General features: G+C 44.9%; 1 protein-coding gene across 1 annotated transcript; it reads left to right on the top strand.

The window, feature by feature from the left end:
* Positions 1-29,464: 29,464 nt before the first annotated feature.
* IGFBP2 (insulin like growth factor binding protein 2) lies at positions 29,465-58,181 on the top strand. Its single transcript, XM_044304146.1, has 4 exons — positions 29,465-30,446; positions 55,528-55,730; positions 56,228-56,368; positions 57,490-58,181. Exons 1-4 carry the CDS (start codon positions 30,092-30,094, stop codon positions 57,643-57,645), a joined length of 855 nt encoding a protein of 284 aa, XP_044160081.1. The 5' UTR covers positions 29,465-30,091; the 3' UTR covers positions 57,646-58,181.
* The last annotated feature ends 13,908 nt before the right edge of the window (positions 58,182-72,089 follow it).

The following is a 72,089-nucleotide window of genomic DNA, read 5'->3' as shown; positions in this document are numbered from 1 at the left end:
GATGCCACTTGGTGCCAGGATGTATTCTGTGTCTGTGCCGAAGAATGGAAGGAAGTGCAGAAACAGGGAGAGGTGGGTACATGGGGCACGCAAGAGATTTTCTGGACTGTCCAGGAGTCTTACGGGACAGATGGTTGGTGTCTTAACCATGAACAGGAGAGTACCGTGGAACAACTACATTATGGAGTCTGCAAGGCTCAGACTTTTGTGGGCCCATGAATGTTCAGACCCTCGCTGGGACCCCTCAGACTCCACAATGTAAGAAAAGAGCGGGGAACAGACCCAGTGGTTCCAAAGGGGAAAATGGGCAGATACTGCCTCTAGAAGCAGCAGTTTGATGGGGCCCCCCTCACTTCTTATGGACTGATGTTCGTTCACGTTCAGAACACTTTCGGAGGTGGAGCGTGTGTTATTAGTACGAGTGTGAACTGGTCCGCAGGCGAGAGGTCATTTGGACGCGATGACCTGCGCTTGACCTCCCATCTCTGTCATGCTCTCCTGTTGCATAACGTGTTGTTACTTTTCCTCTTCTATGGCAAGAACATCCCAACCGGGAGGCCACAGTGAGGGACGCAGCGCACCTTTACACACTGCACTGACCCCCGCCCTCCGCTGCTCAAGTAAAACAACCATTAATCTTCTTTTACTGCCTCGTCTTCCGTCCCTTCCTTCTAAAATGACTCAAACATGGCGTCCAAGGGCGAACAATGGATACCTCTGCAACATCTGGAGACTGGCCGCGCCCGCCACATCCTCGCTGACACTTTCCAGGTGACCGTGATCCGCACAATAACCTTCTTTTCGGTAATTTGTGTTTTTCTTCCCGATATGGAGGATTTGTGATAACGCGCTTCTGGGAAGAAGGATTCAGCGGGGTGACGAAAAACGGGGAAATCTTGGTTTCATTTAACTAATTACCAGGAAAACTTCTGAAATTGAGAAATTCTCCTTTAAAGTCTCCTTTGAGAAATAAAAGTCCTGATGATGGAAAAGGGGACGACGTGCCCCCCTCCTCTGACCCAGTAATGGTGAACGAGAGACCGACTGACCCCTGGTTTCCTGTTCCCATGTGTCCATCTATGATGACTTGGATACAATGTAGAGTGTTTGTAAAATATCTCCATCATGCGTGGGAGCTCTCCCTCTCCTGACATGCCAAGTCCCCACGTAATAACAATTCTGGAGCTTCTATTCTTATGACTCTCTGTTGTGCTATTCCCCTGTTATTCCTGCTAGAAGTGTTGAATGAATTGCTAGCAATTTGCAGTGAAGGTCCAGCTGGGTGTTACCAGTTAGGGGCGTGTCACTGCACTATAAAATCAGTGCTGCAAGCACTGCAGGGGACCCCCCCCCCCCACACACACACACACAACTGGTTACACCCATCTGCACCTTCATTGAAAACTTCTAGTAATTAATTCGTAATTTCTAGCAAGAATAATAAAGGAATGGCACAACATAGAGTAATAAGAACAGATGCTCCAGAATCCCTATAACATGGGGAATGCCTCAGTTCTAATGGTGGTTGAGGAGGAATGGGGTCCTACATTCTGGTGATCGGTGGGGGTCCCAGCCCAAGTCCTGTACTATTGGCAGTTTGCAGTGAAGGTCCAGATGGATGTTACAAGGTGGGAGTGCCTGATTGGATATTGTCAGACACACCCTCACATGGTAACACCCATCTGGATTTTTATTGTAAACTGTTGGCAATTAATTCCTAAACTTCTAGTAGGAATGACAGGGGAATTGCACAACATGGAGTCATAGGAATAGATGCCAGAAGAGGTGACAGGCAGAGGAGTAACTAGAGTAATTTCCTCCAAGTAACTTCCTCCCAGCACTGATTGAATATTGTCCGACTGTGCGGGGACACACCCTCACATGGTAACACCCATCTGGGTTCAAAAACCCCCACACAGCAGTTATGCCTTCTTAGTGCCTCCACACATTAGTTATGCCCCCTTAGTCTATCCACATAGTAGTACACCCTGTTAATGCTCCCACATAGTAGTGCTCCCCCTTAATGCTCTCACACAGTAGTGCTCCCACTTAATGTCCCCAAACAGTAGTGCTCCCCCTTAATGTCCCCACACAGTAGTGCTCCCCCTTAATGCTCCCACATAGTAGTGCTCCCCCTTAATGCTCCCACATAGTAGTGCTCCCCCTTAATGCTCCCACATAGTAGTGCTCCCCCTTAATGCTCCCACATAGTAGTGCCCCCCCCCTTAATGCTCCCACATAGTAGTGCTCCCCCTTAATGTCCCCACACAGTAGTGCTCCCCCTTAATGCTCCCACATAGTAGTGCTCCCCCTTAATGTTCCCACATAGTAGTGCTCCCCCTTAATGCTCCCACATAGTAGTGCTCCCCCTTAATGCTCCCACATAGTAGTGCTCCCCCTTAATGCTCCCACATAGTAGTGCTCCCCCTTAATGCTCCCACATAGTAGTGCCCCCCCCCTTAATGCTCCCACATAGTAGTGCTCCCCCTTAATGTCCCCACACAGTAGTGCTCCCCCTTAATGCTCCCACATAGTAGTGCTCCCCCTTAATGTTCCCACATAGTAGTGCTCCCCCTTAATGTTCCCACATAGTAGTGCTCCCCCTTAATGCTCCCACATAGTAGTGCTCCCCCTTAATGCTCCCACATAGTAGTGCCCCCCCTTAATGCTCCCACATAGTAGTGCTCCCGCTTAATGCTCCCACATAGTAGTGCCCCCCCCCTTAATGCTCTCACATAGTAGTGCTCACCCTTAATGCTTTCACACAGTAGTGCTCACGCTTAATGTTCCTACACAGTAGTGCTCTCACATAGTAGTGCTCCCCCTTAATGCTCCCACATAGTAGTGCTCCCCCTTAATGCTCCGACATAGTAGTGCTCCCCTTTAATGCTCTCACATAGTAGTAACCCCCTTAATGCTCCGACATAGTAGTGCCCCCCCTTAATGCTCTCACATAGTAGTGCCCCCCCTTAATGCTCCCACATAGTAGTGCTACCCCTTAATGCTCCCACATAGTAGTGCTCCCCTTTAATGCTCTCACATAGTAGTAACCCCCTTAATGCTCCGACATAGTAGTGCCCCCCCTTAATGCTCTCACATAGTAGTGCTCCCCCTTAATGCTCCCACATAGTAGTGTTCCCCCTTAATGCTCCCACATAGTAGTGCCCCCCTTAATGCTCTCACATAGTAGTGCTCCCCCTTAATGCTCCCACATAGTAGTGTTCCCCCTTAATGCTCCCACATAGTAGTGTTCCCCCTTAATGCTCCCACATAGTAGTGCCCCCCTTAATGCTCTCACATAGTAGTGCTCCCCCTTAATGCTCCCACATAGTAGTGCTCCCCCTTAATGCTCCCACATAGTAGTGTTCCCCCTTAATGCTCCCACATAGTAGTGCCCCCCTTAATGCTCTCACATAGTAGTGCCCCCCCTTAATGCTCCCACATAGTAGTGCTCCCCCTTAATGTCCCCACACACCACATAGTAGTGCTCCCCCTTAATGCTCCCACATAGTAGTGCCCCCTTAATGCTCCCCTTTAATGCTCTCACATAGTAGTGCTCCCCCTTAATGCTCCCACATAGTAGTGCTCCCGCTTAATGCTCCCACATAGTAGTGCTCCCCTTTAATGCTCTCACATAGTAGTGCTCCCCCTTAATGCTCCCACATAGTAGTGCTCCCCCTTAATGTTCCCACACAGCAGTTCTCCCCCTTAATGTTCCCACACAGAAGTGCTCCCCCTTAATGCTCCCACATAGTAGTGCCCCCCGTAATGATCCTTGGACTAATTTCTCACCCTCTTTTCAAGAAAGGTAGTAACTCTAGAAAGAAGGATCCAATACCTTCTTGCCAATCAGAAGCAAAGGGGATGCAAATAATGGGGTCTTGGCCTCTGTCTCCAAGAGCCCCCAAAGCACCCACATGACCAGCCTCCATGGCATGTGCGCCCCTTATCTCCTGATCCGCTGCCTCCAGTTTCTGGAGTCCGAGCATGATCCTGCTGGATTTGTGCAGGGTCATGGAATGGTCACGGGGGGATCCCGGCTCAATGACTTTTAGCCTAGATTTTTCTGCCGCTATCTGTTCTGTATTAGACCCAGATCATGAAATGTTCAATACTCTGGAAATACCTGTAAAATCTCCAACAAAATCCAGAATTCAGCAATAAAAGGGCTGAGGCCGGTCACACTCATTAAAATACCAGGAGAGACGCCCCAGAAACCTGTGCAACGTGTGGTCACTGCTGAGGCCATGTGGGAACCATTACCTCTCCAGGAGCCTACAATCTTATATTAACCATTTCCACAACACAAGGTGGATGCACGAGGTGCCATGATGCCTCCTACCTCATACTGAATGGCCTCTCTACTCCAGAAGGAAGGAACTATCTATCTATCTACTGTACATATCGACTGTATCTTTCTATATATCTGTCTGATTGTCTGTCTGTCCATCCATTCATTAATTTATATATTTGTCATACCGTCATCTATCTATCTATCCACACTTCTGTCCATTAGTCCATCCATTCCTGGATATTTTCTTGGGATTCTTGCACCTGCTTTCCTTCGGTTTCCCATTCCTGACCTTCTCCCTTCCTCAGGTTTAACCCCTAATGTCTGTGTTTTACAGGTTACAGAAGTTTCCTTTTCGCCACCCTCGTTATTAATGGCCGCTGTCATCCATTCACTTCTGCCGGAGGCTACAACTTCTGCAGGAACCATTGTGAGCGTCCTCCAGGGTAATAAAAATCTCCCAAAAATCCCTTCACTGACGACATTGGATCTAAATCCGAAAAAGAGGAAGGTTCTGCAGCAGAAGAGCCCTGAGGGGGAAGTCACAAGGTGTCAGCGCCTCCTGCAATCTGCACTGGGGCTAATTATAGTCCCCGGTTACATTGTAGCCAACATTCCTGCCGCGGAGGGAAGTGTACATAGCTGCACATCATAAAAGACCCTTTTAGTTGATACATTTTACAAGAATTCAGTGAAAGCCCAAGTTAATTCTGATGATTCGAAACACCTGCTCAGGAGCACAGAGGCGAAAAGGAGAAGGGGCGAGGGCAACGCTCTTGGCACCGACCACTGCAGGGCAAAAAATAAAAAAAGTCCATAGAGGAGATAGGAAGGGGCAGACCGGGTGCGATGAGCCTGGCATCCCACCTGAAACTCAATGCTGGAGTTATGCGAGTCTGGGCAGGACGCTAGTGTTAGAAAATACATTCCCAAAGCCTGGTGCCTCCTGTATCTAAACATTCAGGCCATGCCATGGACACTGGGTGTTGCCCGAGGTGGAGTCCTCCCCTCCTTCATGCCAACATCTTCCGGGCACGCTGCGGGCAAAACAAGGGGGTTCATTTCACAGTATGAAGTCGCTGCTGAATTCTCCTGTGTGGAATCCACATTAAGAAGGAGGTTCTAGACTCCACTGGATTCTGTGGTTTATTTAAAATATTTATGGCCCCCGGTTAAAGGGTTTTTACTTTGGCCGTGGAACCAAACAGGCTGCAGGCTATTAGGGTGGGGAATCCATTTCCGCAATTTTCCTTCAGTTTTTTTACAACACAAATACCTTTACTGCAACTTATATTTTATAGGAACCAAGATGCTCAAAAAATAACTTCTTCTTGGAGAAAATATATTTCTGTACATAGGAGGCAGTATTATAGCAGTTATATTCTTGTACATAGGAGGCAGTATTATAGTAGTTATATTCTTGTACATAGGAGCAGTATTATAGCAGTTATATTCTTGTACATAGGAGCAGTATTATAGTAGTTATATTCTTGTACATAGGAGGCAGTATTATAGCAGTTATATTCTTGTACATAGGAGGCAGTATTATAGTAGTTATATTCTTGTACATAGGAGCAGTATTATAGCAGTTATATTCTTGTACATAGGAGCAGTATTATAGTAGTTATATTCTTGTACATAGGAGGCAGTATTATAGTAGTTATATTCTTGTACATAGGAGGAAGTATTATAGTAGTTATATTCTTGTACATAGGAGCAGTATTATAGTAGTTATATTCTTGTACATAGGAGGCAGTATTATAGTAGTTATATTCTTGTACATAGGAGGCAGTATTATATTAGTTATATTCCTGTATATAGGAGCAGTATTATAGTAGTTATATTCTTGTACACAGGAGGCAGTATTATAGCAGTTATATTCTTGTACATAGGAGCAGTATTATAGTAGTTATATTCTTGTACATAGGAGCAGTATTATAGTAGTTATATTCTTGTACATAGGAGCAGTATTATAGTAGTTATATTCTTGTACATAGGAGGCAGTATTATAGTAGTTATATTCTTGTACATAGGAGCAGTATTATAGTAGTTATAGTCTTGTACATAGGAGCAGTATTATAGTAGTTATATTCTTGTACATAGGAGGCAGTATTATAGTAGTTATATTCTTGTACATAGGAGCAGTATTATAGTAGTTATATTCTTGTACATAGGAGCAGTATTATAGTAGTTATATTCTTGTACATAGGAGCAGTATTATAGTAGTGATATTCTTGAACATAGGAGGCAGTATTATAGTAACATAGTAACATAGTACATAAGGCCGAAAAAAGACTTTTGTCCATCCAGTTCGGCCTGTCATCCTGCAAGTTGATCCAGAGGAAGGCAAAAAAAAACTGTGAGGTAGAAGCCAATTTTCCTCACTTTAGGGGAATAAAAATTCCTTCCCGACTCCAATCAGGCAATCAGAATAACTCCCTGAATCCCCGACCCCTCTCTAGTATCTATAGCCTGTAATATTATTACGCTCCAGAAATACATCCAGGACCCTCTTGAATTCCTTTATTGTACTCACCATCACCACCTCCTCAGGCAGAGAGCTCCATAGTCTCACTGCTCTTACCGTAAAGAATCCTCTTCTATGTTTGTGTACAAACCTTCTTTCCTCCAGACGCAGAGGATGTCCCCTCGTCACAGTCACAGTCCTGGGAATGAATAGATGATGGGAGTGATCCCTGTACTGACCGCTGATATATTTATACATATTAATTAGATCTCCTCTCAGTCGTCTTTTTTTCTAAAGTGAATAACCCTAATTTTGATAATCTTTCAGGGTACTGTAGTTGCCCCATTCCAGTTATTACTTTAGTTGCCCTCCTCTGGACCCTCTCCAGCTCTGCTATGTCTGCTTTGTTCACTGGAGCCCAGAACTGTACACAGTACTCCATGTGTGGTCTGACCAGTGATGTGTAAAGTGGTAGGACTATGTTCTCATCACGGGAATCTATGCCCCTTTTGATGCAACCCATTATCTTATTGTAGTAGTTATATTCTTGTACATGAGCAGTATTATAGTAGTTATATTCTTGTACATAGGAGCAGTATTATAGTAGTTATAGTCTTGTACATAGGAGCAGTATTATAGTAGTTATATTCTATTATATAGGAGGCAGTATTATAGTAGTTATATTCTTGTACATAGGAGCAGTATTATAGTAGTTATAGTCTTGTACATAGGAGCAGTATTATAGTAGTGATATTCTTGTACATAGGAGCAGTATTATAGTAGTTATATTCTTGTACATAGTAGCAGTATTATAGTAGTTATATTCTTTTATATAGGAGGCAGTATTATAGTAGTGGTATTTTTGTACATAAGGGGCAGTATTATAGTAGTTATATTCTTGTACATAGGAGCAGTATTATAGTAGTTATATTCTTGTACATAGGAGGCAGTATTATAGTAGTAATATTCTTGTTCATAGGAACAGTATTATAGTAGTTATATTCTTGTACATAGGAGCAGTGTGATAGTAGTTATATTCCTGTATATAGGAGCAGTATTATAGTAGTTATATTCTTGTACATAGGAGCAGTATTATAGTAGTTATATTCTTGTACATAGGAGCAGTATTATAGTAGTTATATTCTTGTACATAGGAGCAGTGTGATAGTAGTTATATTCTTGTACATAGGAGCAGTATTATAGTAGTTATATTCTTGTACATAGGAGGCAGTATTATAGTAGTTATATTCTTGTACATAGGAGGCAGTATTATAGTAGTTATATTCTTGTACATAGGAAGCAGTGTTATAGTAGTTATATTCTTGTACATAGGAGGCAGTATTATAGTAGTTATATTATTGTACATAGGAGGCGGTATTATAGTAGTTATATTCTTGTACATAGGAGCAGTATTATAGTAGTTATATTCTTGTACATAGGAGCAGTATTATAGTAGTTATATTCTTGTACATAGGAGGAAGTATTACAGTAGTTATATTCTTGTACATATGAGGTAGTATTATAGTAGTATATCATTGTACACAGGAGTGGTATTATATTAATATTAGGCTACTTTCACACTGGGGTTTCTGGGTCCGCTTGAGAAATCAGTTTCAGGGTTCTCACAAGCGGTCCAAAACGGATCAGTTTAGCCCCAATGCATTCTGAATGGATAAGGATCCGTTCAGAATGCATCAGTTTGCCTTCGCTCAGCCTCTATTCCGCTCTGGAAGCGGACACGAAAAAGCTGCTTGCAGCGTTTTGATGTCCGCCTGACGTTGCGGAGCTAAACGGATCTGTCCTGACTTACAATGTAAGTCAATGGGGACGGATCCTTTTTCACTGACACAATATGGTGCAATTGAAAACGGATCCGTCCCCTATTGACTTTCTGTGTAAGTCAAAATGGATCCGTTTGCATTATCATGAACAAAACAAAACAAAAGTAAATTGTGAAGGTGTGAAAGTAACCTTATAGTGTATAGGAAGAAGTGTTAGCCATTATCTGCTTGGTGTCAGGGTTTTCATATTGCTATCCAGTCCTCCTGCGGCTCAGTATTTTCACACAGTAACTTATTTAAAGATAATTCTTTACAATGTATCTTTGGACTGTTTGTTCTATTATCTTGCCCAGTGTAAACACAATCGCAAAACTGCAATTTTCCTAATGTAGGATCACTATGTTGGTGAACCTTTTGGCCTCTACTACACACATGTGGGTTGGTGATATAAAACGCAGCCTTGGAAGTATCGACTGTAAATCCACCCAAATCTCTGATGATGTCATTGCTCATGTAAACAGTTGTCTGGTCATGAGTTCAACATCTCTGTTGCTGTTTAGAAGTTAACAATGCATTATAGTACATGTAGCTCACCGGTACATGGTGTGTTAACTTCCCTGTCAATTCCAGTGCCTGCTATAAGTCACAACATATTCTACAGGGATTAATAGAAATGTTTGCAAAAAATAGTACCTCCTATTTTTGGCCATTTGTATGGCCAGACAGACCTGGCTGAAATCAATGGACCAGTTTGTAATGGCCATATAGACAAGAGTGCACCCATCTGAACAGGTTGAAGTACCTTTCAGGGGTTAAAATAAAAAAATACTCATCTCATCAACTTACAAGCGCTAACACTTGGTCTGCAGTTGAGCTCTGAACTGGAAGGACCTCAAGCTACCAGGCTAATGATGTCAAAGGTGACATCATGATGCTGGGAGCATCAGGTCCTTCCAATGCAGAGTGAGTGTCAGCGTGTTCAAGTGGATGCCAGTATGGGGTGGTTTTATTCATATTGGGTGCACTATTGTGGGCTTTGTTATACTAGAGGAACACTACTTGGGCAAATTTTATATACAGTCATGTGAAAAAATTAGGACACCCTTTGAAAGCATGTGGTTTTTTGTAACATTTTTAATAAAAGGTTATTTCATCTCCGTTTCAACAATACAGAGAGATTAAAGTAATCCAACTAAACAAAGAAAACTGAAGAAAAGTCTTTTCAAGATCTTCTGTAAATGTCATTCTACAAAAATGCCTATTCTAACTGAGGAAAAAGATAGGACACCCTTGCCCCTAATAGCGAGTGTTACCTCCTTTGGCTGAAATAACTGCAGTGAGACGGTTCTTGTAGCCATCTACCAGTCTTCGACATCGGTCTGAGGAAATTTTACCCCACTCCTCAATGCAGAACTTTTTCAGCTGTGAGATGTTTGAGGGGTTTCTTGCACGTACAGCCCTTTTCAAGTCACCCCACAGCATCTCAATGGGATTCAAATCTGGACTTTGACTTGGCCATTCCAGGACTCTCCATTTCTTCTTTTTCAGCCAATCTTTGGTTGATTTACTAGTATGTTTTGGGTCATTGTCATGTTGCATGGTCCAGTTCCGCTTCAGCTTTAATTTTCTAACTGATGGTCTCACATGTTCTTCAAGCACCTTCTGATACACAGTAGAATTCATCGTGGATTCTATGATGGTGAGCTGACCAGGTCCTGCTGCAGCAAAGCAGCCCCAAACCATGACACTTCCACCTCCATGCTTCACAGTTGGTATGAGGTTCTTTTCTTGGAATGCTGTGTTTGGTTTACGCCAAACATGTCCTCTGCTGTTGTGTCCAAATAATTCAATTTTGGACTCATCTGTCCAAAGAACATTATTCCAGAAGTCCTGGTCTTTGTCAACTTTATCTCTGGCAAATGTCAGTCTGGCCTCGATGTTTCTCTTGGAAAGCAAAGGTTTCCTCCTTGCACACCTCCCATGCAAGTTAAACTTGTACAGTCTCTTTCTGATTGTAGAGGCATGTACTTCTACATCAACAGTAGCCAGAGCCTGCTGTAGTTCTCGAGATGACACTTTAGGGTTTTTGGAGACCTCTTTTAGCATCTTGTGGTCTGCTCTTGGGGTGAACTTGCTGGGGCGACCAGTCCTGGGCATGTTGGCAGTTGTTTTGAAAGCCCTCCACTTGTAGACTATCTTCCGGACAGTGGAATGGCTGATTTCAAAATCTTTTGAGATCTTTTTAAATCCCTTCCCAGACTCATAGGCTGCTACAATCTTTTTTCTGAAGTCCTCTGACAGCTCTTTTGCTCTCACCATGGTGCTCACTCTCACTTCAACAGTCAGGAGCACACCAAACTAAATGTCTGAGGTTTAAATAGGGCAAGCCTCATTCAACATGCAGAGTAACGATCTACTAATTATGTGCACCTGGTGTGATATACCTGTGTGAGATCTGAGCCAATTTAAGAGGGAATACATGTGAGGGTGTCCTATCTTTTTCCTCAGTTAGAATAGGCATTTTTGTAGAATGACATTTACAGAAGATCTTGAAAAGACTTTTCTTCAGTTTTCTTTGTTTAGTTGGATTACTTTAATCTCTCTGTATTGTTGAAACGGAGATGAAATAACCTTTTATTAAAAATGTTACAAAAAACCACATGCTTTCAAAGGGTGTCCTAATTTTTTCACATGACTGTACATGGGGCACTATTGGGGGGATTTTATATACAGGGTGTCACTATTGGGTTGTATTTTATATACAAGGGTACTGTGGGGGGCATTTTATATACAGAGGGCAGTGTGGGTGCCTTATATATACTGGGTCTACTATGGGGGGGCATAGACACTGCTGGCACAACAAGGGGGCCATTATAGATACTGGTAGCACTGTGGCAATGTACTGAGGGCACTGCAGAGGTTGCAACAAACAAACAAATCAATGACATTCATCTCTTTTTCATGGCCGCATTTAACACTGGCTAATGGCCATTTTTTTTTTTAGTTTAAACCGCCTGCAAAGCGGCCATTAAAAATGTACAAACAGCCAGAAAATAGATGCACACATAATTCAATCAGCACAGTCAACAACAGGGATCCTAAAAGGGATGAGCGAACCCGTGGAAGTTCAGGTTTGCCGAGTTCGGGACCCGAACCCCATTGAAGTCAAAGGGGACCTGAACTTAAAGGGATTCTGTCACCAGGTTTCACCCCTGTCAGGGTGTCTTCACGATTCCTAATGTGGGCTTATAAATGTCATCTGTAGGCTTATTTAGCTAAAAAACAGCTATTACTAACCTGTCAGTCAAACAAATAAGGTGCCCAAGGGGATGTTACTAGATGCAAGGTGCTGGCCGCACCCGCCGCGGTTTGTGCCCAGCGCCGCCTTTCCAGACTTCTGCACCGCCTCCTAATCCTCTGTGCCGCCTCTCGCTCTCCCTCCCTCCCCCCTCCTCCTGCTGTATGATCTCGCGCGTGCGCACAGGGCTCTGCCTGATGCACCTGTGCGGACGTCTCCATTTGGCTTCATACAGCGAAGTGCGCATGCGGCAGCACTTCGCTCAACCCCTGTACGTGCGAGATCTTACAGCAGGAGGAGGGGGGAGGGAGGGAGAGCGAGAGGCGGCACAGAGGATTAGGAGGCGGTGCAGAAGTCTGGAAAGGCGGCGCTGGGCACGAACGGCGGCGGGTGCGGCCAGCACCTTGCAACTATTAACATCCCCTTGGGCACCTTATTTGTTTGACTGACAGGTTAGTAATAGCTGTTTTTTAGCTAAATAAGCCTACAGATGACATTTATAAGCCCACATTAGGAATCGTGAAGACGCCCTGAACATCAGCATATTTTTAACTGACAGGGGTGAAACCTGGTGACAGAATCCCTTTAACTTTATTATTTTCCGTTATAACATGGTTATATTGATAAATAATAGCATTCTTAAGACAGAATGCAAAACAATATGGCCGTTTAGGGGTTAAAAAAACCTCACCTGATCCACAGCAGCTTCTTCTGTCTTCTATCTCACGTGGGAGAGCGCTGTGACGTCATCGCGCACATCGCAGGTTCTTTGGCAGGTCCTGTTCAGGGAAGATAGACAAAGCTGCTGTAGTGCGATCAAGTGAGTTTTTTTTAACCCCTAAACGGCCATATTGTTTTGCATTCTGTCTTAAGAATGCTATTATTTAACGATATAAGGGTGGGTTCACACTAGCGTTATGGAGTCCTTTATGGCTTTTATAACGGAACATAACGGAATCCATAAGACCAAATCTATTTTGCTGCCCATAGACTTGCATTATGACTGAATGCAAAACGGACGCCTTTAAAAGGCATTCCGTTTGCTCTCCGTCCTAGTAGAAGTCTATGGGAATCAAAACGGATCCGTCTGGTTCCCGTTATGCAAGACCGAAAACAAAGTCCTGTGGACTTTGTTTTCCGTCTTGCATAACGGGACCCAGACGGATCCGTTATGTTTTCCCATAGACTTCTATTAGGACGGAGCAAAACGGAATGCCTCTTAAAGGCTTCCGTTTTTCACTCCATCCTATGGATTTTGTTATAACCCTGTTATAACGGAAAGCCATAACGGACTCCATAACGCTAGTGAGATTTCACCCTAACCATGTTAAAACGGAAAATAATAAAATCACCTGAACACCGAACCCGGACTTCAGTGAAAAAGTCCGGGTTGGCTCATCACTGCTCCCTAACATTGACGCTATGCGGCGCGATGCTATTTGTATCCCTTGAGATGGCGGTTTGTGTTGGAATTTCACGTTCCACCAGATCCAGGTGTGATCTCTCGCAATCACCAGCCAGTGGACTGGATACTAAGGCAATGAAGCGGTTATGTAATTTTTTATTTTGAATGAAGCAAGATAATGACTGTGTGCAGGGAGACAGCTGAGAAAATAATCCAAGGGCAGAAAAATAAGAGGGAAAAGTAGAAGGTGAGAAAACTGTGCAGGCTGGAAAGTGGACGGTGATGGTGTGATGAAAGGAGAAAGATGAAAGACCGACAGAGGAAATTGTAATGGCTGGGATTGAGAATTAATGTTAAAAATAAAGTCTTAGGTGAGAGAGAAGGAGGCTGGACGGCCACATAGTAACACCGGATATCATAAAGTGTGTGCGCTCTACAAGGATCCTGTTATCGCACACCTTGCAGAGTACGTTCAGACTAAGAGGTCAAGAACCCAGGCTTGTTTTTCACTGGGGAAATCTGCAAAATAGCAGTGGATTTAATCATACATAGTAAAATGACCAAGGGAAGTAAAATATGCTGCAATTTTAGTACCATAGTTTATAAGGCCGAAAAAAGCCCTCTGTCCATCCAGTTCGGCCTGTCATCCTGCAAGTTGATCCAGAGGAAGGCAAAAAAAAAACTGTGAGGTAGAAGCCAATTTCCCCCACTTAAGGGGAAAAAAATTCCTTCCCGACTCCAATCAGAATAACTCCCTGGATCAGCGACCCCTCTCTAGTAGCTATAGCCTGTAATATTATTACACTCCAGAAATACATCCCGGCCTCTCTTGAATTCCTTTATTGTACTCACCATCACCACCTCCTCAGGCAGAGATCTCCATAGTCTCACTGCTCTTACCGTAAAGAATCCTCTTCTATGTCTGTGTACAAACCTTCTTTCCTCCAGACGCAGAGGATGTCCCCTCCTCACAGTCCTGGGGATAAATAGATGATGGGAGTGATCCCTGTACTGACTGCTGATATATTTATACATAGTAATTAGATCTCCCCTCAGTCGTCTTTTTTCTAAAGTGAATAACCCTAATTTTGATAATCTTTCAGGGTACTGTAGTTGCCCCATTCCAGTTATTACTTTAGTTGCCCTCCTCTGGACCCTCTCCAGCTCTGCTATGTCTGCCTTGTTCACAGGAGCCCAGAACTGTACACAGTCCTCCATGTGTGGTCTGACTAGTGATGTGTAAAGTGGTAGGACTATGTTCTCATCACGGGCATCTATGCCCCTTTTGATGCAACCCATTATCTTATTGTCCTTGGCAGCAGCTGCCTGACACTGGTTTCTGCAGCTTAGTTTGCTGTTTATTAAAATTCCTAGGTCCTTGACCATGTCAGTGTTACCCAGTGTTTTATCATTTAGTAGGTACGGGTGACTTGCATTATTCCTTTCCATGTGCATAACCTTCCATTTGTCAGTGTTAAACCTTATCTGCCACTTCTCTGCCCAAGCCTCCAGTCTATCCAGATCGATCTGTAGAAATATACTGTCCTCTGTAGTGTATATATACACAGTATACTGTCCTCTGTAATGTATATATACAGTATACTGTCCTCTGTAGTGTATATACAGTATACTGTCCTCTGTAGTGTATTTATACAGTATACTGTCCTCTGTAGTATATATACAATATACTGTCCTCTGTAGTGTATATATATATATATATATAGTATACTGTCCTCTGTAGTGTATATACAGTATACTGTCCTCTGTAGTATATATATACACAGTATACTGTCCTCTATAGTATATATTCAGAATACTGTCCTCTGTAGTGTATATATACAGTATACTGCCCTCTGTAGTATATATACAGCAGTGGCTTACCAAGGGGGGGGGGGGCGGGCCGCCCCGGGTGCCACTCACAAGGGGGGTGCCATGACGGAGTCACCCCGGCTCCATCCACTGCTCCCCGGCTCCATCCACTGCTGCACCGCCGCCGCGACCGCGACGCGACTCCGCCAGGCGCCGGCTTCGGTGGAAGGAATCAGGATTATTGCGGCGGCTGCCTTCACGGATCAGAAGCGGAAGGATCCATTATACCAGCGGTCGGACGGGCATCATCAAAATAAATGTGAGTAAAGTAAATAATTGTGTAATTAAGGGGGGGTGTACCGTGTAATTATGGTGGGGAGGGAGGGGGTGTAATTAAGGGGGGGTGTAATTAAGGGGGGGTGTTATTAAGGGAGGGGGTGTAATTAAGGGGAGAAGAGAGGGTGTAATTAAGGGGGGGTGCAGGATTTGTTCATTTTATTGATGGGGATTTGGATTTTTTTTCTTTTTGGTGCAGATGGAAAGTGATTTTTTTAAGGGGTGCAGGTTTTTATTTTATTAACCACCTCCGGACCGCCTAACGCAGATGTGCGGTCCGGAGGTGGCAGCGCTGCGCACAGCGACGCATATACGCGTCATCTCGCGAGCCGCGAGATTTCCTGTGAACGCGCGCACACAGGCGCGCGCGCTCACAGGCGCGCGCGCTCACAGGAACGGAAGGTAAGCGAGTGGATCTCCAGCCTGCCAGCGGCGATCGCTCGCTGGCAGGCTGGAGATGTGATTTTTTTAACCCCTAACAGGTATATTAGACGCTGTTTTGATAACAGCGTCTAATATACCTGCTACCTGGTCCTCTGGTGGTCTCTTTTGTTTGGATCGACCACCAGAGGACACAGGTAGCTGTGTAAAGTACCACAAAACACCACTACACTACACTACACCCCCCCTGTCACTTATTAACCCCTTATGAACCACTGATCACCCCTGATCACCCCCCTGTCATTGATCACCCCCCTGTAAGGCTCCATTTAGACGTCCGTATGATTTTTACGGATCCACTGATACATGGATCGGATCCGCAAAACACATGCGGATGTCTGAATGGAGCCTTACAGGGGGGTGATCAATGACAGAGGGGTGATCACCCATATAGACTCCCTGATCACCTCCGTCATTGATCACCCCCCTGTAAGGCTCCATTCAGACGTCCGTATGATTTTTACGGATCCACTGATACATGGATCGGATCCGCAAAACACATGCGGATGTCTGAATGGAGCCTTACAGGGGGGTGATCAATGACAGGGGGTGATCACGCATATAGACTTCCTGATCACTTCCCTGTCATTGATCACCACCCTGTCATTGATCACCCCCCTGTAAGGCTCCATTCAGACGTCCGTATGATTTTTACGGATCCACTGATACATGGATCGGATCCGCAAAACACATGCGGACGTCTGAATGGAGCCTTACAGGGGGGTGATCAATGACGGAGGTGATCAGGGAGTCTATATGGGTGATCACCCCTCTGTCATTGATTACCCCCCTGTAAGGCTCCATTCAGACGTCCGCATGTGTTTTGCGGATCCGATCCATGTATCCGTGGATCCGTAAAAAATCATACGGACGTCTGAATGGAGCCTTACAGGGGGGGTAATCAATGACGGAGGTGATCAGGGAGTCTATATGGGTGATCACCCCTCTGTCATTGATCACCCCCCTGTAAGGCTCCATTCAGACGTCCGCATGTGTTTTGCGGATCCAAAAATTTGTAATAAATATTATTGAAAAAAGTTTGTGCATGTTTTCTTAACTTTCTTGGGGGGGGGGGGGGGGGTGCCAAACAATGGGTTCGCCCCGGGTGCCAAATGCTCTAGGTACGCCCCTGATATACAGTATACTGTCCTGTGTAGTATATGTATATACAGTGTACTGCCCTCTGTAGTATATCTATACAGTATACTGCCCTCTGTAGTATATATAGACCATATACTGTCCTCTGTAGTATATCTATATATATATATATACAGTATACTGTCCTCTGTAGCATATATACAGTATACTGTCCTCTGTAGTATATATACAGTATACTGTCCTCTGTAGTATATATACAGTATACTGTCCTCTGTAGTATATATATATACAGTATACTGTCCTCTGTAGTATATATACAGTATACTGTCCTCTGTAGTATATATACGGTATACTGTCCTCTGTAGTATATATACAGTATACTGTCCTCTGTAGTATATATACGGTATACTGTCCTCTGTAGTATATATACAATATACTGTCCTCTGTAGTGTATATATATATATATATATATATATATAGTATACTGTCCTCTGTAGTGTATATACAGTATACTGTCCTCTGTAGTATATATATACACAGTATACTGTCCTCTATAGTATATATTCAGAATACTGTCCTCTGTAGTGTATATATACAGTATACTGCCCTCTGTAGTATATATACAGCAGTGGCTTACCAAGGGGGGGGGGGGCGGGCCGCCCCGGGTGCCACTCACAAGGGGGGTGCCATGACGGAGTCACCCCGGCTCCATCCACTGCTCCCCGGCTCCATCCACTGCTGCACCGCCGCCGCGACCGCGACGCGACTCCGCCAGGCGCCGGCTTCGGTGGAAGGAATCAGGATTATTGCGGCGGCTGCCTTCACGGATCAGAAGCGGAAGGATCCATTATACCAGCGGTCGGACGGGCATCATCAAAATAAATGTGAGTAAAGTAAATAATTGTGTAATTAAGGGGGGGTGTACCGTGTAATTAAGGTGGGGAGGGAGGGGGTGTAATTAAGGGGGGGGGTAATTAAGGGGGGGTGTTATTAAGGGAGGGGGTGTAATTAAGGGGAGAAGAGAGGGTGTAATTAAGGGGGGGGTGCAGGATTTGTTCATTTTATTGATGGGGATTTGGATTTTTTTTCTTTTTGGTGCAGATGGAAAGTGATTTTTTTAAGGGGTGCAGGTTTTTATTTTATTAACCACCTCCGGACCGCCTAACGCAGATGTGCGGTCCGGAGGTGGCAGCGCTGCGCACAGCGACGCATATACGCGTCATCTCGCGAGCCGCGAGATTTCCTGTGAACGCGCGCACACAGGCGCGCGCGCTCACAGGAACGGAAGGTAAGCGAGTGGATCTCCAGCCTGCCAGCGGCGATCGCTCGCTGGCAGGCTGGAGATGTGATTTTTTTAACCCCTAACAGGTATATTAGACGCTGTTTTGATAACAGCGTCTAATATACCTGCTACCTGGTCCTCTGGTGGTCTCTTTTGTTTGGATCGACCACCAGAGGACACAGGTAGCTGTGTAAAGTACCACAAAACACCACTACACTACACCCCCCTGTCACTTATTAACCCCTTATGAACCACTGATCACCCCTGATCACCCCCCTGTCATTGATCACCCCCCTGTAAGGCTCCATTTAGACGTCCGTATGATTTTTACGGATCCACTGATACATGGATCGGATCCGCAAAACACATGCGGATGTCTGAATGGAGCCTTACAGGGGGGTGATCAATGACAGAGGGGTGATCAACCATATAGACTCCCTGATCACCTCCGTCATTGATTACCCCCCTGTAAGGCTCCATTCAGACGTCCGCATGTGTTTTGCGGATCCGATCCATGTATCCGTGGATCCGTAAAAAATCATACGGACGTCTGAATGGAGCCTTACAGGGGGGGTAATCAATGACGGAGGTGATCAGGGAGTCTATATGGGTGATCACCCCTCTGTCATTGATCACCCCCCTGTAAGGCTCCATTCAGACGTCCGCATGTGTTTTGCGGATCCGATCCATGTATCCGTGGATCCGTAAAAAATCATACGGACGTCTGAATGGAGCCTTACAGGGGGGGTAATCAATGACGGAGGTGATCAGGGAGTCTATATGGGTGATCACCCCTCTGTCATTGATCACCCCCCTGTAAGGCTCCATTCAGACGTCCGCATGTGTTTTGCGGATCCAAAAATTTGTAATAAATATTATTGAAAAAAGTTTGTGCATGTTTTCTTAACTTTCTTGGGGGGTGCCAAACAATGGGTTCGCCCCGGGTGCCCCTGATATACAGTATACTGTCCTGTGTAGTATATGTATATACAGTGTACTGCCCTCTGTAGTATATCTATACAGTATACTGCCCTCTGTAGTATATATAGACCATATACTGTCCTCTGTAGTATATCTATATATATATATATACAGTATACTGTCCTCTGTAGCATATATACAGTATACTGTCCTCTGTAGTATATATACAGTATACTGTCCTCTGTAGCATATATACAGTATACTGTCCTCTGTAGTATATATACAGTATACTGTCCTCTGTAGTATATATATATATATATATATATATATATACAGTATACTGTCCTCTGTAGTATATATACAGTATACTGTCCTCTGTAGTATATATACGGTATACTGTCCTCTGTAGTATATATACAGTATACTGTCCTCTTCAGTGTTAATTACTTTACCCCACTACCCCACTAGTGACAGTGACCCCTCCTGTACTGACCCCTGAGGTACCACACTTGTGACAGTGACCCCTCCAGTACTGACTCCTGAGGTACTCCGCTAGTGACAGTGACCCCTCCAATACTGACTCCTGAGGTACTCCGCTAGTGACAGTGACCCCTCCAGTACTGACCCCTGAGGTACTCCGCTAGTGACAGTGACCCCTCCAGTACTGACCCCTGAGGTACTCCGCTAGTGACAGTGACCCCTCCAGTACTGACCCCTGAGGTACTCCGCTAGTGACAGTGACCCCTCCAGTACTGACCCCTGAGGTACCCCACTAGTGACAGTGACCCCTCTAATACTGACCCCTGAGGTACTCCGCTAGTGACAGTGACCCCTCCAGTACTGACCCCTGAGGTACTCCGCTAGTGACAGTGACCCCTCCAGTACTGACCCCTGAGGTACTCCGCTAGTGACAGTGACCCCTCCAGTACTGACCCCTGAGGTACCTTGCTAGTGACAGTGACCCCTCCAATACTGACCCCTGAGGTACTCCGCTAGTGACAGTGACCCCTCCAGTACTGACCCCTGAGGTACTCCGCTAGTGATAGTGACCCCTCCAGTACTGACCCCTGAGGTACTCCGCTAGTGACAGTGACCCCTCCAGTACTGACCCCTGAGGTACTCCGCTAGTGACAGTGACCCCTCCAGTACTGACCCCTGAGGTACCCCACTAGTGACAGTGACCCCTCTAATACTGACCCCTGAGGTACTCCGCTAGTGACAGTGAAATTTTGCATTAAAAAAAATCATGGTTTTGTGTGTACTGAGTGCACCAGGAGGATACAGCTACTGCAACACAGTGACAGGCTACAAAGAATCCCTGTGTGTGGTCTGATCCTGCAATCATATGCTGCTTCTCTCCGACCTCCTCCTGAGCTCTGTGTTGGCCTCTCTGATCAGACCTGCTTAGTACTATTTGCACTCAACAGGTTATTATAATCCTTAGGAGCTAGATTTCTTTCCTCAGACATCACAGCTGGTACAGTGCAAAAGAGGGGAAAGGAAAGGACAACTTTACTGGGAATACCCACTGAGCTCTGAACTTGCAGCTTCAGAAGCAGGGAACAGCCATTGATCTCTGAGCTTCATAAGCATCATAGAAAAGCAAGTCCAGGAAATAAAATCAGCAAAACACAATTCAGCAAATAAATATTGCAGTCTAAAATCCAGGATTTATTTTTTTAAAACCCCTTTCTCTCTCCCCAGCAGTATCTGTGTAGAGACCTGTTGTTACCTGCTCCCTGCTGCTCCGTTCGTGCTCCTTGGCCCCGGTCTGTGTACATGGGACTCCTGGTCCCTGCATGTAAGCCTACTGCATGGATGAGGACACCTGCACCTGGGTAATGTGGTGCTTGAGGAGACATCACCAGTAAGGCCAATCATTGGCTGCAGTGGCACATGTAACCCAATCCATGCAAGAAGTTTTCATGCAGGGATCGGAAGTCTGGTGAAGACAGGCCAGGAGCCATGGATGGACAGCAGGTAAGAACAGGTCTCTTTCGAGGTCTTGCTGGGGGAGGTATTAAAAAAATCCTGGACAATCCCTTCAAGAGCTCATGCAAACGACCGTTGCCTGTTTTCCGGTCCACAAACTGAGGATACGCAAAACACGGATACCGGCCGTGTGTATTCCACATTTTGTGGAACGGAACGTCCTGCCCTCTAAAGAACTGTCCCATCCTTGTTCGTAAAACGGACAAGAATAGGACATGTTCTATTTTATTGGGGGGCTGCAGAACGGACATACGGATGCAAACAGCACACATCTTTTGTGGTCCCATTGAAGTGAATGAGTCTGCATCCGACCTGCAAAAAATGCGGACCAAAAATACGTTTGTGTGCATGAGCCCTAAGAAACAGTTAAAACTAAATAAAATCATTACTTAGAAACATAGAATGTGTCGGCAGATAAGAACCATTTGGCCCATCTAGTCTGCCCAATAATACTTCCCCCAACTGATTTCCCCTGCCTCTGTTCTAAAGCTGCTCTCGTCTCTGCTGCTAGTCTCAATATGCTGGAAATGCCAGTTAAAGCCCCCTTAGGCGACCACAGACTGAGGTGGGTCGCCACTAATGCCGTGATTGAGCAGTATTATACTACAGTTCCTACAAGCACTTGGTGGTTTGTGCTGTGGACTGCGCATACTCACCCGGTGCAAGTGAAGAAAGTGAGATGGCGCACATTATATAATGGACAGTATAATGGTGGTGTCCTACTGTGCATGCTGGGAAGACAGAACTACCGGGGAACATTTATAATAGCAAGACGGTATGGACTACTGTACAGCAAGGGGGTATTTTGGGGGTTGTTATGGCAGATAAACAGTTTGTTTTGGATATATGTTTATATTTTGAAACATTGTTTATTTCATAAATGGATACAACATCTGATACAGTGAGGCCAGAGAATGATCCTGGGAATTCCTTTATTTCCACGGACACTGACAGCTTCGAAATGTCAATAAATAATTTTGACTGAAGACATCATTTTGCAGTTAAAATACAAAATACATCAGCTTACTGATCACTTCCAAGTGTGCAGATACATTTCTGTAAACTGAAAGTGGCATTAAAAGGGTGATGAAGATCTATCACAGATGCTAAAGCCAACAGACTTCTTATGTGACAAAGGGTCCCCTCAACACCAGCACCTGAGAAAGAAATTAGCCTTTGCACCCCATCTAGAAACGTTCCTGCCCAAGTGGACGGTTCAATAAGTAAAAATCATAATTTCTATAGTTCAGAAACAAGATCTTATTAATAATCCCAAGAAAACTCAGTAATGAAGTGTGACGGATCGTTCTCTGGAATTCACAGGTCCATTATCCAGGTGTCAAAGCCATAAAAGCATCAGTCATGGCACCTCATGTTCATGTCAGCAAAATGCATTCATGGAATGTGCTGTCAAAGCTTTACCTGCAAGGGGGGGACACATGGCTAGCCTCAGGGGTCCTGGTCACATGACTTACCTCAGGGGTCCTGCTCTGGTTTCCATCTTTGAGGATTTGTTGAGGACGGTGCAGCCTGTAAGCATGCCACATCTATAAAATATGTGGCATGTGATGGTGAGCAACACTAAACAATAGACTGCCTCTCCATACTACACATACTTGTGTTATGTTCCTTCCACTTTAGGCAATAGGAAAACCTGTGATGTATTGTGTAAAGCTATGAAAGAGAAGTGTAAAGGATGCAGAAAGAAGTTAGCTGGGAGCTGTATGTAGAAAGCTCCAAAAAAGTAAGAGAGAACAAATTCTGGGCAGGAAATACACATTTACCTAAAAAACAAACTGACATTTTTATCTTGATGATTTAATTTCAAGAGCAATGCTGAATGCAAAGGAGCCAAAGGGAAGTACCATGTATCATTGCATGTACGTAAATGTATTCTAATATATTTACTGTGAGCGCCGTGTATTAGTAATGATTAGGGATGAGCGGACCCGTGGATGTTCAGGTTCGACTAGTTTGGGAGAAAGTTTAGTTCGGGTACCCGAACTTGACCCCGAACCCCATAGAAGTTAATGGGGACCTGACCTTTGGTGCAGTAAAATGGCTTTAAAATGGTCTCAGTAAGGGCTAGAGGGCTGCAAAAGGAAGCAAAATGGGGATAAAAGCAGGACAGCTGCCCTGCAAACAAACGTGAATAGGGAAACGACTTAAAATAACATAAAATAGAAAAAAAAAGATAAACTTGAAGCAGGAGGCAGAGGTCCAAGTGGAGTAGGAGGTCGAGGATGCAATGGACGTGGCGTTGTAGGTGGAAGAGAAGGTAGCCAACACTGTTTTTTTTGTCATTTGGAGAGGGCATTATACCTATAGGGGTACCACAGGAAAGCCTTATTACTACTGGGGCATTATACCTATAAGGGGGCACCACAGGAGGGCATTATACCTATAGGGGTACCACAGGAAAGCCTTATTACTACTGGGGCATTATACCTATAAGGGGGCACCACAGGAGGGCATTATACCTATAGGGGTACCACAGGAAAGCCTTATTACTACTGGGGCATTATACCTATAAGGGGGCACCACAGGAGGGCATTATACCTATAGGGGTACCACAGGAAAGCCTTATTACTACTGGGGCATTATACCTATAAGGGGGCACCACAGGAGGGCATTATACCTATAGAGGTACCACAGGAAAGCCTTATTACTACTGGGGCATTATACCTATAAGGGGGCACCACAGGAGGGCATTATACCTATAGAGGTACCACAGGAAAGCCTTATTACTACTGGGGCATTATACCTATAAGGGGGCACTACAGGAGGGCATTATACCTATAGGGGTTACCACAGATGGGCCATATTGCTACTGGTGCACTAGAGGAGGGTATTATACCTATAGGGGGCACCACTGGAGATCCTTATTAGTACTGGGACACTACAGGAGGGCATTGTACCTATAGTGGCACCATAGAAGGGCCTTATTACGGCTGGGGCACTACAGCAGGGTATTATACCTATTGGGGCACCACAAGGGGGCATTAAACTACTGCAACACTACGACAGAGAACTATAACTAGTGGAACACTATAGCGGACATTTTAACTACTAGAACACTATGGGGGGCATTATAACTACAGGGGAACTATAGGGGGCATTAGTAACCACTGGGGGTATTTTAGGGGACATCTTAACTACTGGGGACACTATAATGGTGGATAAGTACTACAAGGGGCCTTATTAATATTATATATAATCTTATTACTGCTGGGGCACTATGGTGGCCATTATTATTGGGCACTATCACTAACAGGGGCACTCTTGGGGAGCAGTATCATTATTGGGTGCATTGTAGGGGACAGTATTACTAATAAGGGCACTCTGGGAGAGAGAGAAAGACACGGCTGAAAGAAGTTGTCCGGCCCGAATGGAGAAGATGGGGAAAGAAAACTACATCAGAGGAGACATCACCTGGGAGCCATTGGATGTGAGAGGTATGTGGTGCTGTATGTTTGGTAGTGTCCATGCAACAAGCAAAATATGTCTTTAGTCCTAGGGCGAGCTTGTGTGTGTGTTTAGGTCGGATAGTTCGAGTATATGACACATATGTATTGGGGTCTGGGCCCCAGATCTTTTGAGACCCTAGCAACGCTGTACAGTAGTAATGCTATACTTAGTCTGAGTGCAGTGCACTGAATATATCTACGGTGAGAACAGTGTGCTAGTAATGGTATGGAGTGCAGTGTATAAGTAATGGTATATTTACTGTGAGTGCAGTGTACTAGTAATGGTATATTTACTGTGAGTGCAGTGTACTAGTAATGGTATATTTACTGTGAGTGCAGTGTACTAGTAATGGTATATTTACTGTGAGTGCAGTGTACTAGTAATGGTATATTTACTGTGAGTGCAGTGTACTAGTAATGGTATATTTACTGTGAGTGCAGTGTACTAGTAATGGTATATTTACTGTGAGTGCAGTGTACTAGTAATGGTATATTTATTGTGAGTGTAGTGTATTAGTAAGGCCTCATGCACACGACCGTTGTTGTGTTCCGTTCTGCAAAACGGGGTTCCGTTGTTCCGTGATCTGTTTCCGTTTTTGTTTCCGTGTGTCTTCTCCTTTATTTTTGGAGGGTCTCCAGACATGAAGGAAAGTAAAAAAAAAAATCGAAGTCAAGTTTGTCATGCAAATGATAGGAAAAAAACTGACGCGGATGACAATCTTGTGTGCCTTCGCGTTTTTTCACGGTCCTATTGACTTGAATAGGTCCGCGAACCGTTTTCCGTGAAAAAAATAGGAAAGGTTATATTTTATTGACCGACTGGAACCACGGATCACGGACGCGGATGACAAACAGTGCATTAGCCGAGTTTTCAACTGACCCATTGAAAGTCAATGGTTCCGCAGAAAATCACGAAAAACGGAACAACAGACACGGAATAATACAACGGTCGTGTGCATGAGGCCTAATGGTATATTTATTATCAGTGAAGGTGTATTAGTAATGGTATATTTATTATGAGTGCAGTGTACTAATAATGGTATAGTTATTATGAGTGTAGTGTATTAGTAATGGTATATTTATTATGAGTGTAGTGTATTAGTAATGGTATATTTATTGTGAGTGCAGTGTATTAGTAATAGAGAGAAGGCCTGTGAGTCCTGCTTCCCCCATTCACTAATGTCAGTGCGTATAGACACTGTTGTAAACTGCATCAAAATATGGTGTGATTTGGTGCACTCTGGGGCATTTTTGGTGCAATTTGCCACATGTAGTTCTTGAGAAATCCTCTGCACCTAGCTCAACAAGGTGTGTGGCTTACCAGAAAAGGGGAATCGCTTCATTGGAAAGGGGTGTGGCCTAATAGGTGACATTTAATTGTGCTATAATAGTTGGTACAGAGATAGACAAAAGTGTTCATCCATGCACCACATGTCAGTGTTGTAAAGTTCATGGAGGCAGGCTATACTACTGTCATGGGCCCGGGAGAAGGTAGGCCCAGCGCTGGACTCCTTCTTCTGTTCCCACCATAAAAATAGCTTCCATTAATGGCATTTCAGTGCAATTAGATTTTACAGCTTTCATTACAGTCAATGGTAGCTGTATAAATTAAATGCATTGGGTTCCCCCTAGTGGTGGCTGCAGGCAGACCGTTTTATAATATACTGTGTGAATGCAAGCAAATTTGTCGATGTATTTTTTGCCAGTTGTCTGATGTAAATATATTGAGAAATATGGTGTTCAGAATGAGTGCCATATTTATGAAGCACTTGTTTCATTTTTTTATACAGAAGACACTATTTTTTTATCACTTTTTTTTAATTTAAATTTCTTCTGCCTAATAAAAGAAAAAAACTTAAATTCGTCAGTAATCTAGGGTGTCACACTTAGCATTCCACATTGTCTGGGACTGTCTGACACATGTATGCTGGGAAACAGGGTGGGTCAGGGGGGCATACTAAGTTTTGCTATGTGGCTCTAGGAGATCTGTGTATGCCCCTGGGCACTGTTACCAATCTTTTGCATATCTAGAGGATCAGTAAATCTTCCCCATGAGTTCTGTTTCCCCTGCTTACTGTACTAATAGAAAAGCCTGAAAGTCTTGCTTTTCTCACCCACTCATAACGAAAGCCTATGAGTCTTGCTTTTCCTGTTCATTCATAATGAAAGTCTGTGAGTCCTGCTTCCCCTGCCCACTCCTTTAGAAAGCCTGTGAGTCCTGCTTTTTCTACCCACTCCTAGAGAAAGCCTGCTTTTCCTACCCACTCCTAGAGAAAGCTTGTGAGCCCTGCTTTTCCTACCCACTCCTAGAGAAAGCTTGTGAGCCCTGCTTTTCCTACCCACTCCTAGAAAAAGCTTGTGAGCCCTGCTTTCCCTGCCCACTCCTAGAGAAAGCCTGTGAGTCCTGCTTTTTCCAGCTACTCATAGAGAAAGCCTATGAGTCCTGCTTTTCCCAGCTACTCATAGAGAAAGCCTATTAGTCCTGCTTTTCCCAGCTACTCATAGAGAAAGCCTATGAGTCCTGCTTTTCCCAGCTACTCATAGAGAAAGCCTATTAGTCCTGCTTTTCCCAGCTACTCATAGAGAAAGCCTATTAGTCCTGCTTTTACCAGCTACTCATAGAGAAATCCTGAGAGTCCTGCTTTCTCATGCACTAATGCAGAAAGCCTGAGAGTCCTGCTTTTCTCCCCCATTCATAGAGAAAGCCTGTGAGTTCTACATTTATCCCCAACTCCGAGAGAAAGCCTGTAAGTGCTGCTTACCCCACCCACTCATACAGTAAGCCTGAGAATCCTGCTTTTCCCACCTACTCATGGAGAAATCCTGTGAGTCCCACTTTTTCCATCCACTCGTAGAGAGAGAGCTTTCTCCCCCAATCCTGTAGAAGGCCTGTGAGTCCTGCTTCCTCCACCCACTCATAGAGAAAGCCTGTGAGTCCTGATTTTCCGAGCTAATCATAAAGAAAGCCTATGAATCCTGCTTCCCACACTCACTTATAGAGAAAGCCAGTGAGTCCTGCTTTTCCCAGCTAGTCATAGTGTAAGCCTGGGAGTCTTGTTTTTTTCAGCTAGTCATAAAGCCTGTGAGTCCTGCTTCCTCCCCCCACTCATAAAGAAAGCCTGTGAGTCCTGCTTTTCCGATCTAATCATAGAGAAAGGCTGTGAATCCTGCTTCCCACACCCACTCATAGAGAAAGCCTGTGAGTCCTGCTTTTCTGATCTAATCATATAGAAAGCATGTGAGTCCTGCTTTTCCCAGCTAGTCATAGTGTAAGCCTATGAGTCTTGCTTTTCCCAGCTAGTCATAGTGTAAGCCTATGAGTCTTGCTTTTCCCAGCTAGTCATAGTGTAAGCCTATGAGTCTTGCTTTTCCCAGCTAGTCATAGAGAAAGTCTGTGAGTCCTGCTTCCTCCACCCACTCATAGAGAAAGCTTGTACGTCTTGTTTATTTCCAGCTAGTCATAAAGCCTGTGAGTCCTGCTTTTCCCAGCTAGTAATAGTGTAAGTCTGTGAGTCTTGCTTTTCCCGGCTAGTCATAGAGAAAGCTTGTGAGTCCTTCTTTTTCCACGCACTCATAGAGATTGCTCTGATGTTGCTAGTAGGGTTCAGCGAAGCGCGCTTCGGATCATAGATCCGAAGTCGCTCTTTTTGACTGCTGTGCGGAGACCTGTCTCCGTATAGCATTTAAATGTATGCGCTGCGCCATGGTGAAATTTGTTAAGCTGCTGTTTTAAAATGGTTTTCAAGTTGAATATTTAAAGATCGAAGTTCTTCACCGAAGTCTTGTGAGACTTCAGACTTAACAGCTTTCATTTCCGCACTGCAGTCAAATGAAGTTCTGAACGAAGTGACTTTGGATCTAGAAACCGAAGCGCGCTTTGCTTAACCCTAGTGGCTAGTATTTCATTGCAGTCTGGATAATTATGTATTTGCTCTGAGTTTCTTGAAATACAATTTGCCCTCTAAAGACCATGCGGGAGATTTATCGAAATTGGTGAAAAGGAAAACTGGTTTAGTTGCCCATAGCAACCAATCTGATTCCATTTTTCACAGCTCCTTTGGAAAACTAAAGATGGAATCTGATTGACTGCTATGGGCAACAAACTAGTTTTTCTTTACACCAGTTACCTACGGTATTACCAGGATCTATCCATCGCCCAACTCTTCTGAGCCCTACAATATGTTTGTAAAGTTGTGCCCGTTGAGACGGATGTACGGAACTTAACGCCACTTTTCACCCACACAGTTTATTAGCTGTGCTGTCTTATGGAATACTGTGAATGATACATTGTAACTACATATGGAATATGTATGGAATACGTCACCATATACAGTGGCGCAGCAAACCGTGCGATTACATACAGCAGAATAAATCGTACTGCAGGGTATGACAGTCCGGTGGAGGCCTTTAGGGCACGCTTTAGATGTCCGTTAGGTTAATCGGATTATATATACATTAGATGTACAGGATGCGCCAGAAGCTTTCCCAATAACTGTGGTGAACTGAAGTGTGAATGGCGTATTGGGTCTGATTATAAAGTCTATTACCAGGGTCTTAGGTTGTGGGGTCTCAGAGGTCTATTATTGGGGTACTGGGTGTGTCAAGTACATTTGCTTGCATTCTCTATGTGAATTTTCTAGCAATTGCACATTTCTCATTGTGTCTAGTGAGGCCATTGCGGACGGATCCTGTAAGAATAATGTCTGTATATGGAGCTCCGAGAGAGATCCCCTATAGTGCTATATAGCGGGGAGACTGTGATGAGAGGGAAAGAGACATAGCAGCCACAAAGAGAGCGACTGAGGGAGAGGGTGGGAGGAGGAGGAGACAGGAGGGGAGCAGAGGAGAAATAAAAGCAGATGAAAGGTGCAGGGAGAAGTGAGAGAGACAGGAGCAAAGTGCTGAACCAGCTCCAGCTGCAAACTAGTGTCTGACTGCACTCCGGGGGGATACAGGGCGGCCAGGCGGAGGGGCAGCAGAGTGCAGGCGGAGGGGCAGCAGAGTGCAGGCGGAGGGGCAGCAGAGTGCAGGCGGAGGGGCAGCAGAGTGCAGGCAGGGGAAGCAAAGTGCAGGCAGAGGGGCAAGGGTGCAGGCAGGGGGGCAACAGAGTGCAGGCAGGGGGGCAAGGGTGCAGGCAGGGGCAGCAAAGTGCAGGCGGAGGGGCAACAGAGTGCAGGCAGGGGAAGCAAAGTGCAGGCTGAGGGGCAACAGAGTGCAGGCAGGGGTAACAGAGCAGAAAGTGCTACAGAGCACAGGTATAGACTGGACAGAAGCTGCAACCATAGAACGGGCAATACACTGCAAGGGGGACTAGACTGCAGACAGGGGGTAAACTGCAGAATCAGGGAGCTCCAGGGGTAGGGGAAAGACTTCCGAGAAGAGCAGAGGGGTCTAGGCAGAACCCAGTACCAGGCAGGAGGAGGACCAGGTAACTTACCCAAGTGTCAGGCAGATCCCCGGTGCCAGGGCAACCTCAGACCCAGCTGTGTGCCTGTCTCTCAGGATGCATCACCCCGGGCACCTGCTACTGCTGCTGGTTTCTGTGTGCGCCCCATCCGCCGCAGAGGTCCTTTTCCGCTGCCCACAGTGCACCCCGGAGCGCCTGGCCGCCTGCCCCGCAGCCTCCGCCCGCACCCCGTGTGCAGAGCTGGTGCGGGCCCCGGGCTGCGGCTGCTGCTCGGTGTGTGCCCGGCTGGAGGGGGAGTCGTGCGGGGTGTACACCGCCCGCTGCGCCGCCGGACTGCGCTGCTACCCCAGCCCCGGGGCAGAGCTCCCCCTGCAGGCGCTGGTGCAGGGGCAGGGCACGTGCGCCAAGAGGAGGGACGCCGACTACGGGGGCAGCCAGGAGCGACTGACAGGTACCCGGCTGTTGTGGGGGGTGCATGCGTTTTGGGGATTCCCATGTTGATCATGTGACATGAAGGAGTTTTGTCAGGGGGGTCTCTGAGGGGAGGGAAGGGGGCATTGCTTTTTATTGGGGGTGATTTGGGGTATCTGTCAAGGTGCTCTGAATAAATGTGGGGTTCAGGGCTCCAGGCTGCATACAGGACACTCTGAGGGGCATTAATGAATAGGGTGGGGTGCGGGCTCAGTTCTTGAGGATATTGCTTTAAAGACAGACTAGAAAAAATATTTTTAGATAGACTACACTGACCGAGATTAATTTAAGAAAAAAAGTAGAATTTAACGTGCTTACTAAAAACAATACCTTTATTATTAAATTGGGTTATAGAGCAAAAGCTGTTTGCTCAAGTGATATCCTAAGTATGATGGATATTTTAAACAAGATCTCCTACTAAAGATAGGATATAATTTTAAATGGGGTCAATAGAATACTGACTAGGAAGTATTGGAGTAATGGGTAAATGGGTGGGAAAGAGTCTTTCCCTAGATGACCCTCAAGGTCTAAAATCCTGTGCACAGGGATGTCCCCTGATGGTGGAGACACCCTGCCCCCGTACCAAAATCTCTCTATTGCCCTAATAAAGCCCTACTCACAGACCTGGATTGGAAATAAATAAATCCAGGGAAAAACAGAAAAACACATATAGATGAAAATATAAACAAAAAACAACCCCAACGCGTTTCAGCTGCATATAGCAGCTCATCAGGAGGTGATGTTAAATAAGTGGAGGTATGGAGTAACAGAAAAAAGAACAGATATATAAATAATGATGAAACTTAGCTCCTATGTATATGACCTGCTATGTTCTATTCAATGATGAAAGCCTCTGTCATAAAGATACTTGAATCGATCAGAGGGGGCCCTTCAGGCAGACGCAGCAAGTGTATAGTAAGCTGGAGGGATATTGCATTACTGTGAAAATGTTGGGGTGCATTACACTGAAATGGACGCCCCCCACTCCCCATGCTGCACTCGCCTGCGTTATGTGTAGGATTATTATAGTTCTTATTGATTTGCATTTCCCAGGATAAAGGAAATTTGGTGCTTTCAGTATTTGGGGGTCACTTGTTGCTCTGAAACATAATGGGGCACATAGCTTGGGGTGTGGAGCCTCACCTGCATCTATAGGGACATGAGGGCTAAAAAATGCTCACACTGCACATTGCAGGGTCTCATTCCATAGGGCGGATCCACTGGGGGATCTGCCATTAATATTCTCTATAGGCGATAATCAGGGCAAACCGGGCTCCTGCATAGGGCTGCACAGTTCGGGGGGAGGGGGGGGGGGGCAGCAATGGATTAGCTTTAAGGAGATGTATTTTTCCTGGCCTAGTGGTTATTTGCTCCCCTATTAGAGCTCTGTTATCGAGAGTGGGTCCGTAAGGTCGAGGGGTATTTTGATCTCCACCACGGGACCCCCTCTTATCTGTGTATGAATTTTTTATAGCTGTATTATCAGAGACAAGGGATAAGAAATCTGGGGGTTCTTCCCTAAGTAAACTTCTATATGTCTCCAAATATACCTGTCCATACTCCCGATTACTACACATTGATGATAAGGGGGGGGGGGGGGGTGAGGCTGCTCAGGACTCCTCCATAGTCGGGGGCCTCCATGTAAGGGCAGCCTCTGGTCCGGTGACCCCCAGGGTCCATGTTTGGCTAGCCAGAGCTTCCCCTGCTGGTATCGGCTGGAGGCCTGGGCAGCTCTCTTACCATTGGGTGCACCGTCCATGAGGCATCCGCCTCAGAAGCGCCCACCCCTGACTATAGGGGGCAGTGTTCTGGCAGATGCACAATCTTTCTCTGTACTTTCCACTCTTTAATTAGGGAAGGAGAAGAAGCAATGTCACCTATTACCTCAGGCAGCAAAAAGGGGAGAAGCACCCCTGGATACATAACCCTAGGCATAGGTGGTGCATTGCTCAGCGATGGTGCCTATAGGAGCCAGGTGAGGTGGGGTCACGATCAATATCTCTTGTGCTTTACCTTTAAATAAAAGGGCTTGTTGACAGTGCAAAGGTCGGAAACCTGAGTGTGACCCCATCACCATGTGCAATGACCTGTGCTGACTACTCTGCAGATCAGTATATGGGCAGCAAACATTTTCTTCTCCTGTAATCTGCCCATTGCAGCCGTGTATGGTCTGCCTGGAAGATGCTGCAGTACAGTCTCCTTTGTTTTACTCCTTAGACTGTCTGGCTTTCTTTATAGTGTCTGGAGCAGCTTGAGGTGACTTATAAGGTGTCTGCAAACTGCTCTGTACGCACCTGCAAGCTGGGCTTGTGCATTTATTACATTTGCACTGAGTTTCTTTGTTCTGGATTATACAGTGTTATTCTTTTTATTTATAAATGTAACAAAACGACAAAACATCAAAATGACGGATAATCCCATAGAAATAAGAGACACGTGACAAGGAAAGTTATGGTGGATGTCGTATCCTAGAAGTCTCATGGGGGAAGGGAACAGGAGCAGGGATGTTAGATGCTCTCAGCTCAAAAAGGGTGCAAGTCCCTTATGGAAAGGAATAAAGAAATTGGGGATGACATTTCTCATTTGCTGTAGCCTAGAATGTTATCCCAGAATCCTGTGGTTTAGAGCTCAAGTTTCTGGTGTCCAGTTGTTGAATACCCTAGTACCTGGTATCCAGTGGGTTAATGACCCAATTCCTTGTGACCTGTGGTTTAAAAAGGGTTCTCCAACTATTTGCAACTGATGGGTCTTGAGCTTTAAAGGGGTCTTCCAAAACTTTTTAACTGATGACCTATCCAGAGGATAGAGACCTCCACTGATCAGCTGTTTGAGAAAGCAGCAGCACTTCCGTGGCACTCACAGAAGTGGAGGTCTCGGTCTATCCTCTGGATAGGTCATCAGTTAAAATGTTTTGGAAAAACCCCTTTAAAGCTCAAGATCCTTGTGTCCATTGAATAAAGTTCAGATTATGGTATCCAGTGGTTTAGTGCCCCAGTCCCTGGTAGCCAGGGGTTTAGTGCCCCAGTCCCTGGTAGCCAGTAGTTTAGTACCATAGCTCCTGCTTACCAGTAGCATGGTTCCCCACTCCCTTGCTATCCAGTGTTTTAGTTCCAGAGTCCCTGATAGCCAGTGGTTTAGTACCCCAGTACCTGGTAGCCAGTGGTTTAGTGCCCCAGTCCCTGATAGCCAGTGGTTTAGTGCCCCAGTCCCTGATAGCCAGTGGTTTAGTGCCCCAGTCCCTGATAGCCAGTGGTTTAGTGCCCCAGTCCCTGGTAGCCAGGGGTTTAGTGCCCCAGTCCCTGGTAGCCAGTGGTTTAGTACCGTAGCTCCTGCTTACCAGTAGCATGGTTCCCCAGTCCCTGATAGCCAGTGGTTTAGTGCCCCAGTCCCTGATAGCCAGTGGTTTAGTGCCCCAGTCCCTGATAGCCAGTGGTTTAGTGCCCCAGTCCCTGATAGCCAGTGGTTTAGTGCCCCAGTCCCTGATAGCCAGTGGTTTAGTGCCCCAGTCCCTGGTAGCCAGTGGTTTAGTGCCCCAGTCCCTGGTAGCCAGTGGTTTAGTGCCCCAGTCCCTGGTAGCCAGTGGTTTAGTGCCCCAGTCTCTGATAGCCAGTGGTTTAGTGCCCCAGTCCCTGGTAGCCAGTGGTTTAGTACCATAGCTCCTGCTTACCAGTAGCATGGTTCCCCAGTCCCTGCTATCCAGTGCTTTAGTTCCAGAGTCCCTGGTATCTAGTGGTTTAGTGTACCGTCTTTGTTGTTCAGTGTTCTTAGTTTCTCAATTCCTGGTGTCTAGTGATCATATACCATAGTCTGTAGTGTACAATAGTTTCATGCTTCAGCCCCTGGATTCCAGTGGTGTAGTACCATGGTAACTGGTGTCCAGTGGTTTAATACCATAGTTCCTGGTGTGAAGTGGTATGGTGTCCTCCTAGTAGCCCCTGTTCAGTGGTTTAGTGCCATAGCCCCTGGCGTTCAAAGTTTTGTACCGTAGTATGTGGTATCCAGTGGTCTAGTACCATAGCCACTGGTGTCCAGTGGTTTAGTCCATGGTTTAGTGTACTGTCTTTGTTCAGCGTTCTTAGTTTCTCAGTTCCTGGTGTCCAGTGGTTTAGTTGTCTAGTCCCTGGTGTTTAGTGGCTTAGTGCCCCAGCCCCCAGTGTCCAGAGGTTTATTACCCTAGTCTCATTGCAGCCAGTGGTACCATAGTTTTTGGTGTCCAGTAGTATGGTGCATCAGTCCCAGCTATCCAGTGGTTTAGTGCCACAGTCCCTGGTATCCATTGTGGTTTTGTACCATTGTATGTGGTATCCATTGGTTTAGTACACTGTTTAGTTTACTATCTATATCGTTCAGTGTTATTAATTTCTTTGTCCCTGGTCTCTAGTGGTCAATCCTTTTGATCACATGGTGAGAGCCTTTTTATGTGGTCCTATCCAGCTGCCTCCCCTTGTTCACCTTTCCCTCACATCTGTATAGGCTGTATATTACCATAGTTGTAGTTAAATTACTATTCATGGAACAACAATGTTGTGTGATGATGCTAAAGGAGGATAGCCTTTAAGGGCAAATAAATGAACTGGATGCAGAAAACACTACTGAGGAACTAACCACAGTTCAGAACTCGGTGGGTGTTCCCTGCATGTAGAGCTGCAGGTTCAGTGCTTAGTAGATGTTCTCTGCTTGTGCTATTGCAGGTTCAGAGCTTATTGGGTGTTCCCTGCTTCTGCTGTAGCAGGTTCAGAGCTCAGTGGGTGTTTTCTGCTTGTAGAGCTGCAGGTTTTGGAGCTCAGTGGGTGCTCCCTGCTCAGAGAGCTGCAGTTTCAGAGTTCAATAGGTGTTCCCTACTTGTAGAGCTACAGGTTCAGAGGTCAGTGGGTGTTCTCTACTTATTTCATTGCTTGATGCAATTTGAAGTTTAGAAATTTCTATATTCAGATAAATTTTCCTCTATTTCGTAAGTGAAAACTATTGAAGTGTATAAATATGCATGAAAAATGTATCTTTCATTGAACCAAAAGTGTACCTCATTGAACATCCAGAAAGTTGGCAGGTATGGTAGAGCTGCAGGTTCAGAGCTCAGTGGTAGTTCCCTGCTTGTAGAGCTGCAGGTTCAGGGCTCAGTGGGCGTTCCTTACTTGTGAAGATGCAGGTTCAGGGCTCAGTGGTAGTTCCCTGCTTGTAGAGCTGCAGGTTCAGAGCTCAGTGGTAGTTCCCTGCTTGTAGAGCTGCAGGTTCAGGGCTCAGTGGGCGTTCCTTACTTGTGAAGATGCAGGTTCAGGGCTCAGTGGTAGTTCCCTGCTTGTAGAGCTGCAGGTTCAGAGGTCAGTGGTAGTTCCCTACTTGTGAATATGCAGGTTCAGAGGTCAGTGAGTGTTCCTTATCTGTAGAGATGCAGGTTCAGAAGTCAGTGGTAGTTCCCTGCTTGTAGAGCTGCAGGTTCAGGGCTCAGTGGGCGTTCCTTACTTGTGAAGATGCAGGTTCAGGGCTCAGTGGTAGTTCCCTACTTGTGGAGATGTAGGTTCAGAGGTCAGTGAGTGTTCCTTACTTGTAGAGATGCAGGTTCAGAAGTCAGTGGTAGTTCCCTGCTTGTAGAGCTGCAGGTTCAGAGCTCAGTGGTAGTTCCCTGCTTGTAGAGCTGCAGGTTCAGGGCTCAGTGGGCGTTCCTTACTTGTGAAGATGCAGGTTCAGGGCTCAGTGGTAGTTCCCTGCTTGTAGAGCTGCAGGTTCAGAGGTCAGTGGTAGTTCCCTACTTGTGAATATGCAGGTTCAGAGGTCAGTGAGTGTTCCTTATCTGTAGAGATGCAGGTTCAGAAGTCAGTGGTAGTTCCCTGCTTGTAGAGCTGCAGGTTCAGGGCTCAGTGGGCGTTCCTTACTTGTGAAGATGCAGGTTCAGGGCTCAGTGGTAGTTCCCTACTTGTGGAGATGTAGGTTCAGAGGTCAGTGAGTGTTCCTTACTTGTAGAGATGCAGGTTCAGAAGTCAGTGGTAGTTCCCTGCTTGTAGAGCTGCAGGTTCAGAGGTCAGTGGGTGATCCCCACTTGTGTAGATGCAGATTCAGAGGTCAGTGGGTGTTCCTTATATGTACAGCTGCAGGTTCAGGGCTCAGTGGGTGTTGTCTGCTTGTGGAGATGCAGGTTCAGAGGTCAGTGAGTGTTCCTTACTTGTAGAGCTTCAGGTTCAGAGTTCACTGGGTGTTCCCTACATGTGGAGATGCAGGTTCAGAGGTCAGTGGGTGATCCCTACTTGTGGAGATGCAGGTTCAGAGCTCAGTTGGTGTTGTCTGCTTGTGGAGATGCAGAGTTAATAACATGGAGCTACTCTGCCACAGATGCCTCTACAGGAAGAGATTTAAAAAAAGAGATGTTCTAATACATGAATATGCAGAATTTGTTTGTAGTATGTAACCATGGAGACAAAAGTCTGCATAGGTGCTGTATACACAAAACGGTAGGAGATTTGTAATGAAGACTATTAGAAAAGTTGACTTTCTTGCAATCGCATTCAGTCATGCAGAGACTCCGATCTCCCCTCATTAAACGCATGTACATTATGAATGATATATTATACACAAGGACGTCATCAGTCGCCCTCGCACATATAACGACAGAGGCCTAGAGGCCAAATGCATTCTCTACAGCTCATAAAGTGAGAGGTGAATTTTATTAACTTTAATACCCTCAGGCCCTGGATTGCGTAATCGCTTATAATAGACTGCGATGTCTGAGCGCACAGGTCAGAAACAGAACGCTCTGCAGATACAGCAGATATCAGGAGTGTATTATATACATTGTTATAATGTTATTAGATGTTGTATACATTATAATGATATATCCGCAATATGTGTTCCTGACTGCTGCCGCTGCTATCTCCCCCTGGTCCAGCCTTGTTGAAGAAGGGCTTCAGGTCAGTGAGATACAGTTAAGTCCTGATTCTTCTTTCACAAGATGCTTGAGGTTCTGCAGAAGCTGAGGAGTATATCATGCACACAACTTACCTGCTGGAACTCATAATTCCCACCTCAGCTGCTGCAGAACCCCATAGCACGCACCTTGGCTGCCGCAGAGCTTAATATCGCACTCCTCGGCCATAGCTGGAACTCATAATACACACATCATCTGCAGCGGTGCCTTATAATACACACATCATCCGCTGCAGAACCTCATACTACACACCTCAGCTGCTGCAGAACCTCATGATACACACATCATCTGCAGCTGTGCCTTATAATACACACCTCAGCTGCTGCAGAACCTCATAATACACACATCACCTGAAGCTGTGCCTTATAATACACACCTCAGCTGCTGCAGAACTTCATAATACACACCTCCGCTGCTGCAGAACCTCATAATACACACCTCAGCTGCTGCAGAACCTCATAATACATGCCTCATAGTACACACACCTGAAATACTGCAGAGCATAATAACACACCTCAGCTGCTGCAGAACAACATTATACACACTTCAGCTACTGCAGAACAGCTGTGAAATGGATAAGCATTATATGAGTGAAGGGCCCCCATCCTCTCCTGCTGCAGCTGGTATCTGTATTATAACGGGTAATGTGCTCCCTACTGTACATTATAAGAATATTAGAAGTGACCTTGGGATCCACATTTGGTCCTTATACTTTACTTACACTGGGGGGGGGGGGGGGCATGCTTCTGCATATTTGCCCTATTACCTCCTGAGCAGCTTGTATTGTGATTGGATGTTGCAGGACAGGTGATCATCTCTCAGTCGCACCTGTAATTAGAGGCGCATAATCTGGGAATTGCATGGGAAGGTCTGCGTTCTGTTAGCAGTTTTTATAATTGCTCGTCTGGTGCCAGACAGAAATACCATGCGGAGTTCCTGATGAAATGATGTTGGAGTGACACATTATAATATTATTTGTAGTTCAACTTCTCATCATTCCCCAGATCTCTGCTTCCTTTCAGAATATTGCTCTTTAGGTCCAGAGAATGAAAACCCATCCTGACCTAATACTTCTCATTGCACATTGCTACAGTTGTGTCCGGTCAACAAAACTACCACCAGCTAAACGGCCTGCTGATAACTTTTACTTGCACTGATACATTGTAGCAAACTACCAGACCAACATGGTACTGATGTGCTGAGTTTGTAGCGCATGAATTAAACTGGATACCAAAGTATCAAGTCTGTACAAGTTTTCAGTTTTTAGCTGTAAGCAAGACTAATTTCATTACCTGACAGCAAGCAGAGTTCTTCAAAGTGGTAATTGGCATCTAAAGTATAAGGAAAGTTGTGTAACTTTTTATTATAGAAGAATTAAGGTTAATTTATAAAAAATAAAATAAAAAATGTGATAAATTAGAGCCTGCTGCGCTCTGTCTGACCACCAGGTGGTGATGTAGAGTGACCTGCAACTGGACTTGCACCTGTCACATGCTCTTCAGGGCTGTCCAGTTTTTTGTTTTATTTTATGCATATTATGATTATACGAATATTGGAGGTCACCTGATGATGTAGATGTGTGTTTAAGCTTTGGGCACTAGAGGCCGAAGCAAAAGAATGGCGTCAGTGTGTGTCCACGAACATACAGCAACCTATATGGATGGGATAAGCAGACTTTATGACAGTTCATGCAATATTTTTTGGATCACTGATTCTTACATTGTCACTGGAAAGTGTAATTTACAGGACATAGTAAAGCCAGACAAAGACTCCACTAAAACTATTTTATAGTTTATAGAATGGATCTACATGAAAAGTTATGTTACTTATCTTAAGTTCATGTATTATACTTGTATAGTATTATAGTGGTTATATTCTTATACATAGGAGCAGTATTATAGTAGTTATATTCCTGTACATAGGAGCAGTATTATAGTAGTTATATTCTTATACATAGGAGCAGTATTATAGTAGTTCTATTCGTGTACATAGGAGCAGTATTATAGTTGTTATATTCTTGTACATAGGAGCAGTATTATAGTAGTTATATTCTTGTACATAGGAGCAGTATTATAGTAGTTATATTATTGTACATAGGAGCAGTATTATAGTAGTTATATTCTTGTACATAGGGGCAGTATTATAGTAGTTATATTCTTGTACATATGAGCAGTATTATAGTAGTTATATTCTTGTATATAGGAGCAGTATTATAGTAGTTATATTCTTGTATATAGGAGCAGTATTATAGTAGTTATATTCTTATACATAGGAGCAGTATTATAGTAGTTCTATTCGTGTACATAGGAGCAGTATTATAGTTGTTATATTCTTGTACATAGGAGCAGTATTATAGTAGTTATATTCTTATACATAGGAGCAGTATTATAGTAGTTTCTAGTTTTTTTGTGAATTGGGGCTGTATTAGATTTGTCTCATATGGTGCATTAGCATTTGTAATAATGCAATATTTTCAAATTACCATAAACCTATTTACATAGTTAATACGGTTGAAAAAAGACATAAGTCCATCAGATTCAACCAAGGGATTTGTGGGGATGCAAAGTATTTAGCAATGGAAGGTTACAATATTCCCAGAAGTAATTAGATATTAACATCTTGTCCTCCGGTTCTCCTTTTTTGGGTAACAATTGTCTGCCGTTATCATAGTCCTCTCTCCCGAGTAGCATTCATTTCTGCTGCAGAAACACAAGGGGACGCTGCAGCCAAGAATCCATCGTATCTCGGCCAGTGACGGGCAGTTTTGTTGAAGGCCATTTATATAATTTTGTTTCATATCAGTTCCCATTTGGTGCCGTTTAGAGCTGTGATTTTCTGACCTCTTAGTGAATTCTTTGTGTTTTCCTCTTTCAGTCCCAACCATGAGAAAACAGCATAAAGCAAACAATCACTAAGTTATTACGACACGACAGATACTGTAAGCTTTGGCCTTACCTTTTCTGACCTCGTGTTTTCAGCTGCTGAGGACTTGCTTTGCTGAGCAGTGAACATTGGACATCGCCTGTAGTGAGGGGTTCCTGCTCCGAAAAGCGCTGCACTTGCAGGCAAATATACTGTAGCTAGCGATCATATTGTAAAACAGCACCTTCCATTGTGGTCTTAAACTAGCCACAGTGACTTAATTTTAACAAATGTTGTACCTCAATCAAACCTGTGCCTACAGCTGCAGTACGGCAGCATTGCATGGTATTGCCGTATGATTAGAAGGGATTGGAACATATCTGAATCCTTTGTCCCTCCACTATCAGTAACAATAACCACCACTAGGGGGTGCTTCGGAGCTTAATATATACAATTCATTATATTCTGGTCTGTGTGTAAATCAGTATGCAATGAGCTCCCCCTAGTGGTGGCTGGAAGCCGAATTATTATTATTATTGTTATTATTATTTTGTTTGACCTTGAATATTCGGTAATACTTTTTTAATTTCCTTTTCCTTTCCTTTCCGTCTTTTAGTGTTATTTTATGATAAACCCATTACTAGTAAGTTCTTAACCAGCAGAGTAACATTTTCCTTACTGAGCTGTACCAAAAACATCTCATGCTGCTCACTGCTATGGACAATACCTATAGACCTTTTCTATATAAACTTCCTAGTTAATAATTATAATTCTAGAAGTACATTAAGGTGAGGGCTACACTGCGACATGTGCCGCGTAATAGGAAAGTTGTGACATTTCATATAATGTATATCAATGGCATTCCCATGAGACATGCGACATGCTGCCCCTGAGATGCGAACAGTCGCATAAAATCCAACTCTGCTGGATTTTGTGTCACAGGTCACATGTCGGCAGATTGCACTTATTTTTGTGTCGTGTGACTTTTCAGCGACTTGTAGCCCTAGCCTAAAGATTGACAATAAAGCCTGACACTCCAGCAGTGAAAAAGGAGAGAGGGATTGGATCTAATAGTGAAGTAGGTACCGAGGCGGCCAAACAGGGTGTGCGGAAACATGGGCGACAACTTGGATTGAAATAGTTGATTGTTATTAAAAGAAAACTCTTGCCTGGCATTGCTGGAATAAATACAGAAAATACTGGCGCGTTTCGAGCTACACTAGCCTTTTCTCAAAGCTTTCGACATAGACATTTACAACATGAAATAATGAAATCAAGGGGATGAGCAACCAATGAGATCAGAGAATCAATAAAAATTGACACAAATAATTTGAGAAAGTTTCTGTAAATATTTTTATCTATTTTTATTAATTCTCTGATTTGATTGGTTACTCATCCCCTTCATTTTATTATTTAATGTTGTAAATGTCAATGTCAAGAAGCTTTGAGATAAGGCTACTTTCACACTTGTGTTTTCTTTTTTCGGCATAGAGTTCCATCCTAGGGGCTCAATACCGGAAAATAACTGATCAGTTTTATCTCCATGCATTCTGAATGTGGAGCAATCCGTTCAGGATGCATCAGGATTGTCTTCAGTTTAGTCTTTCTGACTTTCCAGGACGGAGATAATACCGCAGCATGCTACGGTTTTATCTCCGGCCCAAAAAACTGAACACTTACCTCAATGCCGGATCCGGCATTCTTTTCCATAGGAATGTATTAGTGCCGGATCCGTCCTTCCGGTCTGCGCATGCGCAGACCTTTAAAATTGTGGGGGAAAAAATAGAAACTGATCAGTTTGTCCGGATGACAGACGGTTCTGTCCTTGCAATGCATTTGTGAGACTGATCCGCATCCGGATCCGTCTACAAATGCTGTCCGTTTGCATGCAGATTCCGGCAACAGAACTGCTTGCCGGATCACTCTTCCACAAGTGTGAAAGTAGCCTTAGGGCTAGTGTAGCCCAAAATGCGTCAGTGATTTCTGTATTCATTCCATACAGCAAAGATGCAGCAGTGCCGGACACGGTTTTTCGGTTGACCCTTTTTCCAGGTGGATTGTGATCCCTGGACACCCTGGTGCTTCACCCCCCCCCCACCTTCCTTGGACAGATTGATGCAGGAAGAATTGTAGAACCTTTTGCATTTCGGTTTTGACAGCGATGCAGTTTCGGTTCACTTGCTTTGTATCTTTGAGCCTGGGAACCTCCTCTGTAATAGTCATCGCTCTGTCAGCCCCCTGTGTGCCCGCAGGGCGTACTTACCTGGGTGACACACACACAAAAAAAATATTTTGCTTAACTTGCCAAAGGGATTCCAGCCCTGGAGACGACCAACATGTCCTAACAGCGTGAGGCGGGAAAACGGTGACGCCTCAAATTAGTGTGCGACTTTCAACTCTCTCCACATTGATAGACGCGTCCTGAATGAACTTGTACAGCGGGATTGGGGATCCTAGAAGATGGCAAGGGAGAGAAGAGAAGATATGGCGGCACTGCCCCCACTAATATCGCCGCTGTCGGCAAATTGCATCCATTGCATTCATCCTAGAAGATGGGCCGAATCACCTGTCTGTAATAACATATACCAACCTGGAGTCATAGACATCTCTGACATTTCTTCAAGATCTCACTAAAAATGATTTCACTTCTACATTTGTTCTCCAGTCACATCCAGAGCTGCATTCAAAATTCTGCTGGCTGGATGACATCTTAGCTCCACCCAGACACGTGACCTGATAGTTAAAGGAGCATTCTACCCTGAAGTATTTATCACCTATGTATCGCTTATCCATTGAATGCTAGAGTTGTAAAGCTTTAGACATGAGTGGAGAAGAAAATATAATGAAAAGGTCACTGAACAAAGACTGTTCAGAGTGAACCTCCCCTTTAAGTCAAGCTATTCTAATAATTCATGGATAACCCCTGGACGAGACCAGTTAGGGGGCCTATACATTTTAGGATGGGAACTGTTGGCTTGAATGGGAAAAAAGGTGTCCTGGAAATACTCACCACAGGCTGATGGAATATAGAGCCCACGCTGTAATATACACAGACTATACATTGTATCAGGCCGGAGCTCCCTGTTTACTACCATGCACATTTTCAATTCTGAATGGATCTTTAAATTGATACATTGTGGCAGGGAGTGTTGCCATAGCAACCAGTAAGATTCTGATTGGCATTTTTCGAGTGCAGGTAAGGCTCTATTCACACTGACATCAGTAGAAGCTGCAACGTTGGTGTGAACAGAGCCTGAATCTGCAGGACGTGGCTGAAGTCTGGATGTGGGGAAAGGGAAGTGACAACCATCTGAGCACATATCGGATTTAGAATTGTGGTTGTCACCTTCCTAGAGCTTACATCCCTTATCCCACTCAGTGAAGGGGGTGCCATCTTTTCTGTAGCAGTACAAAGCCCAAGGCTCTGCTCGGACGGCGGGTCCTGTCAGTTTTGTGCGCAGTTGTGCTGATTACACGACTCTCTTCCATCCGGCTCCTATCATGAAATTCTTCTATTGTTATTGTTTAACCAGAACGTCTCTGCGCCAACTCACATAGAGACCATGACATCCCTGACACTGTCCCCTGCCTGATACCTCTGACCACCCCACCTCTGGGGCTTGTCAAAGGGACATTCTTACTAAAACTGTAAGAGGAAAGGGGCAGGAAAGGCCCCCCAGGAGGAGAGATATCTGAGGAATGGTGAATCAGCAAGTTATTATACACACACCGAACAACCAGACCGCGGCCTGGAGTATAAGAGACATTGTTATTAATATGATCAATAAGATAAAGCCTCATTACACTAATTATATAATTACACAAAAGATTCTGCTGGTGCAGTGCAGTCACTGTGTACATACATTACTTATCCTGTACTGATCCTGAGTTACATCCTGTATTATACTCCAGAGCTGCACTCACTATTCTGCTGGTGCAGTCACTGTGTACATACATTACTTATCCTGTACTGATCCTGAGTTACATCCTGTATTATACCCCAGAGCTGCACTCACTATTCTGCTGGTGCAGTCACTGTGGACATACATTACTTATCCTGTACTGATCCTGAGTTACATCCTGTATTATACTCCAGAGCTGCACTCACTATTCTGCTGGTGCAGTCACTGTGTACATACATTACTTATCCTGTACTGATCCTGAGTTACATCCTGTATTATACTCCAGAGCTGCACTCACTATTCTGCTGGTGCAGTCACTGTGTACATACATTACTTATCCTGTACTGATCCTGAGTTACATCCTGTATTATACCCCAGAGCTGCACTCACTATTCTGCTGGTGCAGTCACTGTGTACATACATTACATATCCTGTACTGATCCTGAGTTACATCCTGTATTATACTCCAGAGCTGCCCTCACTATTCTGCTGGTGCAGTCACTGTGTACATACATTACTTATCCTGTACTGATCCTGAGTTACATCCTGTATTATACTCCAGAGCTGCACTCACTATTCTGCTGGTGCAGTCACTGTGTACATACATTACATTACTTATCCTGTACTGATGCTGAGTTACATCCTGTATTATACTCCAGAGCTACACTCACTATTCTGCTGGTGCAGTCACTGTGTACATACATTACTTATCCTGTACTGATCCTGAATTACATCCAATATTATACTCCAGAGCTGCACTCACTATTCAGCTGTCATGATGGTAAGTACAGGGACACATGTGACAGCTGTACTATTCTGATTGGAGGAGAATGATGGAGACAAGTGGCCTGGTCGCAGACATAGTGTCAGGTGCACAGTCCCCAGCAGCACAGAGTATTTCAGGAGAGGATTGTCTTGATGTTGTGGGTAGTCACAGATTGAGAATTACGTAGAGAAAGTAGCAGGGCTCCCCCAACAGCACAGAGTATTTCAGGATACCTGTACATTGTGTCTTTGAGGTCAGGGCTTTGCAGGGTAATTTCTTGGGAACATCATTTCGTAAACCACTAGGGATGCCAGGACCTCGAGTTCTAGAGGGGGCGCATACTTTTAATACCGCCATTGTAAACAAGAAGTCACATGTCTGGTGTCTTAGTGGGACACTGGGGGACGGTTAGTGTGTCAGCGCTGCACAGGAATGTTCTCAATGTGCCGCTGGCGATGGAGCGCTGCCATATTCTGTAATGGCTGTGTACACACGGGATAATCCGAGGATTGTGCTGGTGCTGAGCGCTGATTAGCTGTTCTTTCAGATACTGACGAGATGCCGTGCGGGCTCCACTCCTAAAGAATGCCCGCGGCGCAGGCCCTGCGTCCCCAACACCAGGGAATTGGTCATTTACTGGTGTCCGATCCTATGGGAAACAGGGGCAGCGTTGTGAGATGAGCCTGACTGGATATTATCTATTGTACCCCAGCAGCACAGAGTATTTCAGGAGATATGATTTTATGAGCATTCGCATGTCAGTGATTTACGGACAGTACACGTACCCATTCATTTTAATCATCATGACCTATATTGTCCCTGTTTATAGATCCTTCACGCCCATTATAGTCAATGTGTCCATGAAGAACATGGAGGCAACATGTATGCCATCCGTGTTTTATCCATGTTTCACTGACCATTAAGAGGAGGTGCTCTGAAAATAGATTTTTAGCTGTGCAATGTCCGTGGAGCACGACTGACACACAGCGAGCAAAAACGGACACACGGACCAAACACGGATTCTTCACAGAAATCTTCATGGATTTCATCACGGACCAGTGAATAAGGACTGAGCGTTACAGACTGGAAGGAGCTCCCACACGAGGGAGGGACTTCCAGCAGCACAGAGTATTTCAGAAGAGGAGCAGGCAGATTTTTTTTTATAATGTATTTTTTTTTGTCTTTGAGAGACTTTGCGTTAAATAATCATCTTTCTGCAGCACAGAGTATTTCAGGACATAAGTAAGTAATCTGATTTTATAAGAGGTCAAACATGGAGTGTTACTTAATAGAAGATGCAGGATCCCGGATCCCCCAACAGCACAGAGTATTTCTGAAGAGAGCATGCTGACCTTGTGGGAGGTAAGCGTGCAAAATGGAGAGAAGGATCCCCCAGCAGCACAGAGGATTTCAGGAGAGGAGTTTGCTGATCTATCGAGAGGTCACAAACTGTGAGATACATAATACTAGAATCAGGGTTTTCTAACAGCGCAGCGTATTTTTTTTTAGAAGAGCAGCATGTTGATCTTGGGGGAGGTCAGAGAATGTGTGTTATTTACAGGCTATCAGCAGCACAGAGTATTTTAGGAGACAATTATGCTGGATAAGGCCTGTGTGTGTTCCAACTCCACAAGCGCCTGAGATATTGGCCTTGTAGATGCAGGTACACAACGGTTTTATTAGGATGCAAACCTGACCTAGGAAGAGTAGGGGGGCATTAGTGTGTGGAGGGGGCATCAGCTATAGAGAGGGGGGTTGCATATTTTGTCTATGAGTGCATTGACGATATTTATGACATAGGGGTTAATATTCTTACCTGTACTCTCCTGAGATGCAGTGGGGCTCCTTATCTCCAGCCATGCTCCCTTACAGCCTCCTATTGAGTCTTTAGTCCTTATTATAGTCCAGTGATGGCGAACCTATGGCACGGGTGCCAGAGGCGGCACTCAGTGCCCTCTCTGTGGGCACCCACACCCTGGAAGAAGTCCAAGGTGTAACACTATGCCTTAGACTTTTTTTGCCATTCATCAGCGCAGGGTATGCTATGAATGGCACAGACAGCTCACTGAATGAAGGCAGGCTATTATAGATAAATTATAAAGTACATGGAAGATAAGTTATATTTGTATTCAGGGTAAATGGACATGTTGGCACTTCGGGAGAAATAAGTGAGTTTTGGGTTGCAGCTTTGGGCACTCGGTCTCTAAAAGGTTCACCCTCACTGTTATAGTCTATGGAGATCTTCATGGCAAATATTCACCCCAGGGGCTGCACACAGGGTTGTCTCGTCCTCATATAACCAGTCTATATGGGCAGCTTCTCACTCAGTTTTCATTGGCTATATTGGAAATACAAAACACAGCATATCCCTACACTATGAAAAATGTATTTCTTTACTCCATTTCTATTCTATTCAATGTAAAAAGAAAAATGTATGCTGGAAACCATCAGCAAGCAGCAAACATACAAACATAATATTTTTATTGGGTATTAATGAACCAGGTGTGGGTCTGACTGCTGTGACCATCATGATCAGCAGAATGGGGGAACTCTCACTGGCTCGAGCGCGCACTCAGAGCCATGGAAACAGCTGAGCGCACTCAGAGCCATGGAAAAAGCTGAGCGCACTCAGAGCCATGGAAACAGCTGAGCGCACTCACTAGTCCTGGCTATTGGAGGGAAGCAATCTGACCCGCAACAGGGCTCAAAGTACTAAAGAGAGGCAAATATCACATATCCATCGACAGCAGCATGCTGACAGTTTCCATGTATATATCTTTTTCAGTATGCTGCATTTTGCAGATACTGACTATATAATGCATGTTTACTATTGGACCTTTACTGGTGCCCCTCAGTTATACCACACACCCCACCCCCGATTGCTATGGACCCTTAAGTCACCAGCTGTGTACCCTATGGGAAGGCAAAGCATATTATAGGGTTACTTATGTGATATGACCCGATAGAACCCCCTGTAACTTGTAATGTCCTTATAATCCTGACTATTTCGGCATGGTTTAGCGGAATCTGGGTCGGAAGGTTATAACGAAATGCCGCGTCTTGGGGAAATTGTAGCCGCTGAGACATTGTGAAAGAGTTTATTTAACCTAATGTGACTGGGACAACAGTGCCCTCCAGATATACGATCCCCCCCTGCGAGTCGTGGACACAGGGGGACATGTACGAATCTGCTCGTCTGTTGCTAAATGCTTATTACATGGACACGTTATTACATAGACAATGATACATTGTTATTATATAGTCGTTGACACATTGTATCTGAGTCAGCATGTTCTTCCTCCCAGTATGGCAGAGGGAGAATGAAAGCCGTGCTCTAGATCAGTTATATTCCAGTGACATGCAAAAGTTTGGGCACCCCTGGTCGCAATTACTGCTAGGGCTCATGTGTGGCCTGTGCCCATATGGCGCACCACAAACAGTGGATCTGCAATATACGGGCACCAGCCGCGTGCTCTCCGTATCATGGATGCAGACCCATTCTGGAAGTCCAGAGAAGCATTAAGGAGAGCTTAAGCACATCCATGAACAGCGGGCACACGGCTGGTGCCTGGGCATTGCGGACCTCTATTTGCGGTCCACAGCATGGGCACATGTGCATGAGCCCTTATTGTGAATAGTAACATAGTACATAAGGCCGAAAAAAGACATTTGTCCATCCAGCTCGGCCTGTTATCCTGAAAGTTGATCTAGAGGAAGGCAAAAAAAAAAACTGTGCCAGCTGAAGCCAAAAAATTCCTTCCCAACTCCAATCAGGCATCAGAATAACTCCCTGGATCAGCGACCCCTCTCTAGTAGCTATAGCCTGTAACAGGGGCGTAGCTATAGGGGGTGCAGAGGTAGCAGTTGCTACCGGGCCCAGGAGCCTGAAGGGGGGCCCAAAGACCCTTGTGCCACATAAGACACTGGTATTATAGAAAGTGCATGCTGGTCAATTTACACCTCTGACTGGAGGGAAGGGGTCAAGAATTTGGCATGAGGCATGGGGGAGGGGGGGGGGGGGGGGGTGCCCTTTCAATGTTTGCCTCTGGCAGCAGGAAGGCTATGTGCTCCCCTGCCCCTTGCCAACAAGCACTGAGGGAAGGAACCCAAACTGAATACTTGCCACAGGGCCCATGAGCCTTTATCTACGCCCCTGGCCTGTAATATTATTGCACTCCAGAAATACATCCCGGCCCCTCCTGAACTCTTATAGTGAACTCACCATCACCACCTCCTCAGGCAGAGAGCTCCATAGTCTCACTGCTCTTACCGTAAAGAATCCTCTTCTATGTTTGTGTACAAACCTTCTTTCCTCCAGACGCAGAGGATGTCCCCTTGTCACAGTCCTGGGGATAAATAGATGATGGGAGTGATCCCTGTACTGACCCCTGATATATTTATACATAGTAATTAGATCTCCTCTCAGTCGTCTTTTTTCTAAAGTGAATAACCCTAATGCTGATAATCTTTCAGGGTACTGTAGTTGCCCTCATTTCAGTTATTACTTTAGTTGCCCTCCTCTGGACCCTCTCCAGCTCTGCTATGTTGGCTTTGTTCACTGGAGCCCAGAACTGTACACAGTCCTCCATGTGTGGTCTGACCTAGTGATTTGTAAAGTGGTAGGACTATGTTCTCATCACCGGCATCTAGGCCCCTTTTGATGCAACCCATTATCTTATTGGCCTTGGCAGCAGCTGCCTGACACTGGTTTTTACTGCTTAGTTTGCTGTTCACTAAAATTCCTAGATCCTTTTCCATGTCAGTGTTACCCAGTGTTTTACCATTTAGTATGTACGGGTGACTTGCATTATTCCTTCCCATGTGCATAACCTTACATTTGTTAGTGTTAAACCTCATCTGCCACTTCTCTCCCCAAGCCTCCAATCTATCCAGATCCATCTGTAGCAGTGTATATAGTTAAAGGGGTTGTCAGCTTTTTACTATTGATGAACTATCCTCAGGATAGGTCATCAATATCAGATTGGCGGGGGTCTGACACTCGGCACCTCCGCCTATCAGCTGGTTGAAGAGAAAGCCGCACTCCGTTCCCCACGCTGCCTTCGCTTCATTGTTTATCTGCTCTCCATTGTAACAGCAGCAGCGAGCAGCATCATTACAAGAAGCCGCTCCATTCACTTCAGTGTGACGGCTGGTTCCTATTCAAATGTATACTACAGAGCCACCATGGAAGTGAATGGAGCGGCTTCTTGTAATCTCGCTGCTGCTGTTACAATGGAGAGCAGATAAACAATGAAGAGAAGGCAGTGCGGGCACGGAGCGCGGCCTTCTCTTCAACCAGCTGATCGGCGGCGGTGCCGGGTGTCGGACCCCCACCGATCTGATATTGATGACCTATCCTGAGAATAGGTCATCATCAATAAAAATACCTTGGACAGCCCCTTTTACTCAAATTGAAGATGAAATGATTAGTGTTGAGCGAACTTCTGTTGTCAAGTTTGGTGAACAAGGTTTGGGATATCTAAGAATTCCGTTATGGATTCGTCTACCATAAGTTATGGTCCGTGGTGGCGGAATCCATGGCGGAATTCTTAGATAACCCGAACCTTGTACGCCAAACCTGAAAACAGAAGTTCGCGCATCCCTAGAATTGATCTTTAAAAGGCATAAAGTTAAAGATGACACATGACCTTTTGTATTTTCAGAAAAAAACTTTTTCTTTTTCTTTTCATCTTTTACATAAAAAAAACAACTAAAAATTAAAAGGGCCCGAAGCAAAACTTTGGGCCACCTGCATGGTTAGCACCTAGTAGCGCCCCATTGGCGAGTATCAAAGCTTGTCAGCACTTTTTCTAGCAGCCAAGAGTCTTTTTAGTTCTTGTTTGTGGGATTTTCATCCATTCTTCCTTGCAGACGTCTTCCAATTCTGTGAGATTCTTGGGCCGTCTTGCACGCTCTGCTCTTTTGAGGTCTCTCCACAGATTTTCAGTGATGTTCAGATGGGGGGGGGGGGGGGAATAAAAAGGAATAAATGAAAAAAAGAAATAATTTTTGATTCATGGGCCCACATCGTTTAACGTAGATTTAATTAAATGTTAAGTTTTAATTGTGGGTATCCACTTGCGTGAATTGTGATTTGAGATACGGTTACCGCCGATAATACATAGCTTTGACTATAGCAATTTAGTTGGGTGATTTTTCTCCTACATGTCTATGGGGCTAAATAACAGTTCCGTCTGTTTCCGTTATACATGATGGAAAAAGTAGTCCTGTCGACATGTATTAGGACGGAGCAAAGCTCCTTCCGTCCTAGAATTCCGTTATATTCTGTTATAATGGAACCTATAACAGAATCCAATAACGCCAATGCGAATGTCCAGAGGCGTTCGGAATCTGCAGGAAGTCGGGCTATACTATTGCTTGATGCCGCCAAAGCCTTCGATAGTGTTGAATGGCATGAGAGGTGTTAAGAGTCATGGGATTCGGGGATACTTTTATTTCCTGGGTTCAACTACTATATTGCAGTCCCACAGCTAGGGTTAGAGGTAACGGTGGTACATCGGAAGCCTTTGAGTTGGGGAGGGGTACCCGTCAGGTATCCCCTCTTTTATTAGCCATTGCAATTGAGCCACTTGCATACCTGCTTCGATCATCTAATAGAATTGCGGGGTTCCCAGTGGGAGTCAGAGAGGAACGCGTCTCCCTATATGCGGATGACATGCTCATATATGTGGGGGATATGGAGGGGTCGTTAGGCCCATTAATGTCTCTTACACAAGACATTGGAGACTGGTCTGGACAAGTCCATTCTGTTTCGGCTGGACCCGGCCCCCGCTGAAACGTGAAACATAATGTGGAGCCACTCCTAAACAGCGTGTCTGAAAAGATCAGAGCGTGGTGTAACCTCCTTAAGATGATACTTATGTATGTCTGACATAGCTCTCCTGTTTGGATCCCACAACTGAGCTTTTTTAGAATACAAGGGTTATTCAGAAGTCTGATTTGGCGCAAAAAAAGGACCAAGATTCGGTTGGATACTTTACAAAGTGGAATAAGGTCTCTTATCTCCTCCGTCCCAGATCACCCACCTTAATTTTCATTCCCAGTTCAGGGGGTCTCTCTATTCCTAATCCATGCTTATATTGTATTTCCTCCCAACTGCAGCAATTGAGGGGTTGGAGGAGGACCCCTGGGGACAATGCATCTGCAAGGCTGATAGCCCACATTATAGAAAATGAACCCCTATAGGCTTACCAGAACATAGTGGTCTCTCTGACAAGTTGGCGGGACACCCGACACTTAATTTGATATCTAAGGTTTGGCATCAATGTCGGGACTTGCTGTCTATACGGGGGTTCTCCCCATGGGAACGGAAGGGCGCGATGTTCTTGTATCAACTGCAAAGAGATGGTGTGTTTAAATCATTTGAACAATTCAGGAAAGAGTTTGCGCTTCCTCATACGGCCTTTTTTCAATTTTTGCAATTGAAACATGCATTCCAGGTACAGGCAAAATCTATGTCGCTTACATGTACAACAGTCCCATTGCTGCGACGGATTCTCACCTGTGGCTCCTCGAATGGACCAATATCGTCCATTTACAGGAATCTGGTGGTCGTGAAATCTGTGAGGCGTGACTCCTTGGTGGTCAAACAAAAATGGGAGAGGGAGGTTGGTTATATATCAGAGGATCAATGGGAAGACATACTGGCGCTAACACCTCAGTTATCCGTCTGCGAAGGCCGGCGTATGTCCCATTACTTCTTGTTCACAGAGAATACCGGACTCCATCCTTTCTGTTCAGGATCGGGGTTAGGAATGATGCTTCCTGCCCCACCCAAAAGTCCTGCTCCCCTGATACACATGTTTCGGGAGTGTACGGAACCTCGGAATTTCTGGACAGGCGTGCTAACCTGTATTAAAGATGCTTATCACATTGTGGTCCCGCCTGGTCCGAGGACGTGTGTGTCGGGACTGTTGGACATTTCAAATTGCAGTTTGCGCCTTCCAGGCCAGGAAATTAATTGCTAGCTACTGGCTTAGACCCCAGCCCCCTTCTTAGGGCTGATTTTTTTTAACAGAATGGCTGAGATTCTTCATCTGGAAATATGAGTATATATTACAAGGCAGTGCTTGGCCAAGTTCACAAAAATCTGGGACAAGTGGGTGTCTTATAGGATCAATGCGGCATAGTTTGGCTTATGATTGCCTTGGCTGTGAGGAGGGGAGTGACTTCGGAGTTGCGCATGGGTTCTCAGTTTGCACATACAGGACCGGGATTGGGAATGATAATTATGGAAAAAGCCTTGACAATTTTCTGAATGCCATCTTTGATTGTATATACCCATCCCTTTATTTCTTTTTTTGTTTTTTCTTTCTCTCTATTTTGAATACTTGTTTATTAAAAAAATATCTGATTTAAAAAAAAAATATATAATAATGTCAATGCGAACCGGACCTCAGTGGTCATTTTATATAGGGCTGGGCCGCCAGGGAATGGACAATGTAGGAATCAATAGATCACCGTGGTCTAAGCCTACATTCACACTATGTTAGTTAAAATCTGCAAAACTGGATTTTTTTAACTAGGGTCTTTATAAGAAACGGGCGTTAAAAAACGGCGCCATTCAATTTTATGAGGGCTGTTGGTCAGTGATAATGGACAGGATAGAACATGTTCTATTTTTTTGTGTGAATAGCCCCATACACTACGATTGTTCTTAAACAAACATGTAGTGACTGTTAAAAATTTTCATGTGTGAATGTAGCCTAAGTCATGGGACAGCAACCTTCAGCACAAGCTGTTGTGAAACTACAACTCCTAGCATGCTCCATTCAGTTCTATGGGAGGTCCAAGAATTTCTAAGCAAGTGTGCATGCTGGAAAATGAGATTTGTATGTATATACTGTATATTCCAAGTGTGTTCCAAGTTACTATAAATTTGGAGCTTGTGACTGACCTGGCGCTCATGTGCGAAGAACTTATTCCCCTGACACAGCTACCAATAGGGGGAGCTCAAGGCATGCAGATCTACACTGTTAAAGACTAGCTGTATAAATCTATATGAAGTGAGCTCCCTCTAGTGGTGACTGTATAATCTGCATGTAGTCAGCTCCCTCTGGTGGTGACTGTATAATCTGTATGTAGTGAGCTCCCTCTAGTGGTGACTGTATAACCTGTATGTAGTAAGCTCCCTCTGGTGGTGACTGTATAATCTGCATGTAGTCAGCTCCCTCTGGTGGTGGCTGTATAATCTGTATGTAGTGAGATCCCTCTAGTGGTGGCTGTTTAATCTGTATGTAGTGAGCTCTCTCTAGTGGTGGCTGTATCTGTATGTAGTGAGCTCCCTCTAGTGGTGGCTGTATAATCTGTATGTAGTAAGATCCCTCTAGTGGTGGCTGTATAATCTGTATGTAGTGAGCTCCCTCTAGTGGTGGCTGTATAATCTGTATGTAGTAAGCTCCCTCTAGTGGTGGCTGTATAATCTGTATGTAGTGAGCTCTTCCTAGTAGTGGCTGTATAATCTGTATGTAGTGAGCTCTCCCTAGTGGTGGCTGTATAATCTGTATGCAGTGAGCTCTCTCTGGTGGTGGCTGTATAATCTGTATGTAGTGAGCTCCCTCTAGTGGTGACTGTATAATCTGTGTGTAGTGAGCTCCCTCTAGTGGTGGATGTATAATCTGTGTGTAGTGAGCTCCCTCTAGTGGTGACTATATAATCTGTATGTAGTGAGCTCCCTCTAGTGGTGACTGTATAAATCCATATGTAGTGAGCTCCCTCTAGTGGTGGCTGTATAATCTGTATGTAGTGAGCTCCCTCTAGTGGTGGCTGTATAATCTGTATGTAGTGAGCTCCCTCTAGTGGTGGCTGTATAATCTGTATGTAGTGAGCTCCCTCTAGTGGTGGCTGTATAATCTGTATGTAGTGAGCTCCCCCTAGTGGTGCCTGTATAATCTGTATGTAGTGAGCTCCCTCTAGTGGTGACTATATAATCTGTATGTAGTGAGCTCCCTCTAGTGGTGACTATATAATCTGTATATAGTGAGCTCCCTCTAGTGGTGGCTGTATAAATCCATATGTAGTGAGCTCCCGTTAGCATGAATTATATAACTTATTGAGTCAGAACACAGCGCTCCTCTATACAGATATATTATAAAATAAATCAGCACAGAGTTTTAAACCTTAGAACAGAATGGTGTTGGAACGGGGCCCAGTGTGACGACGAGTTGTGGGAGGAAACACCACACCAAACACAAGGGGTGGGGGTTAGGGGGTTGAAGGTATCTGGCCTAGAAGCTAGGGAAATGAAAAGGTCACCACCTAATGAATCCTAAACCCTTAGCCTGGGAGTGACCGTGACAACCAGTGATCTCGCCATATGCTCCAGGCTAAGATTGTTGTCTATGTTGAGGACATTCTACATTTTTGGATACTTTTTTCTGCACCTGAGCTTTGTCCTATGTGGATATTGCTTTGTTTTATTTGCCCCTCATCATGTACCCGCAGTGAGTACTGTAAATACTAACAGGTCACCAGCTGCTTGGCATTGTATGTATGTAGAATACTTAGATGTGATTTACTGAATCAGATCTGCACAGTAGTAGGGACTATGGTAGGGACAATGTATGAGCCTTACTGAGATGTCTTCTTCTACCAGATATGCTGGAGGAGCGCTCAGACAACATGCTCGTGGACAATAACTTGTTGGACAATGCTGGACCGATGGTGACAGATATTTTACCAAGAAGACCATTGAGACCTCCAGTAAAGGAAGATGCTGTGAACCGTGGAAGAGCCAATGAACATCACCGATCAAAAACCAACAAACCTCATGACGAGAAGAAGAACCCAAGACAGAGGGTGAGACACTAGGGTTATACTACAGCAAGGACAAGCAGCTCCGAGGGGCCCATCTCCACCTTGAGTGATCAGTATGGTGGTCACATAATGGAAGTGGCAGTGGAAACCTAGGGGAGGAGTGACAAATGGTACCAGTAGAATGAAATGTGGTCAGGTCCCTTCCTCCACACAGAGATAGGAGGAGAGCCACCCAATATCTCTGCCAGGGTTCCTGTAGAGTCAGCTATCAATGTGTGGCTCATAGTTATGGTATAAAAAAGGGTCTCTCTCTGATGAACCCCATCACTAAGGGAAGATGGTGAAGTGAGGACACAACGTGGGTCAGGTGGTCAGAAGGGGACACAGCTGATGGCTTGTTACAATGTATCATGGTAGGTAAAACCAAGAAGTAATGGTTTGGTGATGTCATCAGTATACGACCAGGTAGCTATCTCTGAGTGCACATGATACCAGTGGCTGATGTGCTGCAAATCTTACACCCTCCCCTCATTTTTCAGAGTCTCTGTCAGCAGCAGTTGGATCAGGTCTTGGAGAGGATTTCATCCATGAACCTCCCTGATGAGAGAGGGCCGCTGGAGCATCTGTACGCCCTTCATATCCCCAACTGCGACAAGAGTGGCCTGTTCAACCTTAAACAGGTGAGCGCCGGCCGGAATCACCTGACGTATTTGAGTAAAGCTTATTGACTGCATAAGTTCTGCAACTTCCAATAGATTTTGATTCAATGTATTTGCTTTTGCAAGATCTCTGCTTGCTGTTGGTGAATGGGAGCATTCTTGTTAATGCCTAAAAAATCAGCACAGACTAAAAACCTCTCACAGTACAGTGTATGGTAAAATGCCTCAGCCTGGGGTCCACAAAACAGAATGGTGTCCACCTCTCACTGTTAGATCTGTGTAGGCTTTAAGCTTCTGGATGTAAACATGAAGGTTCCTGTTCACTGACAGCAAACATAGATCTTGAAATTGAACCATTATGTATGTTAGAAACTTGCAACTCTTTTCATTACTCAATGAAACCTGTCAGCAGGATCAATCTTATCGCACTGTTGATACTACCTGGTAGGGTTGGTCCAGTTGATTAAAATGCTTCCCTTCTTTCAAAAACCGGTTGTGGTGTTCCTGAGAAAAAACAAGACTTTTATTATTTTTCGGCAAATGAGGGCTTCAGTGCACCAAGGGGTGGGGCCAGCATGGAAAGTTGTGGATCCAAGGTGCAACGAGGGGCTAGGCCTGCACTAATCCCATCATTTGCATGAAAAAAATATATTTTCTTGGGAATACCACAACCAATTTGCGTGTAAATGATTTACATGGAGTAAAATAAATCACTTACTAATATACTGTCTGAGACAGACCCAGATGTAGTTACACGACCATACTCCTACTAAATTAGGCACATCTTACCTCAGTGGGCTTCACATTAAGAACTGCATATAAAATGCCAGTCTTAAAAAATTCCCCCAATGTCAGTGAGAGCAGTCTTCTAAATGGTAGTTCCAACCAGAGCAAGCCCTGGCAGCATAAAAACAACTGTGCTGCACAGAAGTGGGCAGTAAAATGTAAAAATGTTTACTTCTGAACTTTGATGGCATCAACTTCTTATCATTCAGACAAATATTGTATAGTTAGTATTTTCTATAAGCTCAGAAAACCTCTTTAAGTACATAGTATAAAGTGCATAGACCCTAGTAAAGTCTCTGTAACATCTGTTCTTTCTGGCAGTGATTGTCTTTTACTTCTCCCATCTCCTTCCACAGTGTAAGATGTCCCTGAATGGTCAGCGAGGAGAATGCTGGTGTGTCAACCCCAATACTGGGAAGATGATTGCTGGAGCCCCCACGATTCGAGGTGACCCAGAGTGCCACCTATATTATCCAAACACCGAGGAGGAACGCAAGCAGCGCGGCCAGTAGTTTACTGTCCAGGCGATCCCCTCACGCTGCCGTCTACTCTCACAATGTCTGTATTTCTACACGTAGGGTCACTGACAGTTTTGAAAGTGGGCTGGTTGATGGTGGGCTGCCAGTTGTGCCAGCAGGTGCCATAGACAAGGTGCCAAAGTCTTTCTCAGAACCATCCCAGTTCCAAAACTCATGAACCTCAATGATCAGAGAGCTACAGCAAAGGTTCACACCTCTCTCTACGTGCACTCGGAGACCGACACATTAGGTTTCCTGAGACGTTGAATTTACATTTCCAAGGAACGTTTAATAAAAATCAACTTCTCTGGGATCACGGGTGCCCCGAGTTAACCTGTCAATCATATGAAACAATGTATCCTTCCTTGCTTGTTGTATTCTATATTGTTGCAAATGTTAGACCTTGGTTTCTAACCGATTTTGTGAGACTGATTACCGATTGTACATGCTGCTTACTTCATTAATTTCCAGTCAATGACAGTCGATGTATCTGGCATGTTCTTGCCCAGGGGGGTTCTTTTTTTCTGACACAACAATAAACTGCACCCCCAAAGACATAATTTCCAGCAGAACCATCAGCAAGTGTGGGCATGGGCGTCACCTGTAGGCATGGGGCGAATAACAAAGTCTGAAGTTGGGTTCTACTCGGCAATGTTCAGTGATGTCACTGTAGTGGGATAAGGTGCACAGTGACATCACAATGCATGGATTATATGCCGAGTGATGTCATAATAGCAGAATAATATGCAGTGATGTCAAAGACAGGGATCATGCACACAGTGATATGACAGCATTGAAATAATGCACACAGTGATGTCACAGTACAGGGATAATGCACATAGTGATATGACAGCATTGAAATAATAATGCATACAGTGATGTCACAGTACAGGGATGATGCACATAGTGATATGACAGCATTGAAATAATGCACACAGTGATGTCACAGTACAGGGATCATGCACACTGTCATGTTATAGCATAAGCATACTTCACATAATGGTGTCAAGGATAATCACACAGTGACATCACAGCCAAGGAAATCACAATGATGTCACAGAACTGGAATAATGCACACGGCAAGGATCTTGGAATGGGGTCCCATTTACTTTTTCCATAAGAATCACCAGCCTTACTTTTTGAGAGTTGGGCCCCATAGTAGCTGCCTTGTCCGTCTGCCACCCTGATAGTTACACCTATGGGCAGAGGTCTTACACCAACAGGGGCATGGCCATTTCCTGTGTGGGTGTAGGGGTGCACTTCTCAGTTTGGGGGTCAGTTACTGTAGACACTTTCACATTGGGGTGGCCAAAAACACATTGCAACATTGAGGATTAAGGATCTGACTAATAAGGTGGATTTTACTGGAATTTCTGAGGTGTGGCCACTCGATTGAATGATTTATTATCGCATCACGATGGATACTGCCGCGTCTTGTCCGCTCAATTATCATCAAATGCAGGAACAGTCAGATTTCCTTGTTCATTATTTGCATTCTGAGTGATCTCCTCCGGTTACAGAAGAATCTCTGACTATAAAATTGTAACGTTCAATGAATCAGTCTCCAAAGAGAAAAAAAAAAAAGAGTTAACATCAACCTTTTAACATTGCAAAGTATCAAGCTCAATCCCCTGTAATGTTACAAAGTGTCAACCTTAACCCCTGTCAGGGTACTTTCACACTAGCGTTAAAGTCTTCCGGTATTAAGTTCCATCCTAGGGGCTCAATACCGGAAAAAAAACAGGATCAGTTTTAGGCCTCATGCACACGACCGTTGTTTCATTCAGTGTCCGTTGTTCCTTTTTTCGTGATTTTCTGCGGACCCATTGACTTTCAATGGGTCCGTCGAAAACTCGGCTTGTGCACTGTTTGTCATCCGCGTCCATGGTTCCAGTCCGTCAAAAAAATATAACCTGTCCTATTTTTTTCCATGGAAAACGGTTCGCGGACCCGTTCAAGTCAATGGGACCGTGAAAAAAATGCGGCGGCACACAAGATTGTCATCCGCGTCCGCGCGTTCCGTTTTTTTCCTATCATTTGCATGGCAAACTTGACTTAGATTTTTTTTTACTTTCCTTCATGTCTGGTGATCCTCCAAAAATAAAGAAAGACACACAGAAACAAAAACGGAAATGGATCACGGAACAACGGAACCCCATTTTGCGGAACGGAACACAACAACGGTCGTGTGCATGAGGCCTTATCCTAATGCATTCTGAATGGAGAGCAATCCGTTCAGGATGCTTCAGGATGTCTTCAGTTCAGTCACTCTTACGGTATTTGGCCTGAGAAAATACCGCAGCATGCGGAGGAGGATCCTCGTATAGATGGGAAAGGGTTAACATGATCTCGGGTCTCAGTCTTTCAGCAGATCCCAAAGCAGCCGCCTTGTCTGTCTATATGGTAGACATTACAGGAACCTTATTCAGGGATGATACAGTGAAACTTGTTCTTTAAGCAGGTCCTGATGAAACGTGACAACCAGTCCACTAAGTGACCTCATAATATTTACGGTCATACTAAGATCATATGTAACACTATATGTTATATTCTTCATGCTAGGACATATTTAATACATACACATATCTTAGGAGATACAAACATATATACCTCTTTTTCTCCAAATGGATTATACTGAATGGTTTTCATGGCAGGTCAGTACTTTAAAGTGAATGTCCACCATTAATCATCATTTAGAATTTCTTCCTCAATATATGTTTATACTAGTCAGAACTTGTGATACAGAGCTCCAAATCCCCTGCAGAAACATAGTTATATGATAAAATTCTGTCTGCAGGCACCACTAGGGGGAGCCACAAAGCTTATTGCATACACAGTATACAGTGAGCTCCACCTAGTGGTGGCTGCAGGCAGGCAGAATTCTATCATGTAACTAGGAGATTTGGAGCTGGGATCTGACAGATGAAAATTTACATTAAGCTATTAACACTGTGTCCAAATGATCTAAAAAAAAAAAAACTATCAGAATATTTTATTGATATTATAATTAAATTGGGGAAATTAAAATTATATAATTGGTATAATATGACACCCATGATCCTCTGCTTTATTCCTCTTGCTGAGCTCCCCCTAGTGGTGGCTGTGTGTGTGTGTGATATATATATATATATATATATAGTATATATGTATATGCAGTAATCTCCTGAGCTCCCCCTAGTGGTGACTGTACATATCTGTATGAAATAATCTGACCTTCCTCTGTTTGTGGCTGCATATAACTGTATGCAGTAATTTCCTGAGTTCCCTGTAGTAGCGACTGTATATATCTGTATGCAGTAATCTCCTGAGCTCCCTCTAGTGGTGGCTGTATATATCTGTATGCAGTAATCTCCTGAGCTTCCGCTAGTGGTGGCTGTATATATCTGTATGCAGTAATCTCCTGAGCTCCCTCTAGTGGTGGCTGTATATATCTGTATGTAGTAATCTCCTGAGCTCCCTCTAGTGGTGGCTGTATATATATGTATGCAGTAATTTCCTGAGCTCCCTGTAGTGGTCACTGTATATATCTGTATGCAGTAATCTCCTGAGCTCCCTCTAGTGGTGGCTGCATATATATCTATATAGTAATCTCCTGATCTCCCTCTAGTGGTGACTGTATATATATGTATGCAGTAATCTCCTGAACTCCCTCTAGTGGTGGCTGTATATATCTGTATGTAGTAATCTCCTGAGCTCCCTCTAGTGGTCACTGTATATATCTGTATGCAGTAATCTCCTGAGCTCCCTCTAGTGGTGGCTGCATATATATCTATATAGTAATCTCCTGAGCTGCCTCTAGTGGTGACTGTATATATATGTATGCAGTAATCTCCTGAACTCCCTCTAGTGGTGGCTGTATATATCTGTATGCAGTAATCTCCTGAGCTCCCTCTAGTGGTAGCTGCTGGCATACAGAATTTCATTATTTATACCTATGCCCCCATCAAGGTTTTCCATAAAATTACAGACTGGAATATTTAAATATAAGAAAACTCTGATATTGACTTTTGCATAGTTAGTAGAGAGGAGCGAATTTCAGGTTGTGAAATTAGTTCATGCTTCGTTTACTTAGTTTATTAATGATGAATTGCGTTATCGATTCCGTGACCACGGACCATAACGCAATTTTATGACGGAATGCCTTTAGAGACATTCCGTTATTCATTCCGTCATAATAAAAGTCTATGGGCTGCAAAACGGATCCGTCCCGTTATGCAGTAGAGGACTCCCCTGCATAACGGTAACGGAACGGATTTGTTTTGCAGCCCATAGACTTCTATTATGACGAAATGAATAACGGAATGCCTCTAAAGGCATTCCGTCATAGAACTGCGTTATGGTCCGTGGTCACGGAATCCATAATGCAATCCCCCTTTTACCAGTAAATGAAGCGTGAACGAATTTCAAAATATGAAATTCGCTCTTCTCCCTAAGAAATACTGAAACTTGGTGCAATTCGTAACACTGTTTGGAATAAACAAATGCTGCTTCTTAATGATTGTTCCAAAGATCTTCTCTTTACCTGTTGAAATGTATTTTGTGTCTACCTGTCCTGTGTGCATCTTTTTAATAAAATGTATTTGTACAGTCCCCTAGGGGGGAGATTATGTGATATGGACCCAGCCCATTCTAATTAGTTCCAGACAATCACTGTATTCGAAGGGACAAGTCTTGTCTGTGCAGATCTGTTCTCGCTTCTGCTTCAGTTAATTGTTTGTCTTATATATTTTGCTTTATCTGTATTCTTGTCTCTATTTCGGACCTTACAGTGCAATGTCACCCACATACTGTAAAAGTAAAAAGAGCATTGTTATCCATAGGGGGCAGTATAACAGCTGGTGGTTAAAGAGTAAAGATATTCAGCTTCATCTGACCGGTCAATGGCTGAATGGTGTCGGGCGACCACTTTGGTGAGGCAGGAATGTGCTCAGAGCAGTTTTCACTTCCCTTCCCCCGCTGCTGTGAACTAAATTCCTCAGCAGGCGGCAACGCTGAGTGCAAGAAAAGACTCTGCCTGACTCTGCGCTTCATTCTGAGACCTGATGGGAGGGACATTCAGAACCAATCCCAATTCTGATTGGAATTGCCCTTCAATGTAATCAGAGGTGCACTGCAGCCATTGGCCACTAGGTGGCAGCTCTCAGTCTTCCATGTAAAGATTCCCAAGGTGCATCCGTATCCCTTATCCATGATGAAAGGTTTTTCATTTTCAGTACTGCTTGTGGGCGGCTGGAGAGATCTCTGTATTGATTCTGTAATTGTAATTTGGTGAAATATTTGCATGTTAATAAAGCTTAAATCAATTTGATTATCGTTACCGGAGAACGTGTGACTCCCTGCACTTATAAGCACATGGAATAAAACTTTTCACAAGTTGGTTTCTGATCTTTTTATTGTTATTTTTAGATAAAAAATGCAGTGAAATATCCAAATAATTTATTAAAGGGTCCATACAATGCCTCCACACGGTTCCCACATTATACTGCCCGCCACTACATTTCCAAAGGGATGGTCCAAATTGGAAAACTTCTTTCTATTGCTGATAAGGGGGCGGTGGTTCGATTGTTGCAGGAGCCCTCACAAGCAGGGGGAGACTGGAGGTCACATGGAAGGGCATTGCCCAATGTAAACTCCCTCTTTACGACCGTGTTCACACTGTGCTGTTGAAGATTATGTAGCTTTTAGGACCGTACACATTATTCCTGCTATTTTAGCATTTTCTATTCTTTCTTCCTCCATAAAAGTGGTATAAGGGGCACAGACCAGCTCTTCAGGCTCCTCCCCATTATTTCAGGCTCCTCCTGCTTGATGAAGCTCCTCCCCTCAGTCTTTTTGCCACAATTTCCAGATACTTTCAATTGCTTGGAAATTATAGTCAGTCTAGCCTTTCTGTAAGGCCTCTTTCACACGGGCGTCATGTTTTTTGCCCGGATAGATGCGGGTGCGTTGCGAGAAAATGCGCGATTTTTCGACGCGAGTGCAAAACATTGTAATGCGTTTTGCTCGCACGTGAGAAAAATCGGCATCTTTGGTACCCAAACCCGAACTTCTTTATAGAAGTTCGGGTTTGGGTTAGTTGTAGTGTAGATTGTATTATTTTCCCTTATAACATGGTTATAAGGGAAAATAATAGCATTCTTAATACAGAATGCAAAGTACAATAGCGCTGGAGGGGTTAAAAAAATGAAATACAAATTTAACTGCCCTTAATCCTCTTGATAGCGCAGCCGGCATCTCTTCTTTTTTCAGGACCTGGGTAAAGGACCTGTGGTGACGTCACTGCGCTCATCACATGGTCCATCACATTATCTTTTACCATGGTGATGAATCATGTGACGGACCATGTGATGAGCGCAGTGATGTCATCACAGGTCCTTTACCCAGGTCCTGAAGAAAGAAGACAGATGCCGGCTGCGCGATCAAGTGGATTAAGGGGAGTTACATTTTTTATTTTATTTTTTAACCCCTCCAGCACTTTTGTACTATGCATTCTGTATTCAGAATGCTATTATTTTCCCTTATAACCATGTTATAAGGGGAAATAATAATGAACGGGTCTCCATCTCGATCGTCTCCTAGCAACCGTGCGTGAAAATCGCACCGCATCCGCACTTGCTTGCGGATGCTTGTGATTTTCACGCAGTCCCATTCACTTCTATGGGGCCTGCGTTGCGTGAAAAACGCACAATATAGAGCATGATGCGATTTTCACGCAACGCATAAGTGATGCGTGAAAATCACCGCTCATGTGCACAGCCCCATAGAAATAAATGGGTCCGGATTCAGTGCGGGTGCAATGCGTTCAAATCACGCATTGCACCTGCGCGGAAAACTCGCCCGTGTGAAAGGGGCCTAATAGAAATCATCTCTCCCTGCGCTGGTTTTCTGCTAAGCAGACAAGCAGAGCTGCAGTGCAAAGCATGGGGGATGTAACAGCAGTTTGAGCCCCTGACGAGACAGGAGGATGATTTCAGACTATCTCAGACCCCCCAACAGACAGTGGAGCTAAGCTGGAGTCACTGACTATTTTGGTGGAGTTAAATAAACGCCAAGACTGAGCTCGCCGTCCACCAGGGATAGCGGTATACCGTATATTTAAGCAGAATCACTCAGCGGGGATCATGGAGGCAGCACACGGCGCCTCACTTCTCAGCGTCTCTGGCTGTATGATGTTCTCCTGAGCTGACAAGCTGCGCCCTGATTTCATCCAGCAAGTCTGAATCTGCATAATCCTCCATATAATCATACTGAGCGCACACCAGGAGCAAACTGGGCACAAACCAGCAGCTGGACTGGGAATGCGCTGATTCATATCATAACCCACTGGTAATTGTGCGTAGACTGGTGAGCTGCACACAGGTAGATGAGAGCATAGATCTGCTGGATGAAAAAATGCAATGAAACACCAAAATCTATTATTCTCCAGTCACATCCAAAGCTGCAGCAGAATGCATCTCATTATAGGACGTCATGGAGGCTGCCACGTCCTGCCACACCTGTGCACATTTCACACTATTATTGACCTGCATAAACTCTACCAATCCATTGCTGTCATCACATCAGCGCAGAAGAACAACTGCCCCTCTGATTGTCACCAGCCCCTCCTGGAAGATGGCGTCCGTGAACGATACTGCCGCGATTCGCCAGCCCTCACCTGCTGCACAAACTCCAATACAACACAATGTAACAGAAAAAGTAACAAATAAACATTTCTTAAAGACATACACACATTACGTTCTGAGGAGGCTCTATATACAGTATCTCACGAAAGTCAGTGCACCCCTCACATCTTAGTCAATATTTTATTCTATCTTTTCCTGGGACGACACTGAAGATCTGACACTTTGATACAATGTAACGCAGTCAGTGCACGGCTTGTAGAACAGCGTCAATTTGTTGTGCCCTCAAAATAACTCAACACACCGCCATTAATGTCTAAACCGCTGGCAACAAAAGTGAGGACACCCCTAAGTTTGAATGGCCAAAGAGTCAATAATTTGTGTGGCCGCCATTATTTTCCAGCACTGCCTTAACTCTCTTGGCCTTGGAGGTCACTGGAGCTTCACAGGTTCCACTGGAATCCTCTTCCCTCCTCCATGAGGACATCACGGAGCTGGTGGATGTTAGAGACCTTGGGCTCCTCCACCTGTTTGAGGAGGCCCCACAGATGCTCAATAGGGTTTAGGTCTGGAGACATGCTTGGCCAGTCCAGCACCTTTACCATGAGTTTCTTTACCAAGGCAGTGGTCGACTTGGAGGTGTTTGGGGTCGTTATCATGTTGGAATACTGCCCTGCCGCCCAGATTCTGAAGGCAGGGGATCATGCGCTGCCTCAGTATGTCACAGGACATGTTGGCATTCATGGTTCCCTTAGTGGACTGTAGCTCCCCACAGCCGGCAGCGCTCATGCATGCACCGTGACTCTCCCACCACCATGCATTACTGTAGGCAGGACACACTGGTCTTTGTGCTCCTAACCTGGTTGCCGCCGCACACGCTGGACACCATCTGAACCAAAAAAGGTTAACGTAATGATCTTATTAGACTACAGAACATGGTTCCAGTAATCCATGTCCTTAGTGCTTGTCTTTTAACACTAACGAGTGACATGACACCGGGGAGGTAAAATGGCTAATTGGGCACAACTTGGCCATTATCACTTAGGGGTGTCCTCACTTTTGTTGCCAGCGGTTTAGACATTAATGGCGGTGTGTTGAGTTATTGTGAGGGCACAACAAATTTACACTGTTAGGGTCCATTCACACGTCCGTAAGTGTTTTGCGGACCGCACCTCACTGACACTATAATAGAAAATGCCTTTTCTGGTCTGGAATTTTTTTCAGGAACGGAATTGCGGATCCCGAAAAATCTGTTTCAGCTCTATTGAAAGTGAATGGGTCCGCAAATAGTGGAACAAATGCGGAAGTGTGAATGGACCCTTATGCAAGCCGTGCACTGACTACTGTACATTGTATCAAAGTGTGAGATCTTCAGTGTTGTCACGGGAAAAGATAGAATAAAATATTTACAACTCATCTGCCTCTGTGCCATTGGTTTCTATTGAATGTAGCTTTGGCTGTGAAGGGAGCACAACATCAATATTATATATAAAACATCCTATATAAAATATAAACTGTCACTGCTGTGGAGTACAATGCAGTCTCCTGCTACAGACTGTACAGGCAGGTGACGGAAATCTATTGCTCCCTGTTATCAGCCATTTCAGGGGAGAGGATGACTGTAGGACAGGAGAATACAAGTCTATTGCTCCCTGTTATCAGCCATTTCAGGGGGGAGGATGACTGTAGGACAGGAGAATACAGTCTATTGCCCCCTGTTATCAGCCATTTCAGGGGAGAGGATGACTGTAGGACAGGAGAATACAGTCTATTGCTCCCTGTTAATCAGCCATTTCAGGGGAGAGGATGACTGTAGGAAAGGAGAATACAGTACTATTGCCCCCTGTTATCAGCCATTTCAGGGGGAGAGGATGACTGTAGGACAGGAGAATACAGTCTATTGCTCCCTGTTATCAGCCATTTCAGGGGAGAGGATGACTGTAGGACAGGAGAATACAGTCTATTGCCCCCTGTTATCAGCCATTTCAGGGGGAGAGGATGACTGTAGGACAGGAGAATACAGTCTATTGCCCCCTGTTATCAGCCATTTCAGGGGAGAGGATGACTGTAGGACAGGAGAATACAGTCTATTGCCCCCTGTTATCAGCCATTTCAGGGGAGAGGATGACTGTAGGACAGGAGAATACAGTCTATTGCTCCCTGTTATCAGCCATTTCAGGGGAGAGGATGACTGTAGGACAGGAGAATACAGTCTATTGCCCCCTGTTATCAGCCATTTCAGGGGGAGAGGATGACTGTAGGACAGGAGAATACAGTCTATTGCTCCCTGTTATCAGCCATTTCAGGGGAGAGGATGACTGTAGGACAGGAGAATACAGTCTATTGCCCCCTGTTATCAGCCATTTCAGGGGAGAGGATGACTGTAGGACAGGAGAATACAGTCTATTGCCCCCTGTTATCAGCCATTTCAGGGGAGAGGATGACTGTAGGACAGGAGAATACAGTCTATTGCCCCTGTTATCAGCCATTTCAGGGGAGAGGATGACTGTAGGACAGGAGAATACAGTCTATTGCCCCCTGTTATCAGCCATTTCAGGGGAGAGGATGACTGTAGGACAGGAGAATACAGTCTATTGCCCCTGTTATCAGCCATTTCAGGGGAGAGGATGACTGTAGGACAGGAGAATACAGTCTATTGCCCCCTGTTATCAGCCATTTCAGGGGAGAGGATGACTGTAGGACAGGAGAATACAGTCTATTGCCCCTGTTATCAGCCATTTCAGGGGAGAGGATGACTGTAGGACAGGAGAATACAGTCTATTGCTCCCTGTTATCAGCCATTTCAGGGGAGAGGATGACTGTAGGACAGGAGAATACAGTCTATTGCCCCCTGTTATCAGCCATTTCAGGGGAGAGGATGACTGTAGGACAGGAGAATACAGTCTATTGCTCCCTGTTATCAGCCATTTCAGGGGAGAGGATGACTGTAGGACAGGAGAATACAGTCTATTGCCCCCTGTTATCAGCCATTTCAGGGGAGAGGATGACTGTAGGACAGGAGAATACAGTCTATTGCTCCCTGTTATCAGCCATTTCAGGGGAGAGGATGACTGTAGGACAGGAGAATACAGTCTATTGCCCCTGTTATCAGCCATTTCAGGGGAGAGGATGACTGTAGGACAGGAGAATACAGTCTATTGCTCCCTGTTATCAGCCATTTCAGGGGAGAGGATGACTGTAGGACAGGAGAATACAGTCTATTGCCCCTGTTATCAGCCATTTCAGGGGAGAGGATGACTGTAGGACAGGAGAATACAGTCTATTGCCCCTGTTATCAGCCATTTCAGGGGAGAGGATGACTGTAGGACAGGAGAATACAGTCTATTGCCCCTGTTATCAGCCATTTCAGGGGAGAGGATGACTGTAGGACAGGAGAATACAGTCTATTGCCCCTGTTATCAGCCATTTCAGGGGAGAGGATGACTGTAGGACAGGAGAATACAGTCTATTGCCCCCTGTTATCAGCCATTTCAGGGGAGAGGATGACTGTAGGACAGGAGAATACAGTCTATTGCTCCCTGTTATCAGCCATTTCAGGGGAGAGGATGACTGTAGGACAGGAGAATACAGTCTATTGCCTCCCTGTTATCAGCCATTTCAGGGGAGAGGATGACTGTAGGACAGGAGAATACAGTCTATTGCTCCCTGTTATCAGCCATTTCAGGGGAGAGGATGACTGTAGGACAGGAGAATACAGTCTATTGCCCCCTGTTATCAGCCATTTCAGGGGAGAGGATGACTGTAGGACAGGAGAATACAGTCTATTGCCCCTGTTATCAGCCATTTCAGGGGAGAGGATGACTGTAGGACAGGAGAATACAGTCTATTGCTCCCTGTTATCAGCCATTTCAGGGGAGAGGATGACTGTAGGACAGGAGAATACAGTCTATTGCTCCCTGTTATCAGCCATTTCAGGGGGAGAGGATGACTGTAGGACAGGAGAATACAGTCTATTGCCCCCTGTTATCAGCCATTTCAGGGGAGAGGATGACTGTAGGACAGGAGAATACAGTCTATTGCTCCCTGTTATCAGCCATTTCAGGGGGAGAGGATGACTGTAGGACAGGAGAATACAGTCTATTGCCCCCTGTTATCAGCCATTTCAGGGGAGAGGATGACTGTAGGACAGGAGAATACAGTCTATTGCTCCCTGTTATCAGCCATTTCAGGGGAGAGGATGACTGTAGGACAGGAGAATACAGTCTATTGCTCCCTGTTATCAGCCATTTCAGGGGAGAGGATGACTGTAGGACAGGAGAATACAGTCTATTGCCCCCTGTTATCAGCCATTTCAGGGGAGAGGATGACTGTAGGACAGGAGAATACAGTCTATTGCCCCTGTTATCAGCCATTTCAGGGGAGAGGATGACTGTAGGACAGGAGAACACAGTCTATTGCTCCCTGTTATCAGCCATTTCAGGGGGAAGGAATGACTTAGGACAGGAGAATACAGTCTATTGCTCCCTGTTATCAGCCATTTCAGGGGAGAGGATGACTGTAGGACAGGAGAATACAGTCTATTGCCCCCTGTTATCAGCCATTTCAGGGGGAGAGGATGACTGTAGGACAGGAGAATACAGTCTATTGCCCCCTGTTATCAGCCATTTCAGGGGAGAGGATGACTGTAGGACAGGAGAATACAGTCTATTGCCCCTGTTATCAGCCATTTCAGGGGAGAGGATGACTGTAGGACAGGAGAATACAGTCTATTGCTCCTGTTATCAGCCATTTCAGGGGAGAGGATGACTGTAGGACAGGAGAATACAGTCTATTGCCCCCTGTTATCAGCCATTCAGGGGAGAGGATGACTGTAGGACAGGAAGAATACAGTCTATTGCCCCCTGTTATCAGCCATTTCAGGGGAGAGGATGACTGTAGGACAGGAGAATACAGTCTATTGCCCCCTGTTATCAGCCATTTCAGGGGAGAGGATGACTGTAGGACAGGAGAATACAGTCTATTGCTCCCTGTTATCAGCCATTTCAGGGGAGAGGATGACTGTAGGACAGGAGAATACAGTCTATTGCCCCCTGTTATCAGCCATTTCAGGGGAGAGGATGACTGTAGGACAGGAGAATACAGTCTATTGCCCCCTGTTATCAGCCATTTCAGGGGAGGAGGATGACTGTAGGACAGGAGAATACAGTCTATGCCCCCTGTTATCAGCCATTTCAGGGGAGAGGATGACTGTAGGACAGGAGAATACAGTCTATTGCCCCTGTTATCAGCCATTTCAGGGGAGAGGATGACTGTAGGACAGGAGAATACAGTCTATTGCCCCCTGTTATCAGCCATTTCAGGGGAGAGGATGACTGTAGGACAGGAGAATACAGTCTATTGCCCCCTGTTATCAGCCATTTCAGGGGAGAGGATGACTGTAGGACAGGAGAATACAGTCTATTGCCCCCTGTTATCAGCCATTTCAGGGGAGAGGATGACTGTAGGACAGGAGAATACAGTCTATTGCCCCTGTTATCAGCCATTTCAGGGGAGAGGATGACTGTAGGACAGGAGAATACAGTCTATTGCCCCTGTTATCAGCCATTTCAGGGGAGAGGATGACTGTAGGACAGGAGAATACAGTCTATTGCCCCCTGTTATCAGCCATTTCAGGGGAGAGGATGACTGTAGGACAGGAGAATACAGTCTATTGCCCCCTGTTATCAGCCATTTCAGGGGAGAGGATGACTGTAGGACAGGAGAATACAGTCTATTGCCCCCTGTTATCAGCCATTTCAGGGGGAGAGGATGACTGTAGGACAGGAGAATACAGTCTATTGCCCCCTGTTATCAGCCATTTCAGGGGAGAGGATGACTGTAGGACAGGAGAATACAGTCTATTGCCCCCTGTTATCAGCCATTTCAGGGGAGAGGATGACTGTAGGACAGGAGAATACAGTCTATTGCCCCCTGTTATCAGCCATTTCAGGGGAGAGGATGACTGTAGGACAGGAGAATACAGTCTATTGCCCCTGTTATCAGCCATTTCAGGGGAGAGGATGACTGTAGGACAGGAGAATACAGTCTATTGCTCCCTGTTATCAGCCATTTCAGGGGAGAGGATGACTGTAGGACAGGAGAATACAGTCTATTGCCCCCTGTTATCAGCCATTTCAGGGGAGAGGATGACTGTAGGACAGGAGAATACAGTCTATTGCCCCCTGTTATCAGCCATTTCAGGGGAGAGGATGACAGGAGAATACAGTCGATTGCTCCCTGTTATCAGCCATTTCACGGAGAGAAGATGACTGTAGGACAGGAGAATACTGTCTATTGCCCCTGTTATCAGCCATTTCAGGGGAGAGGATGACTGTAGGACAGGAGAATACAGTCTATTGCCCCCTGTTATCAGCCATTTCAGAGGAGAGGATGACTGTAGGACAGGAGAATACAGTCTATTGCCCCCTGTTATCAGCCATTTCAGGGGAAGAGGATGACTGTAGGACAGGAGAATACAGTCTATTGCCCCCTGTTATCAGCCATTTCAGAGGAGAGGATGACTGTAGGGCAGGAGAATACAGTCTATTGCCCCCTGTTATCAGCCATTTCAGGGGAGAGGATGACTGTAGGACAGGAGAATACAGTCTATTGCTCCCTGTTATCAGCCATTTCAGGGGAAGAGGATGACTGTAGGACAGGAGAATACAGTCTATTGCCCCCTGTTATCAGCCATTTCAGGGGAGAGGATGACTGTAGGACAGGAGAATACAGTCTATTGCCCCCTGTTATCAGCCATTTCAGGGGAGAGGATGACTGTAGGACAGGAGAATACAGTCTATTGCTCCCTGTTATCAGCCA

This window comes from Bufo gargarizans, chromosome 8 (genome assembly GCF_014858855.1).
Source record: "Bufo gargarizans isolate SCDJY-AF-19 chromosome 8, ASM1485885v1, whole genome shotgun sequence".
Classification (NCBI taxonomy): Eukaryota; Metazoa; Chordata; class Amphibia; order Anura; family Bufonidae; genus Bufo; species Bufo gargarizans.
The sequence above is the reverse complement of the archived record's forward strand: the minus strand, read 5'-3'. Positions and strand labels throughout refer to the sequence as shown.

Coding starts and splice junctions, on each gene's coding strand:
- IGFBP2 (XM_044304146.1), top strand. CDS start 30,092: ATGCATCACCCCGGGCACCTGCTACTGCTGCTGGTTTCTGTGTGCGCC. Junction 55,731..56,227: donor AGAAGAACCCAAGACAGAGG/GTGAGACACTAG, acceptor CTCATTTTTCAG/AGTCTCTGTCAGCAGCAGTT. Junction 56,369..57,489: donor GCCTGTTCAACCTTAAACAG/GTGAGCGCCGGC, acceptor CTCCTTCCACAG/TGTAAGATGTCCCTGAATGG.